General features: G+C 46.3%; 1 protein-coding gene across 1 annotated transcript; it reads right to left on the reverse strand.

Moving 5' to 3' along the window:
- Window positions 1–10839: 10839 nt before the first annotated feature.
- Window positions 10840–48716, reverse strand: Kcnk1 (potassium two pore domain channel subfamily K member 1). The gene is made up of 3 exons (XM_052167105.1): window positions 48086–48716; window positions 16105–16500; window positions 10840–12066 (listed from the first exon to the last, which is right to left on the reverse strand). Exons 1-3 carry the CDS (start codon window positions 48438–48440, stop codon window positions 11807–11809), a joined length of 1011 nt encoding a protein of 336 aa, XP_052023065.1. The 5' UTR covers window positions 48441–48716; the 3' UTR covers window positions 10840–11806.
- Window positions 48717–72089: the final 23373 nt, after the last annotated feature.

Consider the following 72089-nt stretch of genomic DNA (forward strand, 5'->3'; position numbering starts at 1 on the left):
CAGTCAAGATCTGAGGAAATGGCTTAGCCAGTAACGTGCTCGTCTGACAAGCATGAGGAGTCCAGTTCAAGCCACAGAACCCACGTAAAAATGCTGAGCATGGTGGTGTGTGTTCGTAATTCCTGAATTATGCAGGTAGAGACAGGCGGGGATCCCTGGGACTGACTGATTAACCAACTCAGACTACTTGGCAAACTCTGGGTCAGGAGAGATCCTGTCTCAACAAACAAGGTGGGTGGCTTCTGAGAATAGCATAGAAGGATGACCTCTGGCCTGCACAAGCATGTGAAAGGATAGAAAATAATACAGCCTAACTCTAATGACCCCAAGAAATCAGGAGTTTAAAATGCTATCTTGCTTTGTTAGAAACTAGGTAAAAGGTCACAGAGCCCACCCTTTGTTTAGACCTAGCAGAAAGGCCTTGAATAGGTGATCCTGGCCCCACAAGGTAACTGGAAGTGGGCTAAGCTTCTCTTGCTTCTGTAAACTTATGCCGTTACCCCTATGCAGGAGTTCACACAGCTATAGAGATTCAAGAAAACAGGAAACTAATTGGTCCACTGAGCGTGGGCTTCGATAATTTAAACTGATTGGCCTAAAAACTATGGAGTGGTACAAATCAATTGGCTCGCATTTTGTGGGCTCTCCATGCTAAGAAATGATTGGCTTGTGATTCAAGGGATTTGTGGTAAGCTTATAAAAGTTGTCGCAATTCGGCACTCGTGGTCCACAGTCCTCTAACCCTGTGCAGTGTACGGCTGTGGAACCCAGAATTCTGGAATAAAGAAACCCTCATGTTATTGCATCGAGACCGTTTCTCTCGAGTGATTTGGGCGTCACCTTCTGGGGTGTGGGGTGCTGGGGCACCCTCAGTTTTTGGGGGTCTTACACATGCAATACACACACATATACACAGAGAGAGACAGAGAGAGAGAAAGAGAGAGGGGGTGGGGGAGGGAGAGGGAGAGGGAGAGAGACCTGGAAACTGTATTTTCTTTCAGCAAGGCCTGACCACAGGCAGCTCCCTGCTCAGTCCCTACCTCCTAGCTGTGCACTTCTTTTTTTGTTTTGTTTTTGTTTTTGTTTTTGGATTTTGTTTTTTTTTTTTTTTCGAGACAGGGTTTCTCTGTATAGCCCTGGCTGTCCTGGAGCTCACTCTGTAGACCAGGCTGGCCTCGAAGTCAGAAATCTGCCTGCCTCTGCCTCCCAAAATGCTGGGATTACAGGCGTGCGCCACCACTGCCCAGCTTGTGCACTTCTTAATTATATTCTGTCCTGGCTTCTTGGCAGCACTGTTCAGTCCTTGTGAGACGCTGCTTCCTTGGTCTTTGGGACACCATGACTTTTTATGAACACTGCCTCTCAAGAGAGGATGTTACCTAATTCTATAGAGGCTTGATGCCCCTTCTCAGAGGCAAAGGAAAGGGGGGGGAAGAGCTCTGCAAGGGGGGACTGGGAAGGAGGGGCAACATTTGGGATATATATTAATAAATTAATAATAATAAATTATTTTTAAAAGAGTGACACTTCTTTTCCCAGTTCACTCTTGTGTGCACATGTGTATGTCTGTGTGTGTGCGCTTTTGTGTCCATGTGTGTATGCACATGTGTGCATATGTGTATGTGTGTGTATGTCTTAAGCACCTTTGCTTTTTATTTTTAAGATTTTTGAGTACATTTAAGAACAAAGAGAACAGTATAATTGAAACAGGAGTTAGATGCCCTAGGCAGTAAGGGCCAAGCCCATGGAGTATCATGAGCTGCTTAGCACCCAAGACCCCTGTCCCAGGATGGGGAGTAACACTTCATCTCCCTAGCCGCCCGCTGGGTCAAGGGAGCTCACAGGCTTGACCCATGATGTGATCAAAGACAACGAATCTCAACAAAGACTGCCCCAGTCTCCACTTGCTTCTCTCCATACAATCCACAAAACTCCCTGGGGCTGCTCATCAGATAACAGTGGCGTCTGGGTTCCCATGGGAGTGTGACTGTTTGCTCTGCTCTTCTTAAGAACTTTCTTCAGGAATGGATTTAGCCACATGACCACATATTACCACATAGAAAAAATAGGATAGGGGCCAGAGGGATAACATAGAGCTTAAGAGAGCTTGCTGCTCACACAGAGGACCCGAGTTCAGTTCCCAACACCCATGTTGGGAGGTTCACAATCACCTGTATTTCCAGCTGCAGATCTGACATCACGCCTCTGACATTTGGGGCCACCTGCGTTCGTGTTCACATGCCCACACATAGACACAAACAGACATGCACACAATTAAAATAAGGAAAAACAAAAATTTATTTTTATTCTTTTCTTTTTTTCAGAGTTCAAGTAGTAGAATTTTCTGAAGATTAAAGATGAGCTTCAAAAATTGTCAATAATTTTAAGATCTTAGGACTAAGTATAGTCAACATTGATTGGTCCCCAAGGTTGTCTGGATTAATGGACTCATCAATCCACTCTGATTTGTGGGAATGTCTTCATGCTGGCAGTAGGGTCATTTTGACATGACTCCAGGAGTCTTGGACAATCTTCTTTGTTAGAAGTGACAGTGTGTTCCAGGATCATAATTTCCTGCCCCATACCGAGGACCAGGCTGTTCCCTAACTACTGTGGAAACAGAGAGGGCATATGAGCTTGGATGCAACTCTCCCAGTACAGAAGATGTTCGTTAACCACACCTACCTTCCAGCACTTGCAGTAATCTCATTTTGATGGGGACCTAGACTCTCCATGGAGCAGACCTCTAGGCATGCCTGTAAGGCTGTTTCTACAGTGAGTAGGTTGAGGGAGGAGGGAAGACCCACCCTAAATGGGGATGACACCTCTATGGGCCATCGACTAAGCACTAATATCCTCTTTCTTTGCTTCTTGACTTCAGATGTCATGTGATCAGCCACCTCATTCTCCCCCCACCATGCCTTCCTTCCACAATGGATTGTAACCCCTCAAAACCATGAGCCCAAATCAATCCTTCTTTCTCACGTGTCACAACAATGAGAAGATAAACGGGAGAAACAAGATGTTCCAGTGGAGCTTGGGGATCACAGCCTACAGTGCAGACATCTCTGGCTGTCCTTGTCTCATGACCCCACAGGCTCGTCCAGGATAGCTGTGTCGGCTCCAGGGCTCCAGGGCCCCATCGCATGTACGTGACCACAGAGTCACTGGCTCTCACCACTGATATCCCCAGCCACCTCCAGAAGTTCCATCCACAGCCATCTCTTGGCTATCAGCTTTGAGTTGCCCCAGATGCTCTGCAAACCCAGCATGCATCATGTGCAGAGCAGAGGACGAGGTTCTCTTCTGCCTGTACCACCTCATCATTTACTGCTCCCTCTCCAGACTGTGTGGAATCTACTAGATCTCTAGACTTGATAGATATGTGCCCAGCGCTTCCTTCCTCTGACTTAGACATTCCTCGGGACCATCTAAAAAAAATGTTTACATCCAAAACATACAAGAAGCACTAATTTTCATCTGAAATCATTTCTGAGCTTGTTGCTGTTCAGGTAGGAGGCAGAACATTCTCAAGAGACACCTAAGCTTTCCCTCTGGGAACCAGACTCTCTAGAGAAGCCCCAGGAAATGGAAATTTCTTGAGAATCATAAGCTGAGAGAAGGAACATGCTGAAGCCTGGTGGCAGCCAGAAGAGGAACTTGTCTCCCAGGAAGAGATGTCACACAGTTCTGACAACTTGTGAGTCAGATGGGAGCTGACCTTGGTGGGCTGGTGATGGGCAGGGCTACACCTTGACCTGGACTGCTTAGCAATGAACGCCTCTTGCTCTTTATTTAATCATAAACCTTAGGGTTGGGTGTGGTAGCTCACACCTTCAATCCTAGTATATGGGAGGCAGAAGGAGATGGGGAGCTTTGAGTTTGAGGCCAACCCAGTCTACAGAGTAAGTTCCAGGACAGCCAGGGCTACACAAAGAAACCTTGTCTTAGAGAGAGAAAACAAGTAAATAAACATGACCTCAGGACCCCCCAGAGTCTCTGGATCACTGTGTCTCCCTATTCAGTGCAGCTGCAATGCACGATACTCTTCCTCTGCTTTCCAGACACTTTTTCTTTAATTGCAGTCGGAGGAAAGATAGAGCGCCTAGCTTGTTGGGACTGCCAGTTCCCAGGCTATGACCCTAGCAGCTCCAGGAACAAGCTCTGCTATTTGGTGGCCATGTGACTTTAGCCATTCCACTTTGCTACTTAAAGGCATTTGACTTGCACCGACTTGCTCTGCTATTCTGATAATTTGTGTGGTTTTTTTTTTCCATCTGAAAATTGAGGCCAAGCAATTCCTTTCACAGGTCTGTCTGTGAAGATATGATTAGAAATCGCCTAGTAAAAATGCCAGGCAGAGAGAAAGCACATGCCTTCTCCCTTGACACTGACTTCAGGAGGTTGATATCTGTCACTGATGATAGAATGAAGACTCAGACAGGGGAAGGAACATCCCCAATCCCACATGGGAACACACCTGCCTTAGGCAGAGTATAAGAGGGCAAAATAAAATTCATAAAATAACAAATCTGGACTAGACATGCATTATAATAGCTATTTAAAAGGAAAGATTCATTTATCTTTATGTATATGAATATTTTTCTGCATGTTTATCTTAGCCACATGCATGCCTGGTGCCCATGGGGGCCAGAAGTGGGTGTCAGACCCCTAGAACCAGAGTTACAGATAGTTGTGGGTGTGGGGAATTGAACCTGGGTTTTCTGGAAGAGCAGCCATTCTCTTAACAGTTGGTTCATCTCTCTAGCCCCAGTCAAAGCCTTCCAAACCAAGTTGTTGGGCTTGGACTTCCACTCAGTTAGTAGGGTACTTTCAGGTATGACTCCAGGACAAGATAAACCAGACTTGATGCTACATGCTTGTAACCCCAGCACCTGGACAGTGGAAGAAGGAGAATAAATCACCAAGACCATCCTCTGTTACATAGCAAGTAGAATGCCAGTCTAGGGCTGCATGAGACCCCAGCACAGTAAACTAAGATAACCAAATAATAAAGCCGCTAAGGGCGAGCAATGGCTTCTGTCTCTGTGTTTGCTGGTATATCTCATGTATCTGGAATAACATCCGCTGTCTTGTGGGAGCACATATTTGTTGGTAAAATGATAATTTACTTCCTCCCTTTGTCTGCAGTATTTTATTCACCATGGACCTAATTCCAGGCATCTTTCTATCTTAGGTGTATACCAAGCTTAGTTTCATCAGATACAAGAACTATTTCAGGCACACTTAGACATGGCTTCTGCCTGGTGTAGTGACAAATGCAGAAATCCATCTGGATTAAAACAGGAAATCTCATGCAAGATGTTGTGAGGCCTGTATGGGAAAGAGCTGAGGGGAAGCCTGGTTTGAATAGCATCTTTTCAAATAACATTTCTAAATTGACAAGAGAAGGATCTAGAAATGAATGCCAGGTTGGTTCATAGCAGGTGGAAAGGCAGAAAGGAGGGAGGTCAAGAAAATTAAAAACAGCAGGGACAGAGCTTCAGCTGACACAGGACAGATATGTTGGCACAGGCTGGCACAGGACAGAACTAGGCCATCAGGACACAAGCTAAAGGCAGGCAGGACAGATGGCATCAAGCTGGTGCCAAATGGAGGTGAATGAAAGTTGAAGGGGCAGTAAAAGAGGGAGAAACAGACAGACAGAAAGACAGTGTGTGTGCACATGTGTGACAGATAGACACACAGAGAGAGTATGTGTATCTGTGTGTGCATGTATGTATGTGCGTATATGTCTGTGTATGTGTGTATGAGTCTCTGTGTATATGTATGTGTGTATGTGTCTGTGTGTATATGTGTGTGTATGTGTATCTGTGTGTGTAAGTACACACAGAGACCAGAGATTAATATCAGGAGTCTTTTTCTATCGTTCTCCACTTCTATCTTTTGAGGCAGCATTTCTCACTGAACATGGATCTCATTGTTTTGCTAGATAGGTGAAGCAGAAAGCCTCTGAGATCTTCTAGGCTCCACTTCCCTAACCTTCAGAATATGGATTCTGACACAATCTTTAGTATGCTTTGGGAATTCAAACTCAGATTCATAGGCTTGCACAGAGAGTAGGCACGACCAGAGGCAGGAATTTAACATTTGACAGGTGACTGCATGGTCAGACCTGTTCACACAACCATGAGCATTCATCAGCATGGGTACTGTCTAGCTGTGTGCTCAGTGCTGCAGGGCACGGCCTCTGGGCCTCTATCACTAATATGCACATGAAGCGTTTGCATAGTGCAGTCTTCTTGCTTCAGCATCATGCTGCTTCCCCTAGATATCTTAAAGGAAGACAGAAGTTATAGACTATGGTACCTTTGAGATTCCCAACTCCAGGTAGTGTCCAAGGCCATTAAAACTCTCTGGAAGGATGCACAGTGTCAATGACGGGACCCACTGAGCAAAATATCTGCTGTGTGGACAAATGAAGACAGGTGTGTCAATTCTTCTGAGAGGAGGGGGAGGAAAGTCTCACTGTCACCACTTCAGCGTGGGACAGTGCATGATCTGTGAGAACCTTCGGTCAAAAGGTAAAAGAAAATGTAAACAGGGGCATAATTCTCTAAACTGAGGCCTGCCTGGTGGAAGACTCTGTGAAGTTTCATGAGTTACATTTGTTACATTAATTACATTCATTAGTTACATTTGTGTATTCATTCAGGAGGGAAACATAGTGTCTGGATCAAAGAGAAAACCACTGCCCACCACACTTGATTCAGCTGCCCAAGTCCCCAGGTCATGTGATTGTAAGAAACTGGGATGGCTCCTATTGGCTGTCACCAACACCTGATCAAGTCTCCTCTGGTAGACAGGCCTCTGAGCATGCCTAGGAGGGGGTTTCTAGATTATGTTCATTAAGGTAGGAAACTCCCACCCTAACTGTGGGTAGCTTTATGCCATGGGCTTGGGGTGCTGGGCTGAATAAAAAGGAGAAAGAGTGCAAAGTACCAGCATTTGTCTTTGCTTCCTGATTGCAGAGGACATGCGCCTCCCTCTCGTGCTGCTGTGCTCTCCCTGCCATCACGGGCCATGCCCTGGCAATGTGAGCCAGAGCAGACCCTTCCTTAAGCTGCATGTATTGGGTGTTTTAGCACAGCACAGATAAGTCACTAACACAGAGGCTCCCCCAGGGCAGGAGCCAGCATGGGAGACCTTGAACTTATTCAGGAACTGGCTCCTTTCACTCTCTCTTTCCCCTTTGGTATTGAAGAAAGCAAGGGTGACAGAGGTGTCTATTTTGGAAAGTAAAGAGAAAGCCTATCTTCTGGGATCCTGGCCATTCAGTCTTGCTTTAGTCCAGGACAGCAGGATCCCTCTAAGACATGATTACGCAGAAATATTAAGATATAAATGGAGAGGGGGTTCCTAGCAAGAAAGGGCTGGCATGTTTTAATAGTTGAAGCTGTACTGATTCTCTCTGCTCACACCTGTCTTGAAATACCTCAGTCCCTGTTGCATTTGTACCATCTTGACTCCCCATGTGTTTTTGGGTTTTTTGTTTGTTTGGGTTTTGTTTTGTTTTGTTTTGTTTTTTTTGCCATCCTCCTGGTGATCTTCTTTGCCCTGTGTATCTGCAAAGACCCCTTGTGAAACCCCAAGGGTCCAGGGTGCACCAATGAACTCCTTGTCTTTTTCTCTTCCGAATCCTTAAGAAGGTGGATACTCTGATGCTGTTGCCCTTCCTGAGAGTGGAGATGGGTGGTGCCTGTTCTACTCTGAGGAAATAAATTAAAATCTTGAAGCTATAGATGGACCGGCCCTCTGATATCGCCCAGAACCAGATCTAGAACTGTTGGAAGAAATGTGTGCAGACTGGAGACTGGATTCAGCTATGCACAGAAGCACGGATCTCCCTCTCAGGACCACCCTCACAGGCATGGAAGGCAATGCAGAGAGTCTGAGACACTGGGGTGCTCCAGCAGCAGCAGCAGCAGCAGCAGCAGCAGCAGCAGCAGCAACAGCAACAGCATTAAGTAATTATGAATACTATTCTCCAAGGTTCCTCTTCAAACTATCATTTTAGGGACATGGGGCTGAGGAATGGTGTGAAAATTTAACAAGGCCAGTGAGACTGTTGTCATCAAAGAATCAGTGAGCTGTGTGATTATGCACAGCTCTGGCTCTCCTGGATGTGATCCCATCTCTTCTTGATGGGTCAAAAGGCACTCAGAAGCTGGGGCGATGTCTCAGCGGTGAAGGCCCTGCTGTGCAAGCATGAGAACCTGAGTGTGAGAAGGAGCACACTTCTGAATGTCAGCACTCGGAGATGGAGACAGCCGGAGCCATGGATGTGCTGGCAACAAGCCCAGGTGAAATAATGAGGCCCAGACCCAGGGAAAGATGCTGTCTCCAAAAGTACAGTGAAGAGCAACTGAGAAAGATGCCCAAAGCTAAGTGGACTCCACTTGCACACGCATAAGTGTGTACCTGCACTCATACATGCATATGCCACATGCACACATGCATATACTACACGCACACATTCACACATAACACCACACATACACACAGAGACCACACCACATACATATATACATACATACACATCATATAACTACAGAGACCACACACATATATACTACATACATACATGCATACATACATATGTACACATGAATGCATACCACATACACATAGAGGCTACACACATACCACATACACAGAGATCACACATATGCACACATACATATACCACTTACATGCATATGCACACATATAGACCACACAGGCACATACACGTATACACACACACACACACACACACACACACACATCTGTCTCCTCTTCCTCCTTCCTCCTCCTCGTCCCAGCAGAGCTATTGTGAATATCATTATCATAGCACAGCAAGAGCTAAGAAAAATAAATTCCCATTTTACAGCTAGTTTGTTATTTCCTGGGCAGATGAGGTCATAAACTGCAGCATTTAAATACTGACAACATACAAGAAAACATCATTTTAAATTTCTGTGGGGAAAAGAAATCTCTCTCGTGGTAGCTGATTTTAAAATAATCTTCACTCTGATCAGGTCTCCCCCTACAAAAATGTAGCGCGGGTTCTCCTGTGGACCACAGGGGCAACTACTATCATTTGTGTTCTCAACAATATCATCAGTATGGGACATGGTCTATATGGTGCCTGAGGTACACAGATAATTTTAGAAATGGGTACATGTGTGTATGCTTATCAGAGGGCATGTGCATGGGTATGGCATGTTTGTGTTGGTGCATGTATGTGTGTGTGTGCGCGTGTGTGCACACATGAGCCATGAGCACATGCATATGGAGTTCAGGAGACAAATTCAGATGTCAGTCCTTAGGTAACAATACTCTTGTTCCTTTGAAACAGGGTCTCTCACTGGCCATGATCTTGCCAAGCAAGCTAGATCACCAGCCAGCAGGCCCTGGACCCACTTCTTTAAGTTTCCCTAGCAGTGGCATTACAAATGTGCAGTTATACCTGGATATTTCTTTAACACAGATCCTGTCGCTTGAATTTAGGGCCTACTGCTTGTGTGGCAAACACTTTACCAGCTCAGCTATCTCTCCAGCCCAGAAACGGATATATTTGACAAATAACCTTGGCCAGTTAAATGCTGCAGAATAAAACAAAGAAACAGAAAATGTCCTACAGGATGTTGTGATAAAATATCCATAGTTGTGGTTGGGTCTGTAATTAGCCTTTTGTAAGTAGCCTTCTGGAACCAAGACTAACCACCCGGGGGAAGAATGACACAGGTGGGCCGGGCAGTGGTGGCACACACTTTTAATCCTAGCACTTGGGAGGCAGAGGCAGGCAGATTTCTGAGTTCGAGGCCAGCCTGGTCTACAGAGTGAGTTCCAGGACAGCCAGGGCTACACAGAGAAACCCTATATATTTTTGTATGGTACATGTGATGTATATAGAATTAGTACTTTATTTTTATTTCTAAGAGGTAAAGCATTATGTTAAGGGAAAAGGCAGGGTGGGCTTCCAAATTTGCATTTTTATATTAAAAACAAAGTGAAGATTTGGGAAAAAAAAAAAAAAAAAAGAATGACACAGGTGTCAGGTTTGGAAGACTATAATGTGAGAATCCAGGCCACAGTACCTCAGAGTAGCCTTTCTCACAAATACACTGTCTGTGAGCCCTTAGCTAACTTTTGGGTTCCATGGTCTCTCACCTGCAGAGGAAGTTAAATGTAAGGGATTGTTAGTGGATGAACAATCTGCTCGCTACCCACTCCTGCCTGAGAATCAGGCAGCCTGGCTACAGGCTTGTGTTGTGGGCCCTCTCCAGTTCCCAGAAAAACTATAAGACAGGGGCCCACTTACTCCAATAGACCCTTGATTTCCTTTCTTCAGGGGTATAGCCACACTATCTGTCTCTAGTTGGGGTCTGAACTTTCTTCAGAACCCCCATTTTGCTGTTGTCTGTGTGTGTCATAAATAACTCTTCTAATAAACCCACACCCTCAAAAACCATTCCAGCGTATCTCTCCTGTAAAAGGTCAGGCATATAATGTGACGGAAATTGTGTTAAATAATTCTTCCACCCACAAGGCATCTAGACCCTGAGGACACAAAGGGGCTTTCCTAAGCCCCACACTAAAAATGTAGTTTGGGTGACAGAGCTACAGGTGTCCCCTCTGCTGGCTCTTGGACTTTACCTGGTCTCATCAAATGTTCTGATATCCCAGATACGCCAATGACTTGTTACTGTGTAGTATCTATCCTGACATCCCAGATACACCAATGTACTGTTACTGTATAGTATCTCTAAAGTGGGGCACACATAGACAATGTACACAGAGGGAAACATCAGACGTAATAAACCACGAGATTGCTATCTGCCATGATTTTATTGATTTCAGATTCTAAATGTAGAATTCTCAGATTAACCTGACATAATCTGTTCAGCGGAGCGGGGCACTACCATTGTGCTTTAATGTGAGGTGGGTAGAAATGGTGGTATGCCCTCTAGACCCGTGAGGTGGGTAGAAATGGTGGTATGCCCTCTAGACCTGTGAAGTGGGTAGAAATGGCGTCATGCCTTCCAGACCAAAAAGATTCACCTTCTTTCTCACCAACTCTCTTCCTCACTAGTTGTCTGGTCCTACACAAGAGGGTAGAGGTGTGTAGGAAGAGAATATCACACTGATTTGCTCTTGAGTTTGTTATGCTTCCTAGCTTGTTGTGGCAATTCTGGGTTCTTTAGTATAAAGAGAAATCAAAAAGAAAAAAATATCTCTTATCTTGGCTTAAGAAGTACAGGGATATCTGTTAGGCTACACATATGTACAGAATATAAACATATTTATATGTTCTATGTACACAGTGGATGGTGGCCTATTCATTATAAATAGAGTTAATTTAGACTCTACAAAAATAATCATTTAGGATAGGCACATGCAAGCCGGGACACTTAAACCTATTTATAAAATACACCTCTATAGACTTTTTTGTTTTGTTTATAAATATAAATGCTGCTGCTTAGCTGTCGGCAAAATGATTGGAATGCAAACCCAGAGTCCCCAGTTACATATAAAATCTTCCTCCACCCACTGCAGTACACTGTTTCAAGTATTCGTCCCCAGTGTGTGGCACCAGGTGATCACGTATCCTATGAGCTACAGGTGCAAACCTCATCTGCCAAGGGATTAAAACCCACCCCAAGAATCCAAAGTTCCATGTTTTTTAAAATATTGTTAACAGTAGATATTTCTTAAAATAACATCATCTTATCTTTGACTTTCATGTAAAAATGGACACAGTCAAGGCTCTGCCTCATGTCCGGGGTCTGGCGGCCCACACTCAGTGGTTTGCAGAGCCATCCTCATAGGGTGGTGACTGGGAGGCCACGAAAGGCTCATTTTGCTTCTGCTCCTCCTTCAGGCCGGCCACCTGCTCAGTGATGGAGGAGAAGGACAGCTGGTCATGCTCCATGATATGAACTTGGTCTTCATCCTTGTCTTTCTTCACATAGAACATTTTCCTGAATTTCTTCAGCTCATGGAGTTCACAGAAGGTCTCCAGGACGACCAACATGGCGATGAGTCCAAGGAGCAGGTAACCTGTGAGGCAGAAAATAGGCAGCATCTTAGTCTGACCTAGTTACCATAAAATCAAGACCGAACAACTTCTCTCCATCCCCCGCCACACACAGGGGTTCTCCAGCAGGTAGGTCCACTCCAGGTGATGTCTAGGAAGGTTTGAAGTCCACATAGCTCACAGAGGAATGCAGAGAAAGAGAATGAGATGACCTAAGTGCCAATGAACTTGGATTACTCACAATCACAGGCTTCAGACGTGTTGTGAGTGAGCTTCACACAAGTGGAAGGGTGCACCCATGCACGTGAGTGCAGAGGCCAAAGGATACTGGATGTCCTGTCTGTCACTCTCCACTTTATTTCCTTGAGACAATATCTCTCGCTGAACCTGGCATCAGGCAGGTGGCCACCAAGCCCCAGGATCGTCCTGCATTCACCTCAGCCAGCTAGGGCTGCAAGTGTGCAGCCTGCTTCTTCTGTGAGTGCTGGAAATTCTCTCTCAGGTCCTCATGCCTGCCTGCTGTGCTCACACCCACCTGCTAAGCCATCTACCCAGGCCTGGTTTCGGTTGTCCTTTATGTGTTAAACACTCTTATTTGATATCATGCATAAACTACATCATAATGCCATTCAGTACTAAAAGACAGCTTCGACACAGGGATTTCTAATTAAATCTTAAATCGGCATCATTGAGAACAGACAGCTATTCCCTAATGTTTAGCCACTGCCTGTATAGGCCAGCGGACACAGATTGAAACACAGTTTTGTCTTCTGCTTGGTTCTGAGGTGGTGAGGGACTTTCCTCGTGTGTTTAACACTCATGTGCCCGGTTACATTAATCTAAATATAAAACTGTTTTTATGCTTTTGCAGTGACACCATCTTTGTAGAAAGTTGAATGTCACTAATGGAAGAGTGAAGAATTTATACAAGTGGAATTGGTTATTTTCAAAAGGATGATACCCACTCTACTACAAGTCACTTGTAACTAAATCCAGACCATCCAACGGAAACATTGGTACCATCCATGATCTGAATTCTGATGGATGGATTGGATTATGGTGGACATTAAAAGCCATGAGGCTGTGTTTTGTGATAAATAAAGGGAGGTGTTTTTGTTCATCGGGATAAGCCGTTAGGTCTCCCTTCTTTCTTTCTCCCTTTCTCTTAATCCCAGTGAAGATTATTTCTGTTCCAGGGTTGTACTTCTTTGGGGTTCTCTAAATACTCAGCATAGTGTCTCCCCAGGTTATGCCTTTGCTCTTGCTAGCGCCTGTGGAACACAATCCAGAGGCCTGACCTGTCTTCTGCTCAAAATGGACCTGGAGACCTGGTCCATTCTCTGCTTGGCTGAACTTTCTGCCCCGGGCACACTTCTGAACAAGAATCTTCTTGCCTTCCTCAACATCAGCCATTTTTAATTTGCTGCCCTCTGCTCAAGACCACGAATGCCTCAGCCCGAAGCCGGCATCCCACTCTCCCCGGGTTTCACTCTTAGAGGAATAAAGCAGTCAGTTGTTGCTAATGTGGTTTTCCTTAGGTCACGTGGCTTGTGATCGTCACCCAATGAGACCCTTTCCTCATGAGCTCTAGAATCAGAGAGTCACAAAATGTTTTTCCTGCTCCATGAGCACCTTTCCAAGCACTCAAAAGTACGGTCACAGTCTCTGCTTCCTACGCCTCCTATGACGTCAATGTCAGTCTTTGGGCACATTGACCATTCACTAGATAAGTATAGTTTTCTCATTCCTGAAGAATAGCCACTATTTCTTAGAATGTGTGATAGACAAACAGTGATTTTAAGTCAGTTTCAACATTAAAAAAAAAAAAAAGTCAGGAAATCTGAACATCTGAACAGTCATGTCCCAGGAGTAAATCGTAAAAGAAAGATTTCCAGAAAATTCAGAGAAGGAAAGTTAAAAGTTTGTATTGTTGGGGCTTGGGGGGGGGGCTGGATATGCCAGGCACAGTTTAGGCATCTCCAGCTTTGATTGTTGGCTTTGGCAGTAAGCTGGTGCCATGGAGACTTTCATGTGTTTGGCAGAAGCACTGGTAGGTCACTAGACAAATCTACTCCCTTAGTAGTTATTATTTAACCGGACTCTGGAACTCTTGTCAGAAGAGCCCATGGGCTTTCAGGCAAGCTGTGGGATTTTGTGCCACCTACATTCATGCCTTAGATGATCAAGTCTGAATACTCCAAGCATAAAATCTCTCCTGGTTGGAAAACACAGTCTGAAAAACACAGTCCACACTGTAACAAGGGATGCAGGTTAGGGGAGAATTTAGTATTCTGTGGGCAGCTGAGAGAACTCATGTGCCAGGAGAAAGAAGAGGCTAATTCATACAGAGAAAAGCGTAATCAGAAGACACAACCACAGGTACATTCTTCTTCTCTAGTTCATGAAGAAATTACAAAGCAAAATGTAAGTTAAACAATTGCCCTGCTAACTTTTAAAAAGTTAAGATGATGTCCATTTTGTCATCAAAGCCACACACAATTTATTTTGTCAATATCACCCAAGGAGGGTGGGAACTCAGATACTAGTGATTGTGTGGATGTGTGTTCCATTTGGGGACCTCAGGTGTGATCTGTGAGTCATAAAAAAGTGAGTATATTCATTTGAGGCCTGTGCTCTTGTTTCTTAGAAAGATCCCAAATATAAGAAGTATACACGCAAAAAGATCTCCACACTGAGGTAGTTTGCCATGCTACTGAATTAGAAGCAACTTAGTCAACAGCCAAGGCCGGTGGGCCAGTGGGGTGGTCCCAGAGTCATACACAGACTCTAAAATATAAAGAGTATGAAACCCTCGTTGCAGGCCTCTGGCAAATATTTACTGGGCTTGAACTGGAGCCAGAAGCCATCAAAAGCAGCTGCTCAAGAATCCATGACTTCCTAGAAGGCATGACTGAGCCAGGCCATAGATAAAAAGAATCGTGAGAAAGCAGAAATGAAAACTGTGTTGCAACTGCTTGCTACATGTCCTGAACACACAGAAGGGCGCACACAGAAAACATGCCTTTTTTTCCAAATGGATGAGTGACATATTTTTTTCCAGCTTGTGTGTTGTGGGTGTATGTGCCTGTGTCAATGGACGCGTGTTTGTTGGTGAATGTGTGTGCAGATGCCAGAGGTGGACACTATGTCTTCTGTGGCTCTCCAGTTTATTTTTGAGATAGAGCTTCTCACTGAACCTGGAGCTTGCATTTTCAGCTAGCCTGACCCAACAGCGCCCCTGGGATCTTCCTGAATCTGTTCCATCCCAGCATGTTGCCACACCTGGCTTTTTACATGGATGCTAAAGGCACTTTAATCTAAAAATCATTGTCTATCTCATTTTCCACACTAGATCCTACAAACAATTGATGCTGGGTAACTTCAAAACAGAATGACGTAATAATGAGGTCAACAACCAGTTTGAGAAATCTCCTAGAAAATTAAAGAACATGATGTTGGTGATCAGGGCTGGGGTGCAGTGGGTCTTATTTTCTTGTGTGTGAAATATTTAACAGTGTAAACTAAGTTGCTTTAGTAAAAGTTGGCTACCACGTCTGTGACATTGTTAGAGACATTGATCAGGGAGGGAGATGGTGGGCAATAAAGAGCCTCACAAGTGTGAGGCCCTGAGTTGGAGTCTCTAACCCCTTGGGGAAGCTGTTGTCCTGGCCTGTGTTATGATTCCAGAGATGGTGAGATAGCCGGTGGGGACAGGTGGGACTCACTCTGAAACTCACTGGTCAGCCAGTCTAGGCAGCTTGATGAAATACTAAGCCAAAGAGAGATCCCAGAGCAGGCATCAGAGGAAGGACCAGGGAGGTTGTCCCCCAATAAGCGGAGACACATGGGCACACCACATGAAAACACACAGGAGCCACAGAGCATTGGAAACAGAACTAAGCAAAAAGAATTGTGGAGGCAGTGGTGTAGGGAGACAGCTGTGGAAAGTCAGAGACAAAAGAAAATACTCCAAATAAGCAAGAAAGCATTGAGGCACAACTGTCAGTCCCCAGACAAAGTGGAACATGGGGGACAGAAGAGAGGCCGCCACGGGTACTCACACGTGATCCCAATCTTGTACAGCTCTCGGAACTTCTGGTTGTAGCCTTCCCCAGGAACATAGTCCCCCAGGCCAATGGTGCTCAGGGAGATGAAACAGAAGTAAAAGGATTCGAGGAAGTTCCAGTCATCCTCCAGCACAGAGAACACGGCAGCTGGGATGAAGAAGAAGCAGGACACGGTGACGAATCCCAGCAGAACGGCATGGACGATGGCCACCACCTGCTTGGAGAAGCCCCAGCGTATGTGAAAGTAGAGGACAGGTCTGCGGGTGACATGCACGGTGACACGCTGGACCACGGCTGTCAGGAAGAGGAGGGTGAACGGGATACCAATGACGGAGTAGATGATGCAGAAGGCCTTGCCCCCATCTGACAAGGGCACCGTGTGGCCATAGCCTGCAAGGAGGAAAAGTTCTATGAGTGAACCGGAAGCAGAAAGCAAGTTAGGAAACAGCATGCATGTGGGCGGTAAAGAAGAGAGAAGGTGAAATGGGTTTTTGTTTGTTTGTTTTTCTTTTTTTGAGACAGGGTCTCTCTGAATAGCCCTGGCTGTCCTGGAATTCACTCTGTAGACCAGGCTGACCTCGAACTCAGAAATCTGCCTGCCTCTGCCTCCCAAGTGCTGGGATTAAAAGCATGTACCACCACTGCCCAGAGAGAATGTGAAATGTTAAGTGTGAGTCTTCAGAAGCTCTGGCCTCTGGTGGTCTGTAAAACCTAGCACGGTGACAGTCATTTCAGAGGCTCTGGCCTCTGGAAAACCCAGCATGGGTGACAGTCATTTCAAAGGCTCTGGCCTCTGGTGGTCTGTAAAACCCTGCATAGGTGACAGTCATTTCAAAGGCTCTGGCCTCTGGTGGTCTGTAAAACCCTGCATGGGTGACAGTTATATCAAAGGCTCTGGCCTCTGGTGGTCTGTAAAACCCAGCACAGGTAACAGTCATTTGTGAGGTAAGATATGCAAATCTAAGAAAGTTAAAGGGAAGGACCCAGCAAACAAGAAAGGCTTCATTCAGACTGTTCCCGATCACCCCAAGGATAGGCCAAGTGTGCTCCAGCAAACAGGAAATCAAAGAAAGACCCACCCTTTCAAATAATTCCTCTCTGGCCTTCAGTAGGAAGGAGCCCTGAACCTTAAGCCAGGGCTCTTGAACCACATACAGCCTGCTCCCATTCTGTGGAGGCTATTTTATGGTTTTATTTTCACCTCATACAAGCCTGTGTGAGCCTATGCGTACATGAGTACAGGTCCCTGCAGAGATGAGAGCCACCAGAGATAAGCACTGAGGATCGAACTCCAGCACTCAATGCTCTGCGCCATCTCTTCGGCCCCCATCCCTACTTTTAAATGAATCTACAGTTCCATGGCTGCTATTCTATCTCATGTCTACTTCCTTATTCAAGATACAAACAGTTAGGACATCACGTCATGGGACACCCCCAAAATGGCATTTGAAGTGCTCCTCCCTCCTTCATGATGTCCGACCAGCTCCTCTCACGCATAAGTCACACTACAGGGTTGAGCAGGAAGAGCTGAGTGCTAAAGGACAGCAGCCACACCACCTCAGACCGCCCAGGAAAACTCACACCAGGACACCCAACTCATCAGGGTTGATTCCTGATCCCTGCTCCTCACAGGATCCCTTTCAACCTCTAAGATAAACTACACTCCCATTCAAACCAGATGACTCACAAAATGTCCCAGTAGGACTGACTGACAAATAAAGGTGTGTGTGTCGGGGGAAGCAGGCTGATAAGAGTGAGGGGTGGGGTGAGGTGGAGTAAAGTAAAGGCACAGAAAGCAAAATCCCAGTGAGTCAAGGCCTGGGGAATTCTCTTAGCCCATTCTCTAGCTTCAGAACACATCCAGAACTCCACACATTTCCTTCTTGCCATTTCCAGACACAGAAAACCTGGCAATCTGCCCCACCATTAAACCACAGCATCTACTTTAGGACTAGTAATTGTTACTTTAGAACTAGTGATTGACTGGTTGATCAATTGTTACTTTAGTACTAGCGATTGTTACTTTAAGACTAATGATTGTTACTTTAGGATTAGAGATTGTTACTTTAGGACTAGTGATTATTAGTTACTTTAGTACTAGTGACTGTTATTTAGGACTAGTGACTGTTATTTAGGACTAGTGACTGTTTAGGTCTAGTGATTGTTAGTTACTTTAGGACTAGTAACTGTTATTTAGGACTAGTGATTATTACTTTAAGACTAGTGATTGTTGCTTATAACATGTGTCTGTTTTTCTTTACTCCAAATCATTATCAGAAAGCCTATGGGGGAGCAAATGCCAGCAAGAGAGGACTTGGCCCGGCGGGAGGCTCTCTGGACCATGTCTGAAATCCTATGAGGGCTTCTTTTGGAAATCGCAAATGTGTGTGAACAAGTCCATTCAAGAGAGAGCTAGCTAAGTGCATTTAAAAAAAATAAAATAAGGTTTTGAAAAAAATGACACATTAGTGTAATTGAAAAAGGTTTCAAAATGTAGTCTTGGGAATATTTCTTCCTTAAAAAGAATAATTCCACAGTGGATGGCTCAGTTGTAGATTCAAATTATGTTTCATTCTCAAGTATCTGATATTTAAAAAAACAAAACAAAACAAAACAAAAAAATCTCTCTTGGGGCTCAAGATGACATAATTGTCCTCAGTCCCTGAGGAGCTGAGTTCACATCCCTAGTGCCTATGTAAAAAGCCAAGAATGACCTTACATGCACCTAAAACCCCTTTTCAGTAAGGGGTCCGGGAACAAGAGGACCGAGGCTTCCGGGCAGCCAGCTTATTAACTCCATGTTCATCGAGAGATCTGGTCTCATGGGAATAAAACCAAGAGTGATAGACCAAGATACTCCATGTCCTCCTCTGACCTCTGCACCCTGTGAGCGCGTGCGTGTGGACACACAGACACAGACACAGACACAGACACACACACACACACACACACACGTGCAGAGAGAGAGAGAGAGAGAGAGAGAGAGAGAGAGAGAGAGAGAGATCACTTGATTGTCCTGATTGCCTGCTCCAGAAGGTACACAGCTCATGAGTGAACCATAGACCATCTTTTGAAGCCACATGCAAATGTTCACATCCACCCACATATGCATGCTTTTATGGAGTTCTCAAAAGTGACACATGTCCCTAAGTGGTTAAGAACCATCACTCTGAGCACCAGTTCCTGAACCCATCTGGTCCCCATGCAGCCAAAAGCTCCTGGGATGCTAAGGCTAATTTTGAACTTGACATTTGGAGATCTTGGGGCTTCCACCAAGCAGGAAAGATGCCAATAGCGGGCCACATTCAGGCAGCATATGGAAAGGGGAAAAGTTGGATGTCTCTTTTGATGGAAAAGAACGAGACCAGTTGCCAGTCAAGCAGCTCAGCACACAGGCGCCTGGGTCTCCAGAAACTAGAGCTTTCACTAGGGGACAGGTTCCAGAGATAACTAGAAATAGACTCCAGACATAGCTTTTGCTTAGCCACAGTAAAGCTGAGATTCAGGAGTGGAGTTGCGAGCTTGTGGCTCAGGGTGCGAGGCAGCAAGAGCATCCACAGGCCAGGACAGTTAAGCAGAGATTTCAAGGGATGGAGGTGACATTAGCAGGGAGTTTGTAGTTGAAAGAAAGTGATCTGAGGTAGGAGATAAAAACGTGCATATTTGTGAGTTATTCCCCTTTAGGGGCGTTTTTATGAATTCACTGTTTTGAAAAGGTTAAATGGGGCTGGAGAGATGGGCCGAGGGTTGAGTACTTGCTGCTCTTTGCAGGGGACCTGAGTTTTGTTCCTACCACCCACATGGTGGCTCATGACTGCCCGTGACAGACATCAGGTCCAGTATATCCAATGCCCTCTTCCAGTATCCACAGACACTGCATGTTTGTGGTTCTCTCTCTCTCTCTCTCTCTCTCTCTCTCTCTCTCTCTCTCTCTCTCTCACACACACACACACACACACACACACACACGAACACAGCTTGAGGACATAACATAATTTTCACCCTGTCTCTTTGTATTACACGTTGACTAAATCTGATTGACTATGATGCTTTTTTCAGGCTGCAAACAAGATGACCACAGTAACAGGGTCTGGCTGCAAAAAGTCATTTTTATGCTTGTAATAGAATCCTGCTAAGAGGCTAAAAATTATGCACATGGGATCCTGACCCAGGGCCATTTCTTTTTACCCCCTTGATGTTTATATAAATCAGTTTGTGTAGTGGAAAATGTGAGGGTCAATTTTAATTACTAACTTGACACCGTCTAGAGTCACGTGGGAGGTGAGTCTTAGTTAAAGATTGTCTAGGTCAGGTTGTTCTGTTTGTAAGGTGTGGTCTTGATCGTTTGATGAGAGAGGACCCAGCTGAAAAGTGGGAGGCACCATTCCCTAGGCTGGAGCTCCTGAGACATCAAATTGAGCACACACAGCGAGTGTTCATTGCTTCTGCTCTTGACTGGACGTAGTGTGACCAGGGGCTTCAGGTTCCTGCCCCAGTCACAAACTGTCATGGAATCGTGGGCCTCCAAACGCTTTATCCTTTAATTTTCTTTTGTTTTTTGTTTGTTTATTATTATTATTACTATTACTATTATTATTATTTGGTTTTTTGAGACAGGGTTTCTCTGTATAGCCCCAGCTGTCCTGGAACTCACTCTGTAGACCAGGCTGGCCTTGAACTTAGAAATCCACCTGCCTCTGCCTCCTAAGTGCTGGGATTAAAGGTGTGCGCACCCCACTGCCCGTTGTTTATTTTTTTAAATCACAACAGAAAATGGAACTGAGGCACAGATTGCCTCCAAAAACAGCAAAAGAGTTAGATTCCTAGGAAGACAGATCTACACTTGATTCTTAAGTTCCAGTCTCTGGCTTCTCAGCTGCTATGTTTGGTCACAGCTTTGCACCTGTGAGTCTCAGACGGGTAGACACCACAGGTGGCCATATGAACATCGCCCTTCTATGGGATCAATCTTCCCTTTAGGATCCTGTAACTACAACAGCTCCAGTACCCGCTCTGGCTAATCTCTAATCCTGGGCTGTAATTGGCTGCTTTGTCATTACTGTGATGGAATATCTGAACGAAGCAATCTATGAGCAAATGTGGGCTCCTAGTGTGACAGAGCACAGTCTACCAAGGTGGGGATGGTGTGGTGGCAGATAGGACCAGGTCTTGTGTGTGCTGGTGGTGATGGACGTGTCACATATTTGGAAATCAGGAAGCTAGGAACCTGGGACAGAAAACGGGGAGCCTGGAGCAAGAAGCGGGGCACCAGGGTTGGAAGCAGAGTCTAGAACAGAAAGCAGAGACCCTGGGGCAGAAAACAGATGAAAGCAGAAAACCTAGGGTAGGAAGCAGGGAGTCTAGGGGAGGAAGCAGGGGACCTAAGACAGAAAGCAGGGGACCTAGGACAGGAAGCAGGGCTGGACTTTCCCATCTGGTGACTCAATTTCTTCAGGTGGGTTAGATCCACCCAGTATAACATTGCCATCTGAGAACTAGTCATGCAAACACATGAGACCATGGAAGACTTTTCACACCTAAACCCTAAGGCCATGCTGGCATTTAAATCACATTCATAGTATCTCAGAGAACTTTTGCGAACTCTCACACGGCACACGTAAGCAAACAGCTTTCCCACCTATCCCGGATGCTTCTGAGAGCCTGCAGTTCAGCTGGTGTAGTAATTACCTTTGCTTCTTTTCATTAACTAGCAAGATATGGAACAATGTATCTTCTGTATGGTTAGCTTGGTGTGCACTCACCTGGGAAGGAGGTCCAGGGAGGAACTCCAGGAACTAAAATCCGCCCTAACAGAAACACAAACCAGTGGCTTCCTGAGTTTGCAACCTTGGACTCTGTTTGCTTTTTCTTAGAACTGTGTGTCCCTATACGGGGTTAGAAGGAACACATCCTTCTCTGCAGCCTCCAGGCTTCCAGCCACCAGAGAGCAGAGCACAGGCCTGAGAGGCAAAGCCTCTGATATCAAAGAGCAGAAGCCCAAGCACAAGGAGGCAGAGAGAATCCGTCTTTTGTTCAGTGTTGGCCCTCAACATATGAGACATAACCAGACACACTGGTGGGTAGATCTCCTTATCCTAACCCTGTGCTGGCCTTCTTCAGAAACACCCTCCCAGACAGACCAAACATAATGTTCATAATGTTCAACAAGTGACCTGTGCATCCTCCAGTCTGCCCCAAACAGTACTGGGGTTGCAGGTACACACCTAGACTTTTATGTGAGTTCCAGGGATCTGAACCCAGGCCTTCATGCTTGCACTGCAAGCCCTCTTAGACACTGAGCCATCCCTCAGTCTCTACCTTGACAATGTTAGTAACAGGACTACACTGGGGGTGAATTGATGCAGCCAATGGGAACAACAGACAAAGCTCTCTGTGAGCACAAGAGCATAAATTAGGCCTGCTGATCTACTGAGTAAAGTCTTACATCCTCTACCTGCCACTTCCCCAAGGTCCCCTCCGGGTTTAACATAACTAGCCTGAAGCCATTGCTACCCCGAGGTTTCAAAATGACTATACTGTAGAGGATTCCTAGATATGCACTTTCATAACAGGGTGCGCAATCCCTGCTGCAGGCATTCCCCCAGGCACAGAGGCTGCTCAAACAACTCGGGATTTAATCTTTCTTCTCCTAGGAACTGCTAGGCACAGTGTGCTAAGAAGACAGACTGCAAAGGTAACTCAAAACGCTGAGTGACAAGGAGGTGCAATTTTATTTGTGTGTGTGAATGTGTGTCTGTATGTGCACATGTGTGCACTGTGAACAGATGCCCAAAGAGTGTGTCAGATCCCATTGGAGGCGAAGTTACAGATGGTTGTGAGCCACCCAATGTGGGTGCTGGAAATGAAACTGAGTCCTCTGGGAGATCAGCCAGTGCTCTCCAGCCCAGACACTGTTTTCTTGATACTGTGTTTGCTATGTGTCCCTAGCCACAGAAAAGCCACCAGTAGTCAAGAAAGCTCCCACTTGTCCACAAACCACAGCTCTAGAATAGAAGATGAAGTGCTCCTCAACCCTCATAATGTGCAAAGGGATGAGGGTCCTGAGGCACTCTCTGGAGCCAACCGAATCTGCCCCCATCCATCCCTGAGACTCACAACAGTTCTTTGTCAACATCTCTAGTGGCTTCATGAGGAAGGCAAGATGTCCACTGAGGTGAATGGAAACTTTACACCTCTCTGAGGCAGAAGTTTCTAGATTACCATATAGTTCTGCCTCGCCATCCAAGGCGTTCCCTGCAGACTTCTGTAATGCAGGAATCCTGAGGCTAAAGTGGATGATCCCTGTGATGTCTGTACTGAACTCACGTGTGCACCTGAAACAATATGCAACTGTTTGACTGCTGCTGGAAGAAACGGTGCCACCGTGAGCTGTCCCCAGCACTGTGAGCTGTCCCCACACAGCTCCTAGTAGACCACAAAAGGCCACCGCCCTGCTCCACCTTACTGTCTGCACACGGACATTCCCACCACATCTTTAAGATAACAACCTCCACAGTGATCCTGACAGCGATTGATCAAGAAAAATTCTGAACTGTTTTAAAATTAATTGCAGAGGCTGTCGGGTGAGAAGAAGAAGAAGAAGAAGAAAAAAAGAAGGCATTTAATCAGCTACAGGTGAAGTCAACAGAAAGGACTGTGTGGAAACTCTGGCTTAATTCCATTGCAGCTGACCTTGAGGGATCTGCAGCCTGTTTTCCTATTTAGGGTATACACTTTCAGGACTGTTCCCCTACATTAACTGATGACTCTCCTCTATCAACCGCTGTACTGCTCGCCCTGCCATCTCCAAGCGTTCTCCCACCCTTCTCACCGAGAGCCAACTGAGCTTCCCATTCCTTCCCTTTCCAACGGTGTGAACGTGCTCTAGGGCTGGGGAGAATTCTCAGCCACGGAGGTGTTGGCCATGGAAACATTAGGACCCAAATTCCATCCCAGGCACCCATGTAAAAACATGGGCACAGTACCCAGCATTGTAATTCCCAGAGGCTGACAGGTGGATCCCTGGGGCTTGTTGGCCATTTAGTATAGCACAGCAGTTTTGCCCTCCACTTGCTCCTTACCCCACGATGTTCTCTACCAGAGACCTAAAACAAAAGATAAGTGTGTGTGTGTGTGTGTGATATGTGTGTGCATATGTGTGTGTGTATGATATATGTGTATGTGTGTATATATATATATTATACATACATTATTATTATTATTATACATTTGGTATATATATGTGTGTATATATATATATATATATATATATATATATATATATATATTCCAAACTACAAAGATTTAGTGAAGATGTACAAATACAAAGGCTTTATGCCTCCCATTTGCCTAAAAACAAAATAGAAGTTCGCAGAAACCAATGTCTGTTTGACTTCCTCCCGCCTTTCTTCCTAAGGGCTGGAAGTAAGTCTCAAGGCTTCTTACCTGACTCAGAGACTCAGGACCAGTGGGACCTGCAGTTCTTCCCGTGAAATAGTTCCCGTGAAACTCCCCTAGTTTCTCACCCTGGATACCTGGGGCAATGTCACCTGTGTCCCATCATCTCCCTAAAATGTGCTGTTCATTGTGGAAATCCTTTCTCCCAGGTGATACACCTGCATGCTTAGTAAACTGATGAACTTTCCCCCTATTAACCCACCTATCACTATGGGGCTGTGTCTCAGCCACAAACCTATGCCACTTGAGGAAAAGTATGTTTTCTGTCTCTTGTTTTGGTGACTCGGGTGGGATTTCCAAGATATCCCACTTGCCCCAGTGCAACCAGAAGAAGATGACTCCATGCCAGCCATCTTGTTGCAGGACCTTTGTATATGACATCACCACTATCTGGAGTGGGCCTTGCTTGTTGCTCACCAACTTTAAGGCTTGGCCAAAATGAACGTGGAGAACCTTATGTAAAACCCGTATGCCACAGAGAACCTTACATAAAATCCCTATGCCATGGAGAGCTTCACGTAAAATCCCTATGCCATGGAGCACCTTACATAAAACCCCTATTCCATGGAGAGCGTTACATAAAATCCCTATGCCATGGAGAGCTTCACGTAAAATCCCTATGCCATGAAGTACCTTATATAAAATCCCTATTCCATGGAGAACGTTACATAAAATCCCTATGCCATGGAGAGCCTTATGTAAAATTCCTATGCCACAGAGAACCTTACATAAAATCCTTATGCCATGGAGAGCCTTATGTATAATCCCTATGCCACGGAGCACCTTACATAAAATCCCTATGCCACAGAGAGCCTTATGTAAAATTCCTATGCCACCCTCAGTGTGATCCCTGAATCACCTCCACTGCCTTATTCCTCCTTCCTTCAAGCGCTTATTTTATGTGAAAAAATTTCGCTAGCTTATGCTGATCGGCATTATTCTTGTCATTTAAAATACATGTTCCATGTCCAGGATGCATGCTTGCTTGTTTTAGAGTGCCTCCCAATACCCAGAAGCCCTCATGGTACCAATCAGTATTTTATGCTAATACGAACCAAACTGAGTTTCATTTATGGCGGTGCTTCATATTGTCAACTTGGCAGGATCTAGAATAACAGATCCTGAAGCAGCTCCTGGAAAGGAAACACGATGTATATTCTTACCAACCTTAGCTACCACGAGAATCTCATGTTTAAGGCTGGGCCAATCACCAGAGAACTGCAGTATTTGAACACTGTCCATTCCATCCGAGTTGAGCTCAAGGGCATAAACAAGCCTTGTGTACTAACCAAGGTCATCATGCAACTTTTGAGTATTGGAACAAAATCATTTCTTTGATAGTTGTTCTTTTAAAAGTCATATTTATTTGTTTCTTTGTTGTGTTGCTCTGTATGTGTGTTTGTGTAAGGTGTGTGTATGTATGTATGTGTGTATATGTGAATGTGTGTATAAGCATGTATATGTGTGTGAGCATATGTATGTATGTGAGTATGTGTATGAACATGTATATGTGTGTGTAAGCATGTGTATGTGAGTGGGTATGTGAACATGTATATGTGTGTATGTGCATGTGTGTTTGTGACTATATATATGGTGTGTTTGTGTTTGCATGTATGTGTATTGAGTGTGTGTGTGTATGTGTGTGTAAGCATGTATATGTGTGTGAGCATATGTATGTATGTGAGTGTGTGTATGAACATGTATATGTGTGTCTAAGCATGTGTATGTGTGTGTATGTGAGTGGGTATGTGAACATGTATATGTGTGTATGTGTATGTGTGTTTGTGACTATATTATATGGTATGTTTGTGTTTGCATGTATGTATATTGAGTGTGTGTGTGTGTGTGTGTGTGTGTGTAGGTCAAGGAACAACTTTCGGGAGTCAGTCTTCTTCGTCTATCATATGGGCCTTGAGGATAAGTTCAGTCCACCAGACTTGGCAGCAAGTGCCTTTACCTGCTGAACCATCTCACTGGCCCTTTGACAATTGTTCCTTCTGGACAAACTGTACACTCTGTGCTTGGGGAGGCGTGGGTTGCTCTGGCTTACGGGCCACAGTCTATCACCTGTGGGAACCAAGGCAGGAACCTGAAGCAGGAACTCATTAGAAGTAAGCCATGGAGGAAAAGGCTTACTGCCTACTCTCCAGGGCTCCTTCAGCCTTATAGTACCTGGGGCTGGGTCCTCTCAGAGCAATCATTCATCAAGAAAACACCCTACAGACTTTCCAACAGGCCAGTCCTGTGGAGGCAAATCTTTGGCTGATGTCCATTTCCTCTAGCTTGTGCCAAGTTGACAAAAACTACCTGGCACAGTGGGAGGAGACATTGGCAAACTGGCAAACTCAACCAGGCATCCATTCAGGTTGACCCAGCTTTTCATGATGTAGTCCAGAGGATGCATAAAACATGGCCCTTGGCAGATGGCTCCCTGGAGGGCACCTCTGAGGCCAGAGGCTCTGCTGTGTCATACCTCCTGGGTGCAGAGACCCCAAAAGCCCAGGTTCTACTTCATGCTATCATTCTGGTGATCATCTGTTGGCCACTGCAGCGAACAGTGACAGAAGCAACTTAGAAGGCAGAAAGGTTCCTGCAGCTCACAGTTTGGGAAGAAGTGATCCAGTGGCCAGTTCTCCCTGCTGCTTTGGCTCTGTGCGTCATAGTAGCATCACTGGGCAGAGCAGGCTGCTCACCCCACACTCAGGAAGAAAGGGGGGTTGCCCTCTCTGCCTGGTCCCCTTCCATTTCAGAGTCTGTATCTAGAATGTTCCTGCAGATCCTTATGTTGAAGGCTTGTTTCCCTAGAGTGGCACTGTGGGGATGTGGTGGGGTGCTGAAGAGGTGGAGCCTAGGAAGCCATTTCTAGGTCATGGGGAAAGGTGCCCTTAAAAGAGAATAGTGGGTCACTGGGTCACTGGTTGGGTTTTTCCACTGTTCAATTCCCAGGGCCCACACTGTGGAAGGAGAAAACCAACCCCAAAAGTTGTGTTTTGATCTCCATATGTATGTGGCCCCTCATAAATTAAATAAATAAATAAATGCAATTTTTAAAAATGATTGTCCAAAAAAAAAAAAAAATGTAGCCAAAACTCCACAGATGCGTTTTAACCCTGATGGATACAAAGGCTCGTCTGTGCCCTCGGAATGTTCTAGACTCAAAGCACTGCTCCCATCAAGCCTTGCTGACTTGGAGCCCGCAGCCCATCAGGGTGGGCGCGTTTGAGTTCGGCTGCCTTCTAACGCCTCACAGAAGACATTTGTGTGGCATGGCCTCGGCTTTCCTATCACAGACTGAAATCACAAAGGGCGGGCCATCTGTCTGTCCACATAGACGCCAGAGAACACGGAAGTCCTGTAGCGAAAGCCACCTGTCACTGCACAGCCCTGGGAAGGTAGATACTGCACTCTGTTTCCTGTCCCCGTCTTATCTTGGCTGCTCTGCCAATCACCTGTATTTATAGCTTCTCAGCCCCAGCTAATAATAAATGAACAAGTGGGCCACTGTTTCCTGCACACAGACCCGAACAAGCCTGCAACATGACGATCTGCTGAACGTTACAGAGGCAAAGGAGCGGGCAGAGAGGGAACGCCCCCTTGCTTCCATTCCATGGGGTGAGCAGCCTGCTCTGTCCAGAAATGCTGCTGTGGTGCACAGGCCCAAAGCAGGGACAACAGTGACCTGCTGTCCCCTCTCCTTGCACTGGAGGGAACCTCTTCCTCTGACACAGAACAGAGTTCCCTTCCTGAGTCCTCAGATTTTTTCTTTTAAAGATTTATTTATTGTATCTAACTAACTACACTGTAGTTGTCTTCAGACACCCCAGAAGAGGGCATCAGATCTCATTACAGATGGTTGTGAGCCACCATGTGCTTGCTGGGATTTGAACTCAGGACCTCTAGAAGAGCAGTCAGTGCTCTTGACCACTGAGCCATCCCTCCAGCCCGAGCCCTCAGATTTTTCTATCCCCTTTTTACACATAGGCTCACTCCACCCCAACAAGAACCTGCTTACAAACAGAACATTCCATGCTAGAAATGATTAAAAATGGCTCCTCCTCAGGCTATCTCTAAACTTTGAATTAATGTAACATTTTACAAGTGATTAGTAGGGATTTTAGACAAATTAGAACTATGATTTTATTTTTATTTATATTTTTTAAGCAGAGAACATTCTCCTTGACACTAGGCTACAAACCATGTTTTAGGAAACTGGCCACTTAAGGAATATGGCCAACATTCCTAGATTCGTTGAGATTTCTTGAATCCCTCAGACATTTGTATGAGGTGCCGACATTTCTCAAACACAGAATGCTAGTTTGTACTTGCCTACGTGGAGACACCCCGGGACAAGCTCCATGATACATACTCTGACAGAGTGTTCTTCTAAAAATATATACACAGAGAGAGACACACAAACACAAACAAATATTTAAAAAATCCTACTCCTGTATTAAATGGATTTAATGGTGCCTCTTCAGACAGGAATGAAACAAGGTTGTATTTGTATATGTGTATATGTATGTATATGATGTATATATATATGATGTGTATGATGTATAGGTGTATGATGTATAGGTGTATGATGTATAGGTATATGATTTATATGTGTATGATGTGTGTGTAATATGTACTTTACATTTACTTATGTGCATGTGGTATATATGCACACCTTGGTGTGCAGGTGCACAGGCCTGAACTTGAGTGCAAAGACCAGGGAGGACATCAACTTCCTCTTTCACCATTTTCCATATAGGCCTCTGAAGCAGGGGTCTCTTCCTGAACCTGGAGCTCCTTCTGTACTAGAGCAAAAGCCAGCAAACCCAAATAACCTCACGATTTCAGGTCTAGCCGTCTTAACTACTGAGCAACTGCTCCAGCACCTATATGTACTTCATATGCATGAATATTTGCATGTGGCCACATACCCTTGAACCCCTACACTCTTCCCTAGGAATTATCAAAGAGGAGTGTGTGTGCATGCATCTCTCTCTCTCTCTCTCTCTCTCTCTCTCTCTCTCTCTGTGTGTGTGTGTGTGTGTGTGTGTGTGTACACCCACATGATGTATGTGAGTGATCTTGTATGTCAAGGTGCACATGGAGAAGCTAGAGAATAACTCTGTAGAGTCAGTTGTCTTCTTCTGCCTTGCTGTGGGTTCTCGGAAGAGAGCTTAGGTGTTAGGTTTAGAGGACTAGCGCCTTTACCCATGCTGAGCCATCTTGTTGGCCCAGGACTAGGTTTCTAAGGTTCACAGAAGGAATTTCTATTGCCTGACCGCCACCTTCCCCAAACCCAGGGTTTTCAGGACTCAGTGCTATTGTCCTACATAAAGCCAACAACACAGAGAACGACAAAGGAGCTGAGCCTCTGCAAAGGCCAAGGAGCAATGGAGACAGAGAGCTATGAGCAGACTGGAGACCAAGGAAGACAGATTCCAAAGCCCTTTTAAGGATAGAGACATTTTCCGGGCTAATGTCCTTAGGTAAATGATGGTGAAGAGATAGGTCATGTGAATGGCAAGATGGCTCCACCCTTAAGAACCCTGGTCGCTTTTCCAGAGGACTGGGGTCCACTTTGTGGTGGCCTGGTGCTTGGGGAGGTACAGAAGAGAGAATCAGATTGCCTGGGACTTGAAATACAGGTGATCGTGAGTCCCCTCCACCTGACCTTTTGAGAGAGGGCCTCTTATTGAAATGGGAGCTCACACATTGACTACACTAGCTTGTCAGCAAGCCCCAAGGATCCGCCTGTCTCCTGCTCCCCCATCTGAAATTACACACCATGCCACCACACCCAACCTTCATGTGGCTGCTGGGGATTCTAACTCACGTCCTTGTGCCTGCACAGTAGGCACTTTGTGCATGAGCACTCTCCTGGCCTCTCCTAGTCACCTTTTGAGACCAGCAAAGGAGGTAGAAGGATGAGCTCAGCAGGTTCTAGAGCCCCCAGTTCTCCCGCTCCAGACAGGAAGCCCACAGCTCTCCACAGTCACGCTTCTACGAGAACCTCAGCCAGAAAAAGGATGGGCTTGCCTTCTGCATTACAGCTTTGATACAGAGCACAGGCTGTGATCAATTCCTTCTACCCTTGAGTCTTCACTGCTGGCTGGCCTTAGTACCTGTCACTCAGGAGAAGCATCATGGGTGGGACCCAGCCAAGCCCTCACCCTTGGAGCCTTGGTTCTCACCATATGAACTAAGAAAATATGAGGTGCCCAGTGAGTAGCTCCCCTGTGAGCCACATCCTGTCTTTTTTAGGACCACGTGCTTATGACATCTGCTAATGACAGCCTCTGTCAGAGTTAACGCTTATGACACAGTATAAGAGAGACAGGCTACAGATGGAGCATGTTTCTCAGGAAAGAGGCAACCTATGGCCATCTTCTTTTCAAAAATGCTGTGCTGGAATGCCTGTAAGAATGACGTCATAGCAGACCAGGGGTGTAACGTTCTGCAGCCTCTGATTGAACAGTGAGTGTTCCTGCAGTTCCAGGGCTCACCCCTGGTTGACAGCACATGCTCAGTATCAGGTTGCTATGGTCCTTTAACTGCTTAGAGGTCATCTGTCCAAATACATCTCAGTGTCCCACACTTTGGGGTTAGAATGTCTGACCTTGACATTAACAGGGATATTTTAAGGTTACATGACAGGTCTCTAGAGAGTCAAAAGTGTTAGCCAGGTGGCAAATCACACTTGTAATATTAGCACTCAGGAAGCTGAGGCAGGAGAATGTTTACCAGTTCAAAGCCAGCTTAGGATACATGGCCAAACCTTGTCTCAAAAAGTTGGTGGCTCCCAACCCCCAAACCCCAAGCAAGTCTGGTGGCTCTCACTTTTCAATTCAAACCCTTCTGTGGACCTGCTTGGTCATGAACTGTGGAAGTCTGTGTCTGTTGTACATATTGGATCACTAACTTGAGTTCACACCTTTCAAAGAAAGTAACGAGAAGGAAAAAGAAACTTCAGAGGTGAGATCCTGTGTATGGTATTTAAAAAAAATCACATCTTTCAAAGATGCTGGCAGATCATTAATGTGAAGGTCAGTAATGGGGACTTGGCATAAGGTCTGCATGGATTCCATGCCACTTCTGTGAAACTGGGACAGGACTTGAACCTGTGACATCCCGTATCCTGAGAATGTCTAGTGAGACTAACCAGACATTAGAGAAAAGCCAGTCACTTTTCTGAGTCTAGAACCCTAGGGAATTACCTTGAACAGCTACATAATATAAAGAACTGTATTTAGAATACCCAGTTTCAGGGTGGCTCCATCAGTAAAGTACCTGTCACCTAAGAATGGGAACCTGAGTTCAATCCCCAGCACCCATGAAAAGCTACAGTAACAAACAGGAGTGGTATATAGGTCTCTGCTTCCAGCACAGGAGAGGGAGAGACAGTAGAACCCCTGAAGCTTGTCTGGATAAAGTGTTGTACCCAGGTCAGTGAGAGATCCTTCCTCAAAAAACACGGAGTGGAGTGATTGAGGAAGACAGCCAACATTGACCTCTGGCCTCCACTAGCATGTGTAAATATATGTGCCTGCGTGCGCGCGCACACACACACACACACACACACACACACACGCCACATACATATAGACATAACACATACATTCACAAACACACACACACACACACACACAGAGTATCCTGATGATATAACTCCCCACCCAGCAAGAACAAGTATATACACAGCCCGGACACACACAGAGTGCCTGCCATGTCTTTAGGGGGCAGGAACATCAGAGTTCACCTAAGAGCTGAATTTTCCCTTGTACAGAGCCATACTGGGGTGTCATGCCACGTGGTAGGAACTTGACCTTGGCCAAGGACAAGGACAAGGGTAGGAATCAGACATTAGGGCATAATAGGGAAGTAGGTTACAGCAGGAATTTCTATCCTAGGGTGGAGTGCTCAGATTGAAGGTGCCGTTCTTTGTTCTTCCAGGTCTACGAATTCCTGAATTAAGCAGGTGACCTGCCCAGCAGCCTGAGCAGAGGAGCCAATGCCCAGTGAACAGCCAGACCACTTCCCCTCCAGAACTCACCTGGAGTCTGGGAGGAGGGGCTCACCCAAACTGTTAAATTGTCAGACCTCCATTAAACTTTGGCCCCCATAGGTAAACTATCATCCTGGCCCTTGTTCTTTTCGCAGCTTCCCCATCCATCCCTCAGATTCCGTTCCAGGAACCCAGTTCGCAGTAGCTGCAGGCAGCAACAGAATGCAACAGTTCTTGGCTTTGTTGTGGTCTCACTGTGCTGTCAGAGCTTTACTGGGACAATTAGGAGCGTGGCAATTGGATGACTAGCCACTTGGACCCACACCGGCTGTGTGGGCATGCCGTCTGTCACTCATCCTGGAGCATACAATAGTTGTCCACCCTTGAGAGCTTGCCCATCACCCCAGAGCGGGATCCATGAGAATCTGGGAAAGTGAGTCCAACTTTCCACCAAGACCTGCACTGAACACCCAAAATATGCCTTGACCAGCCTTGGGGATGGAGGCGAGAGCACTCAGAACAAGTGCTCCTCTACTCTATAACCTTGAATCTTTCACAGTCCCAAAGGAGGTGTACACCTGTGGTCGGCAAACAGGGAAGCTGCATTCAGTCCTTTGTTCTGTCAGCAATGATCTCAGTGGGGGTGGCCCAGGAGCAAACCAGATATCTGTGGTTTCCTGAGGCCAGTGTGTATGTGTGTGTGTGGGGGGGGGGAGGGTCTGTGTCTGTCTGTGTATGGTGTGGTGTGGTATATGTGTGTGGTATGTGTGTGTAGTGTGTGTATATATGTGTGTGTGTATGGTGTGTGTGGTGTGTATGTGTGTGGTATGTAGTGTATGTGTATGTTTGTATGGTGTGTATGTGTGTGGTGTGTATGTGTGTGTATGTGTGTTGTATTGTATGATGAATGTTGTATTGTATGCTGATAGAGAACAACTTTTGCAGGGTGTGGTTTGTGTGACACAGTCTCTCTACATAGCCCTGGCTGTCCTGGACCTCACTATAGAAACCAGGCTGGCCTTGAACTCACAGGGACAGAGAACAACTTTTATAACCATCCTGGCAGGAATGAAGATACTCTAAAGAGACACTGTGCCCTCCCTTTGCCTATCAGATTATTGAAACAATGGACTCCAAGAAACTGGAGATTGCCAGGAATCTCAAGAGGAAAAGGCTGCAGCATGGGGCCAGCTAGATGGAGAGCCTGTCACCCAAGAAGGGATATCTCATGGTTCTGACCACCTGTCAGATACCTAGATGAACAGACTAGAGTCAGTCAGTGACAGATCTACTTCATGGTACGGCCTTGTCCTCTAAGTCTAAACCTCCTGTCAGGGCCCTGAAAAGGGACTTGGAGGTCACTAGTCCTAAATGTCCCTGTGTGCTGTCATTGCTCTTGGTCTTTGTAATCGGCCCACTGAGGTCAGGTGGCCAAGCCTGGCTCACTGGGGAGCTGCTAGGGCCAAGACTGTGAGCCTACAAAAATCCACTGACAGTGTGATGCTCTGTTTATGTTTCTCAGGACTCTCCTAGGGAAGCTCTACACATAGTCTGGCTCCTCGATCCCACCTCTCACATGCAAGGTCTGTGAGCAGTGTCTCTTCCGTCTCTTCAGTCTCCTCAGAGCAAGGCCCTTAGTTTAGTGTGACAGAAGGCAGCTTTGCCTGATTAGCTTTCCCTGTCCTCGATAGCGTGTAAGCCAGGCCACCCATCAGATAACAGCAGTTGACTCCCACTGCCCAAGAGTCAAGGCCCAGCCCTTCTTTACGTTCCTCGCTGCGGCTGGCTGCTGTTGCCGTTGGTGCAGGTGATTCTGGACTCTGGACTCCGGAAGGCTGCACTTCACTCTCTTTGGACAGCCTCAAGTCTGCCTCTGGACATGCGCACTGCGCAGACGTACGGACAGAACAGCCTTTCTTCCGCATCGCCAGTCCAAGCTCACCCGCATCAGCGAGTCAAATACCATTCCCTCCCCCAAGACAGCTGCTCAGGTCGCAGCTACCCACAGCAAGTCCTGCAGAGTCCCACATATGTTGCCAGGGGCCTTATTCACCCTGCCTCTGCATCTCTTCCCCTCTGCAGAGAGTGCGGGGTGGGGGTAGGGGCTCTCTGAGCTTACATGATTGTCTCTGTACTGTGACCTCAGTAGGAAATACCCAACTCAGAAAATAGGTCTCCGTGGCCCAGTGGAGCAGTGAGATAAGGAGAATACACGACTGAAGAGGACACTGAGGAGAGCCCAGCTCTTACCTTACCGCAGTCCCCAGCTGGATGCCTTCATACCTACTAGCCCTGCATTTGATCTTTCCGACTTTGTCATCACATCTGAACAAAGCATTACCTTAAAATGAGGCATGAAGGGCTAGGGATGGAGCTTAGTCGGCAGAGTGCTCGCCTGGCGTGCAGGAATCCCTAGGTTCTGTCCCCAGCACAACATATACTGAGTGTGGTGGCTCATGCCTGCGATCCCCTCACTCAAGAGGCAGAAGAGGAAGGATCGGGAGTTCAAGGTTATTCTGGGCTGCAAGATCAAGGCCAACCTAGGACACCTGAAACCATGTCTCAAAAGGTTACATTAGGCTAAATAAGTAACAATAATAAACTAAAATTAGCCGTTAGTTTTAGCTAACTAAAATTAGTCTCACTCTTTGTGAAATCGTGCTGGACCTTTATTGACTAGACTGACTCTTGATTGATGATGTAATTTCACTGTGTCCTTCCCATGGTCTCTGCCAGTGACACTCAGAAGGGACTGGGACAGACCCCATCATCACCGAGAGGAGCCGACTGCCTGTGTGTGGCAGGAGACAGTCCCAGGAAACAGTGGGACAAGAGGAGGCAGCCTCAGGCTGTCCTCCCTCAGCTCCCTCTACTGCCAGAAGAAAGAGGGTGGGCTCTCGTCATCTTCCGTTCTGGCCAGCTCTTTCTGGTTTTTCATTTTCAGTCTCTCTTTGTCTTCGTGGTTTTGACTGCTAAGCTTCAATTGCTTTAACACAGCAGGAGGTGAGCTAGACCAGTGAGGGTGACAGATGGCTCATCCACACAGCACACCCTCACCTTCTGCAGGGGACCCTGCCATCTCATGCGCACCCGGAGGCCCATCTGGTGGAGCTGTGCAGGCCACAGGCTGCCTCTGTGGTACTTGCCAGGGCCTGGGTGGAGGGTGGAGGGTGGAGGGTGGGGGTGGAGGGGCCCTTCTCTCAGCTCAGAGTCTCTAGGAGCCACAGCAGTGACACATAGGCAGGCAGCTTGAGAACAGCTTCTCCTGTGTCTTTAATTAACTTAATCCACCTAACCATGTTCTTTAAATAATTGAGTACCTTGGTAACCAGTACTCAAGCACTTGAAGAATTTTGGTTACAGGAATGCTGGAACCTTTTAATTTTGGTTTAGACATTTCACTTCCCCTGTTCCTATTCCAAACCAAGGCTGAACTGGGAATACAGGGTGGGGAAAGAGAATTCATACCCTAAGGGATAGAAGGCAATGGTTTGAGGAGAAAAAAATTCCTTCAAACTGTGAAGCGGCCCATGCAAAGGCCCCTGGAGGGGGCGGGATGGGGCTCAGAGGTAGAGTGCTTGTCTAGAATGTGTGAAGTGAGGTCCTGGGTTCAGGCCCCAGTCCTGCAAGAGAAGAGGACAGGGGTAGGAAGGGGGGATGGAGGGGAAGAGAGAGAGGAGAGAAAGGGAGAGAAAGAGACAGAGAGACAAGGAGAGACAGAGACAGAGAGAGAAGGAGAGAGACAGAGAAACAGAGGGAGAGAGGGAGAGAGACAAGGAGAGACAAAGACATAAAGAGAGACAGAAAGACAGGAGACAGAGAGAGACAAGGAGAGACAGAGAAACAGAGACAGAGGGAGAGAGAGAGATGGGGGGAGGAAAGAGGAGGAGAAAGGAAAGAAAACAAAAGAGAGGAGGTAAAGGGGAGAGAGAGAGTGGAGACACCCAAATGAGACAGACAGACAGAAAGAAGGGAGACATAACAGCATCTGCAGGCACCCACAGATAATCACAATTAAATCTTTTTTTTTTTAAACCTCCAAAAGTTTAGGAATAATGTGTGTGGATCCTCTAATTTTCTCTGCTACTAATTAATTTCCATTTATACGGCAGAATTTTTCTAATGTACCACATTAGAAACGCAGCCATATCAAGGTAGCGTGCAGCTTAATCAGAGGCTTGCCTGGCATAGTTAAGGGCCTGGATTGTATACCCCAGCACTGCCTGCCCGACATGGGGAGAGGTCTTATAGGAACTGTTACTGAGGAAAGTCTGAACAGTGGCCCTGAAAGCCATAGCCGTGCGGTGGAAGCTACAGCCGTGTAGTAGAAGCTGCCATTTACCAATAGGTTGGAAATTCTCCAGGAGAGTCTCACTGTGTAGGCTCAGGTGGATCTCTGTGGGCTCAAGGTCAGCCTGCTGCTCTATAGTCTGAGTCTACACCATCTGGGTCTACATAGTAATATACTCTCTCTCCCTCTCTCCCTCTCCCTCTCCCTCTCCCTCTCTCTCTCTCACACACACACACAGAGTGTTGTTTTCTGAAAGTTGGTGATGTTTTCCTGTCCACTGAAAAAAAAATCACAAGACTGTGACTACTTGTTTATATGACCATGATACCTTCTAAAACTCTCAGCTTTCCTGAAAAAATAAAGACTTCACGTTTGCTTTATTTGGTTCCTAAAAGCAGGCTGCCTAGGTCAGCGCTATGGTGTCCTTCATGTTATCCACTAAAAATTGTACTGGATGTATGTATTTGCTTGAATTCTGTCAGCTGTGTATATGTGACATTTTATGACACACATTTTATATGAGCTATCAAATATTAAGTATACTCTGTGGAATCAATAAAATACAAAGCTCTATTTTTTCAACCTCTTGTGTCGCTTTATGCACGTTAAATTAGAAACAGAAGCAAACACTAAGTATTCTTCATTGGCACAGAGGATGAAACATTTAAAACCATTGAGAAGCTGTCCAGCATGGTAGCAACTTACCCCAGAAAGCCACACTCTCCTTCTAAAGTCCCTCTCTCCTCTTTTTGTTTTGTTTTGTTTTGTTTTGTTTTGTTTTGTTTTTGAGACAGGGTTTCTCTGTGTAGCCCTGGCTGCCCTGGAACTCACTCTGTAGACTAGGCTGGCCTCTAACTCAGAAATCTGCCTGCCTCTGCTTCCCAAGTGCTGGGATTACAGGCATGCGCCACCACCGCTCGGCTCTTTCTCTTCTTTTCTATTCTCCTCAATGGTGAAAGTCAAATCCATCTCTCTAAAGCATTCTGCCCCCTTAGTCAGGAAACTGGGCACCATGGCAGGCACAGTCTCCCACATTTCCAAGAGTGACCCTCACTGTACCCCCATCATAGCTGAGTGTACCTGCTGTACCCCACCTACAAGGACCTCAAGTTCAATGACTATGGCTGGATGTCAGACCTCACCTGCAAAGCCTGCTCATTCTAGGTCATATAATGTCTGTAGGGAGGGGCCTTATCCCAATCAGTGGCCCCCCATGCCCCACATGCATCCTTTTAGACCTCCTAGTGAAAACCTTCTGGAACATGTCAACTGTTCCCTCAAAAGCTACCAGGGCTTCCCACCACACAGCAAGCAAGGATGGTCCCACCACATCTCCCGGCCCCGGAACCTCACTCAGCTCTGGCTAACATGGTTTTTTGGCTGTGCCACCGATTGCAGGTAGAGAGCTAAACAGTTGGGAGAAAGGGCAAGAAGCAGGGTAAGGTAGGAAGGACAAAAACCTCAGCAAAAATCACTTCTAAGAGGACCGGAGACCCATGTGCCATGCTCAAAAACTCTTGGGCGGAGTCTTCTGGGGAGGTGGGCGCTTCTTCTACTCCCCCATAACCTCCTTCAGCCTTTACTACAAACCTAACCAGAACCAGAAGAAACGTCAACAGACTTCAAGAGAACAAGGAGAACTGTAGAGCCTGCGAATGTGTGGCTACAGAAGGCGCATCACAACTGGGGCCTCCAACTTTGTCTGCACAGAACAACCCCACACATTTTCTCTGAGGTGCTGCCTTATTACATAGCCTAGGCTGGCCTCAGACTCAGCAAAGCCCTCTTGCCCTTGCCTCCTGAGTGCTGGGATTATAGGCACATGCCAGCACACTGGGTTAATGTGGTGCTGGGGATTGAACCAAGGACGGTGCATGCTAAGTAAGCCCTCTACCAACTGAGCCACATTCAGAGAAAGTCCGAGAGACTGACTGCGAGTTTGTCTTGCTCTCCACTGAACTGACCAGCTGTGTCAGTCACTCTCCTTGTTGCTATGACGGACAAAAGTCGCCAAAGACATGGTCTGTCTGGGCTCAGTGTGAGGGTGCTGCCCGTCAGAGTGGGAGGGCCTGGCATTTGGAGCATAAGGCATTCATCACAAGCATCCGTCACCAGGAGGCAGAGAGCTGGAGGCTGGTACTCAGCTCTCTTCCTACCTTTTATTCAGTCTAGGGTCTCAGCCAATGGGGTATCACCCTCATTAATTAACCCAGTATAGATGCCCCTTTACAGACAATGCCAAAGACATCATAGACTGTCCCCATCCAAGGCACACCACAAGTTAATAACAAGACCACATGTCCTAGTGAACGACTGTCACGAGCCTTCAAATTAATGACAATGACTCTAGCTGCCATTCATTAAGTGCCGCAGGCCTCGTGTGGTTCTGAGCACTTTATATTGTCCTAGGGTCATGCATCTACAGATTGGGAAACTGAGTCACAGATTGGAGACTTGTCTCCAAGGAGACTCCAGATGTGGTACTGACACTATTAACCATAAAGTAGCCTTCTTGGGGCAGGGGGGTAGGCTTCTAATTTCCAGCCCGAGCAGAATGGTAACTAGGGGATCAGGAACTGTCTGAGATCCAGCAGGTGCAGACTGCAGAAGAACCCGCAAAGCACGGCCAGTGTCCAGCAGGAGCCCTGACCTCATCAGCATAGCCATAGTCCATTTTGCCAATTAAAGTGTGCAAACACAATACAACTAGAAAAGAGCAGACAAGCTTGTCAGCCCAATTCCCGACCCCTGACCTTTTTATAGACCTCTGGCTGGTGTCACATCCCAGGAGCAGGCCACTGACAGAGTGGCCACCAACAGCAAGGACACAGTCTCCCTAAAATGAACAGGGAAGGTCAGAGCCTAGCTGAGTCCAGGGCAGAGGAGAGATTCAGGAGCGCAGAATACTCAAACACTGTGTGCGTCATCACCTGGGCACAGACAGGGTGGACCTTACTCCACACTGTAAGGGTCTGGATAACCCTATTCCTTACTGCAAGGGTCTGACTAAAATTGTTGTGATAACTGACCTTGAACGTCAGTTTGGCAGGATCTAAAATGCCCTAGAAAAAGGAACCTCTAAGCATGCCCGTGAGAGAGATTGGCTAACTGAGGTTTAAAATAATTCACCCTAAATGTAGGCGGCACCATCCCATGAGCCGGGGGCCTGGAGTGTATAGCAGTAAGAAAGCTCAACACCAGCATCCATCTCTCTCCAAGCCATCACTGTGTGACCAGCTGCCTCACATTCCTGCCATCACACCTTCCCTGCCATCAGACCATGCCCTCAAACACTGAGTTAAACCGTTCTTTCCTTAAGTTTCCTCTGTTGGATATGCCCTTACCATGGTGGGAAAAACCACTGATGTGGTTTCCATTTAAGGATGCCACCTGAAAATTAAATCCAGCAGATCTCCACTCTAACCATGTCAAAAGGGCATCTAGTGTCAACTGTGGGTCTGTCCCTGAAGCCAGCCTTGTGCTGGGAGGCACCTTGTTGAGGGTTGGGGGAATGGGTCAAAAGAACTAACTGAGGGTAACTCTACCTGCTTTGGTCTGGGTAATGTCAACTGTGTCCTGCAGGTCACAGTCACTCCCCCTACACCAGTCAGTGTTGTAGATATTCTCTGTTCCACAGTGTCCCCACTGGGCTAAGGGCGAGAGGGATGGAGATTCTATTCCTAGGAGGCTCACAGTTCTGTTATTAAAAGCAAAGATGGAATTGCCTAAAATCCATGGCCACTTTGTTGTCACAGTATGTTCCAAGTTCTATAAATAGGTACAGAAACAGCAAGTTTGGGGCTGAAGAGTAAAAGAACCCTTTCAGATACTGAGAGACAAAAGATTTCATGTAGAACAGATGGGATGGATTTATGTATTTAAGCTCTCATAGAGTTTATTATATATGGCGTGTGTGTGTGTGTGTGTGTGTGTGTGTGTGGCACAGAAGCTAGAGGAGGATGTCCTCTTTATATGCATCCATGACCTCCTCCCTCGAGACAGGATCTCTTACTGCACCTGAGGCTGGACTGACAGGCAAGTACCAGAGATCCCCCTGCCTCTGCCTCCTGAAGACCTGGAGTGGACTGTGTGGGATTTTTTTGATCTGAGTGCTGGGAGATTGAATTCAGGTCCTTGTGATGGCACAGCAAGAAACACACACACACACACACAAAACCCTATTATACAGTGTTCTTAAGTAGGAGCATGCCAAAGTGTGGTTTTTGCCTCAAGGGCATCTGAATCTATATTTGGCTCTGCAGGAGTAATGTCCTGTTTGAGGTCTGTGTGTGTAAGGCATACAAGAGCAGACTTAGGAATTTTTCTCTTTGCTTTGTGTACTGACTGGTTTTGTGTGTCAACTTGACATAAGTTGGGAGTTATTTCAGAGAAAGGAGCCTCCCTTGAGGAAATGCCTCCATGAGATCCAGCTGTGGGGCATTGTCTCAATTGGTGATCAAGGGGGGAGGGCCCCTTGTGGGTGGTGCCATCCCTGGGCTGGTATTCTTGGGTGCTATAAGAGAGCAAGTTGAGCAAGCCAGGGAAAGCAAGCCAGTAATAAACATCCCTCCATGGCCTCTGCATCAGCTCCTGCCTCCTGACAGGAGGTCTTTGGGGATGAACAGCAGTATGGAAGTGTAAGCTGAATAAACCCTTTCCTCTCCAACTTGGTTCTTGATCATGATGCTTTGTGCAGTAATAGAAACCCTGACTAAGACACTTTGCTTCCCTTCCATAGTGCCAGGATTACAGGTGTGAGACCCACACCCTGGAAACTTTTATTTCTTCTGCTCCGCTGCTGTCTGACCTTCCCTGATACACTCTAACTAAAGGACAAGAAGCAAACAACAACAACAAGCAAACAACAACAAACACAAACCAGACAAAAGACCCCTGTTTCTTTGCTAGGGCTATTACTGCACAAGACCACAGACTGGTGATCTAAAACAGAAATGTACTTTCTACTTCTGGAACCCTAGCCCTAGAGGCCGGAAGTCCAACATCAAGGTGTTGGCAAGCGAGTTTCTTCTCAGGCTTTCCCGGCTGGCAGGTGGCTGGTTCCCGGCTGCGTCCTCATTTTCCACCTATCAATCTTTCTAGTCCTATCTTTAAACCCAGACCCTGCTCCAGGTTTCCAGTTAGGAGTTGAGCATGGGAGCTTGTGGGAGACTCAGTCAGGCCCGGAACAACCTTCTGCAGCCAGAGGCTAAGAGAGATTGAGCCCCTCATTAAGTTATAGCCCGGCCATTCACAGCTGTAAGTCTGCGGGTTTCGGCCTCGCCTCTGTACTGTGAGAAGGTGATGCTGTCCACAGCCCGAAGTCTTTAGAACTTCAGTTTTGTAGGTCGTGGTCTGTCTGTCTTTCCGCTGCCTGTCTCCTGTGTTTGCTGCATTCATGCCTTCCCACTTCAGCCTGCGTGGGCTCACAAAACCACACGGCTCAGTGGATGAAAACCAAGACCAGGGCTGGAGAGATGACCCCATGAGATGAGATGAGTTAAGAGCCTGTTCTGTTCTCGAAGAGGACTCAGGTTCAGTTCCTAGCAGCCGTGTTAAGCAGAGGGTTCACAGCCACCTATAACTGCTGCTCTTGCTCCAGAGAATCTAACCCCCTCTTCTGGCCTCTGATAATGCCTGTACTCATGTATACATGATTATATATAGACACATAATTATACAGACACATAATTTAAGACAAATCTAAAAAGAGAAAGACCGACATGGTTCTTCAGAAAAGCCAGAGTCCACTCTGCCTCCGGGGTTACAGCTCCACCCTGGCCAATGGAGACTCTCTTGTTGACTATTTGCTCTCATTCCTGTTCTAGATAGAATGTGTATTTACTGCTCTTTGACTTGGTCCGGTTTTGTTGAGACAGCATCTCACATAGCTAAGGCTATCCCTGCATTACCAGTGCTCCACTTCTAAAGTGTCAGTGTGACCAGCATGCAGCACAATACTCTGCACTTGCTTTTGATAAATAATTTCAGTGTGACGCATGGCTTTGTTGCCCTTCAGAAAGAATGGGGATGTGTCACAGACTTGCCTGAGCTTTTGGGACATCCACCTATAGCCATCGGTTTCCCAGAAGGCTTGCTGGGGATCAATATCTCAGAGGTGACATCTAGCTTAGCAGCCCAGGAGCTGTGAGGCGCACCACTGCAGCTGTGTGACATTCAGGGGACAATAGCGAGGGGCACTCACAGCGGCTCCCAGAGCTCCTTCCAGAACGTTCCTACCAGGTGTCTGAAACTTGCTTTGTAAAGACACAGAGAACAGGTGTTTTAGGGTGTGTGGCCCTGTGGTTTCCATGACAACTTTTTGATTGTTCCAGAGAGCAGCCATAAGGAACACAGAAACAACAGGTGTGGCAGCGTCAGTAGACTTCTTACGCACCAGGAAAGTGGAATGTTGCCAACTTGTACTGTGTTCAGAATTATTTTACTTTTGCTGTTTCCCCTCAGTTGTTTGAAAATATGGGACCGTGCTTCAGGCCGCAGAAAGCTGTGGGTGTAGCTGCACACCAGGCTCTAATGTTCCCTGTCTGCCCTAGACATCTCGTAAACACTGGCTGAGGGTAATGACACATTTACCCCGACTGACAACAGGTTTAAAAGGATCAGGCAGCACCCTATTATTACCTGTTCCCAGCCCATATTTAAAACCAGTAGTGATCAGGTAGTTTCTGCCCTGACTAACCCAAAGCCTGGTGTCAAAGCAACACCCCCAAACAATTGTTTCTTAGGCACTTTTTTCTTTTCTTTTTTTCTTTTTTTTTTTTTTTGTGACAAGAGTTCTACTCTGTAGCCAGTATGGGCTATGAACTCTCAGCAATCCTTCTGCCTCATTTTCTCTAGGACAGGGAATATAAGTGTGAGCCTGAGCCTGATTTTCCTGGCTTTAGATGAGTCTTTTTTTCGGGGGGGGGGGGGGGGGGGGTTCCGAAACAGGGTTTCTCTATATAGCTCTAGCTGTCCTGGAATTCACTCTGAAGACCAGTCTGGCCTCAAATTCAGAAATCCACCTGTCTCTGCCTCCCAAGTGCTAGGATTAAAGGTGTGCACCACCACTGCCAGTAGAAGAGTCTTAAAGCAGGAAAAGTCACTTTTATTTGCAGATAGACTCTGTCATGTGACCACACATTGAGAAGAAACAAAAGGTAGAGACAGCTCATAGGTCTTCTGAATCCTAACACGGCATTTACAAGACACCGTGCTGTGGCCCCGCCTGCAGGAGTGCGGGAGACAGCAAACTCACAGTGCGCTCATGGCTCACACTGCTCCTAAGAATGAGCGGCAGCTAAGCCTGGCTATCCGGGCCTTCCACCCAGCTACTCAAGAGGTTGAGACAACTTGATCTAGAGTTCAAAGCATGCCTATCCGGGCTACAGAAAAGGCCGGGGGCCTAGTGAGGGTCTATCTTTTAAAAAACAAAGATCTAAGGTCTTGGCGTGTGATTCCTAACAAGTAGCTAGTGTGAGGCCTGGAGTTTGAGATCCAACAGTGAACAAAGCAAAACATCAATGACAAAACAGTGAGGGAGGCACAGAGAGAGAGGGAGGGAAGGGAGAGAGAGAGGGAAGGGAGAGAGAGGGAGGGAAGGGAGAGAGAGGGAGGGAAGGGAGAGAGGGAGGGAAAGAAAGGGAGAGAGAGGGAGGGAAGGGAGAGAGAGGGAGGGAAGGGAGAGAGGCAGGGAAAGGGAGAGAAGGAAGGAGAGATGAGGGAAGGGAGAGAGGGAGGGAAAGAAAGGGAGAGAAGGAAGGAGAGAGGAGGGAAGGGAGAGAGGGAGGAAAAATGAAAGAGGGAGGGAGAGTCCAGCAGTGTGAGTGAGTTCCAGGACAGCCAGGGCTATACAGAGAAACTGTTTCAAAAAAACAAAAAATTAAAAATAAATAAATAGCCGGGCTGTGGTGGCGCATGCCTTTGATCCCAGCACTTGGGAGGCAGAGGCAGGCGGATTTCTGAGTTCAAAGCCAGCCTGGCCTACAGAGTGAGTTCCAGGACAGCCAGAGCTACACAGAGAAACCCTGTCTCCGGAAGAAAAAAAGATAGATAGATAGATAGATAGATAAATGGAAAGAGGGATGAAGGGAGAGAGAGGGAGGGAGAGAGGGAGGAAGAGAGGGGAAGGGATGGAGGGAGAGACAGAGGGTGGGAGGAACTAAGAATGAATAACATAGCTAAAAGTTTTACACAGCAACATATATTACTAGCATAATTATCTCTCGTTCCTCAAGAACCCAGATGTGATTTCCTTGTATCGAAGTTGCCCGGGTGCCGTGGTCTCTTTCCCTTGCATGCCCTCTTCCCTCGGAAAAGCCTGGCGCCAGCCCCCTTTCCTCAGTTCTCACATGACTTTGACATGCTTGTCCTGAAGTCTCACTGAATCAAGGTTGATGACATTCAGGGCTGCTCCTCCACATTCGTGGAGAAGGCAGACGGGGGAAGACCATGGCTCTGTTCTTTTCCCTCGTGTCCCAGAACAGGCCTCCTCAGAGGGACCCTCACAGAGTGGGCAGGAGAAGGTAGAAATGTTCGTTCGTATTGCCCAGAGGCTGCCATGCCACTTCTGTGAGCAGCAAATAAGCGGAGATGCCTCTCCTTGTTTGGTGTCTCAGCCAAGAGCCTTGCAGTGGGAAGAGGCAACCATCTTGTCTCCTCTGCCCAGGAAGATAGAAACAGATTCAACTGTTTGCTAAGGATAGCCAATAGGCTCCCCATCCAAGTACTAAGCAGGCTCCACCCTGCTTAGTTTCAGAGAATAGGCCCATCCAGAGCCCAGCTGCAGACCAGTGAGGAATTTTGCTCTCCTCAGGCCTCTTCTAAAAGGGCTGGGGACATTTCTCCCACTTCCTTCCATCGATGGAAGCTGGTGCCATGGGTGGCCAGCAGACACTGACAAAAGCCCTTGCTAGCCTACGCTACAACAATGGCAGCCAGCAGGGGTGTCTTCATGGGGTTTGCGATAGTTTGGGTTTAGTCAGGAGTGGGAAACAAGATCTTACTACCTAATATGCACTAGCCTCAAAAGCACAGCAATCCACCTGCCTCAATTTCCCCAGTGCCAAGGCCAGCAGAAACATATCTTTGTGAAATCTGCCTTTACTATTCCAGACAAGGCAGGAAAGGGCCGAACTAGCTGAAGATCCCATCAACTGGACTAAAAGAGTTTACTGTTAAAGCATGTGGCTCGTACCTGCCAGGGAGAGGGGTGAGTGCGGGCCATCTGAGGTCTTCTCTTGCAGCAGTTTCTTAGCAGCAAAACCCACCAGCTCCAATCTCAGCACTGTCTGCATCTGTGCCACAAAACCATTTTGGAAGCCATAGGTGCTATCAAATGTGTCCTATGATGGCATCAGTTCAAAACCGAGAGAGGAGGGACTTTGACTCACAGCACTCTGCTCAAACATCGGCTCACTAATCAGCTGGTTTTATACACGGAGAGTCTCCTCCTTTGTCTGACTTATCCCTAAGTGCCCCTTGCTCTCCTTTCTTAAATGAAGCCTTGTTCCAAAACCACAGTACAGACTTTCTTCCTTAGAACCACAATGCGATACGAATACCAATACGACGACACCCCCCTCCCCCGCTTGAATATTTCAGGAGTTGTAATGTTTCCTAATTATAGGGACTGAGATCACATCAGACAGACAAATATTTCCCCCAAGAAACTGTATCTGAACTAGCTTTTGACACATAGGATGCTATGATTATACAAGAACTTCAGTACTGCCTACAAATGCACCTAGGAAAAGCATGCACGTTCTCTCCTGGCTCTTATCCCTGCCCCGTCTCCCAGGCCCTCGCAGTAAGGGCAGTCTCCATTCTCAAACTGCTCAGACCAACACTGTAAGCCAGTTGTGAACTTTATGTAAACATTCATGTCTATGGTGGAGGAGGGATTTACACTCTGACACAAATAGAATCCAAAAGTACCTGACTGGTCTGGGAGATGTTGAGAGAAAGCCTGGCTGCGGGCGGCAGGGGAGGAGCAGACTTTCTTTGGAAAGTGAGCCAACAGGTTTGTCTTGTTTGGGCATCCATTTAACACAGTTTTAAAATACCACAACACAGCCTAGAACTCTTCCTGGGTTTATTACAAGTTCAGGAACTCACCCCAGATTCCTGAACAATAAGTTTACCTGATCTGGCTGGGTGTTGAGTGTTTACTCATTAGTGGGTGATTAATAAAATAATTTACTTGCTCAGAGCCCAAAGGAGGCTGTGAAGGGCCAGCCTGAGAGGCAGAGAGGAGGGTGAAGGAGGCTGGAGTAACTCAGGTGCAGCTGAGTCACTTGTAAAGGTGGGGCAGGGGCATAACACGCTGTTCCTGGCAAGAGCTCACAAGGCCCAGATTCCAGGGTGTCCCTGGGCACCGTGTGACCTTGTGCCTGCCAAAAGGGGCCATTTCAAAGATTGGATCTCATGCATAAGAAGAAGGGACAGTACTGAGGCCCTTTGAGAGTCCCTCTGGCTGTCCATGCACCCATTTATGTCCTTCCTAGCCTGCATGCATGGCTAGCCACCACTGACAAAACCTGGCCTTTCTTCCTCTAGTCTAACAGTGGTGCCAAGCCCCGGGGCATGAACGTGCAGCTGGATTTCTAAGCCTCCTGCAGACCACGGAGCCTCAGAGTAGAATAGAAGCTCAACACACCTGAAGTTGAAATAACTGCAGATTCAGGAAGCCCCACCGTATGATGCCCAGGCCAAGTGAAACTCCCCTTCTCCCACCCTCCCTCCTACTATGAAACCCCCATTGGCCGGTCTGCTTAGAGGTCACCTGAAGAGAGCAGAGTGATGTCACCACCGTCCCCAAAACTAATCCAAAGAAGCTGAAATAGGTCTACAGTAGGGAAGGGAGTCACAGTCATGAAGGTGACCCATCCAAGGGTCATTGCTAGGTTCCTTGGCCTGGGGTCTCAGGAATCAGGCCGGGAGTTTGTGATCCTCGCATCCCCCTGGCCTTGCTGCTCAGTCGCCAGTACAGAATGTCAGGGACCTAAACTCCCATCAGCTCAGGATCCTCACAAGTACAGAGCAGCGAATGAGACCTGCAGCCTCAAGGTCCAGGGTGTTTCGGACCACTCTCAAAGAGTAACAGCTGCCAACACCCATATCTTGCTCCGAGGTCACCTCGCTGGCTGCCGCCACTGCGTGCCACCACCGCAGGATGCGCCCAGGGGAGGCCTGGGACGCCGGGGTTCTGGGTAAGGGGGCAGCAGAGGCCCTACCTGTGGTGGAGAGCACCGTGCTGGCGAAGAAGAGCGCCGAGGTGAAGTCCCAATTCCAATTCCCAGAGGCGTTGCTGAGCACCGACACTCCATAATTGCTGGCCTCCAGCACGCGGCCCAGGAACTGCTCCAGCTGCGGCTCCGACAGGCACTCGTGCTCCTCCAGGAAGCGCCGCTTCAGCTTGCGCAGCTCCTGGCGCAGCAGGTCCTCGTAAGGCAGCTCCACGGATGAGAAGACCACGGCGCCAAACACCAGGTAGAGCAGGTAGCCCAGCACCAGGAAGCCGAAGCACCAGGCCGAGCGGTGCCGCTCCACCAGGCGCACGCACGAGCTGCCGGCCAGGGACTGCAGCATCTTCCCGGCGCCCGCGCTCCGCGCCACCCGCCGCCGCTCCCTTTCCTGGTTCCGTGCAAATACAAGAGGCCAGATGATGTGGCGGTGACGTGGTTGCCGGCTCAGGTAGCGGAGTTGGTCGGGCGGAGCGCTCTCACCCACTTGGCGGGAGCTGCTGGCTGCCCGCGCCCCCTACCTGGCTTCGGAAACCGGAAAGTGCAAGTTTGGTGGCGCCAGACCCTGGCCAGGCCACCCTGAGGCTGCCTGGCTTCCCTTCTCCAAAGCAGTCAGCAGGCCTCAGCTGTGTGTGTGTGTGTGTGTGTGTGTGTGTGTGTGTGTCCCAAGCCCCTAGCCTAGTCACTTTTGTCCCCCGGGCATTCCTCCTGGTTAAAGCTGCTATTGCTAAATACCAAGGACACAGATAGATCCTGTCTTCCTCTGTCTTGTTGGCTGGACAGCTGAGCCACTTGCTGCCCAGACAATTGAAATTACAGTGAACCTCACTCTAAAAAGCAACTTGAAATCTCTCCCAACCTCCACCTGGGACATAAAGGAGAGGGTAAAGGAGAGGTCTGATACTTTACAACACAGCCTCTGGATTTTACCTTAAACAATACCCCAAACTTCAGGGATTTCGAGTTCAGGAGACAGAAATGGAAATGTGCACTAGGGCACTGAGGAATTGACGGTGGATGGGGTTGTATGCTGTGAAGAGACGCCATGACCACAGTCATTCTCATAAAGGAAAACATTTACCTGGGTCTGACTTACATATCTAGAGGCTTAGTCCATTAGTGTAGTGACTGGGAACATGGTGGCACACAGGCAGACACGGTGCTGGAGAAGAAGCCATGTGTTCTATATCTGGATTGGCAGGCAGCAGGGAGGGGGGGAGAGGAGGAAGAGGAGGAGGAGGAGGAAAGGAGAAACTGGGCCAGCTTGAGCATTTAAAACCTCAAAAGCTTAACCCCCAGTGACACACTTCCTCCAAGAAGGCTATAACTCCCTAATAGTGCCACTCCCTATGAGCCTGTGAGGGCCATTTTCATTCAAACCAGCACACCCACACACGAAAGTGTACTTATGTCATTATATGCACATGGAGTTAAGAACCAGGGACATTCTGAAGGCTCCTGAATGGGAGAATGGGACCGGGAAAGATGGCTTAGTGGCAAAGTGCTTGGATACCCAGACTTCTGCTCAGATCCTCAGAACCCACATAAAAAACATACAAACAAATGCTGTAGGGAACAGAAACAGTGGGGTCCCTGGGGATTGCTGGCCAGCTAGCTTTGGTAGCTCAGGTTCATGGAGAGGGTTGATGGAAACACCTGACGATGACCTTTGACCTCCACCGGTACAGATATGCAGGCACACATATATACATGCAAATAGGATATGGCTAAGAAGGCTATTGTGCCTCAATTGTATAAGTGATGGAAAAAACTTTAATATTATCATTATTATTATTATATAATTATCATTATTATCAATGTCTCCACTAAGCTCTATGGATGGAACTCCACTTGTCAGGACTGTGGTTTGCCCCTGGACTGCCGAGCCACTCCCCAGCCAGGATGACGTCTGATCTTTCAAGATGAATTTGAAGACCATGGAGGCATAAGCACAGCTGTCTGGAATCCCAAATATTCGAAACGCGTACACTGTACTCTATAACAGAACTATGTCTGCAAAACACAAAAAGACTGAGATGTAGAAGCAGCACTGCCTCCGGCAGCCATCTGTGGGAAAGTGGAGGAAAGTGGTAGCTTCAATGTCTTGCATTTTAAAAGTACTCCTCATCTGTGGTAGAAGATATCAGTAAGAAAAAGCACTAAAGTAAAACCAAATTGATCTAAATACTTAGAAAATTCCATCATCTGCCTACTGAACAGACGTTCTTAGAAATCATATATTCATAGAGAGTATGCAACAGATTTACTGGGTTTATTTTTAATTTTAGTGAATAATCTCACCTCCTGCCTTCCTCAGAGATCCCTCCACATCACTTTTTGTGTTTCAAAGTCTCCCCTTTGATCATCCATTTTCTTGCCTTTTTTCCTCTCTCCCAAGGACAAACACATCTTATTATCTAGGGGAAGCAATAATAGACCACCTTGCATTTTTGCTTTCTGGGACACAGAGCCAGCTTTCAGCACTCTAAGAACCTGAGTCCCCTTGGCTGTCCTTTTGTCCTCACGCACTGTCCTGTGAGCTGCTAAGCTATGCTCACCTGCCCTGTTTCTGGTCCTCTTTGTCCTTGCGGTTGCCAGTTCCTGGAGGATACCATCAGAGTCCTCTGGCCCTCACCGTGCTACCTTCCCCTCTGTTCCCTGCTGCTGCTTCTTCAAGATCCCTCCTCCACATGCAGGGCCTGGGTTACCTGGTTCCCACTAGTGCCTCTGGTGTATGGAATGGTGCTTCTTCCTTCTCTGAAGCCCACGACTCTCCCAGTGTCTTGGAAGCTGAGATGCTAGTGAAACTTCATGTCCAGGTACAGTGGCTTCCTCATGCACACAAATACACATGCAGCAGGTAGGGACCAGGTAGCGAGGTGTTTGCAGATTCTCAGACTTCCTTTTATTAAAAGGCAGAGCTGGGTCTGAGTCTGGGTTAGCTGAGACTGTCCCAACCAGCAGACTAATTCATTAAAAGACACTGGGTGACTTCTAAGGGTGGGACATAAAAACTGTAGCTGCTGACCTTGACCTTGACTCGTCCTGCCGGGGAACCCTGAACCGAGGTTGGAAGGCCACGTGTATGTCAGATGGTAGTTCATTTGAGTCCAACCTCCTGACCATCAGTGAGACTGCAAAATAGGACTGTAGTTTATCCCTAATCCTCCAGACCCAGCATCCACGGACTAGTATCTGCATGCATCCCCTGGACCACATAAATCTCTCATCTGAGCTCTGCCTGAGTCATGAGAGGTTCTTGTCTTAAACCATCGAATCTTGTATTAACTTGTTACACTCTAATAAACACCTAGAACAGGGAGCACCATGCTTTTAAAGGGTGGTCCATGCTTGTAACCCAGTGTTTCATAGGTGGAGACAGGCAAACCCATGACACGTACTGGTCAGCCAACTTAGCCTACTTGATGTGAGTTCCAGCCCAGTGAGAGACCCTGCCTCAAAAGACAAGGTGATGGGCACCTAAGAAAAGACACCTGAGGTTGTTCTGTTTGTCCTCCAGAATATGTGCACATGAGCATGCACAGACAAGTGCACATGTACGTGTGTACACACGTATGACCGCTCATGCACACACAGCAGTTTTCAAAGAGGATCTCTCTTCTCTTTCCCGTTCCTTACTGGTTGCTCATTATCATCACTGTGACACGTGCTCAAGAGAAACAACTTAGGTGTTTCTTTGTCCCGTGATCTCCGTTTTCAAGCCCTGTTTCTTGTTTATTCCTTTTAAGCCTCCCTCAGGCAGCAGCCATCAGCAGTCTGGGATTGTGACCCTTGAGGACAGGAGGCAACAGTGCTTCCAGCCCCACTGAGCAGAGCTTTGTTCAATGGCATGCATATGTGGGGGAGAGAGAAGAGTTTGGGGGAGCTGCTTTTATCCTTCCAGCCTGTGGGCTCTAGAGATTCAACTAGGTCATCAGGCTTGGCAGCAAGAGCCTTTACCCACAGAACCATCTCACCTGTCCAAAAGGACATCTTTAAAAAGATGTTTTGGAACAGTGAAGTTGAGAGATTTGGTTATTCTAGGAAAGCTGAATATTATCCTTCAGACTAAAGACCATTGTACCAATTGCTGGGATCAGCAGAAAGAAACCGACCACACACACACACACACACACACACACACACACACACGTCATGTAAGTCAGTCAATGCAAGAGAATGCATTTTCTTCCCCTTGTAACTTACTTAGAAAACCACAAGTGTAAGATGAAGATAATCACACTGTGAGGAGCTTGCGGTGCCTCTGGAAGCAGCTCGGATCCTTACACTGGGAAGCAAGAAGTGCAAATTAAAAAATAGGAGATGTGTGCGGTAGGCACAAGAAGGGGGGAGGTGGAGGGGAGGTACGGAACATCTGGCGTTAAGTGTAAGTGCTTGGTGCAGCAAATTCAAGGTTTGCCATGTAACCCAGACCAGCCTTGAACTCGGGTTCCCTTTGGCTCCATCTCTCCAGCGCTGAAACTCTATGCACGCAGCAGCATCCCTGGAGGACAGAATGATTAATGTAGAATCCAGAGCAGATAAACAATTGCTGTGATTCAATACAGAAGTCAACTCAGGCAGTGAAAACTGGGCAAGTAGGTTAAATAAATACTTAAACACCCAGTGGGGACTGTGGAAGATGGTTAACATAAATCCCATAAAGACATACCACCCACACCACTGGGGTGATTAAAATAAATATTAGCAAGAAAGTAAGGAAAAGCTTTGGAGACACCTGAAGAGATATTGAAATTAATTTGGAAATGCCCCAGATGCCACAAAACAAAAAACAAGGTCATTACGTCATAACTGATAAGGCCCGGGGAACTTCCTGGTTTTATCTCAGTGGGAGTGGTGGATGCACACCTGCAAATGTTTACAAAATTGCTGCTTGTACCCTTAATCTACATGAATGCCACTGCACACAAAGTATCTCTTTAAAGTGAGGAAAAGATTTCAGTGCCAGAAAAAAAAAAGGCTATAATCACCCTGTTTAAAATGTAAATGAGTCCCTCTACCCTACTAGAGAGACTAGCTTGTCCAAGTTCATTGCTGCTCCCTCCCTCCCCTCACAGTAGCCAGGAAGTGGCGATGTCCATCACCTGACTAGTGGATAATGTAAATGTGGTGCATCTACACAATGGGGTTTTATACAGCTGTGAACTGAAATTAAATGATAGTGTTTGAAGGTAAATGGATGGAACTGGAAACACATTGTGCTCAATGAGGCAAAGACCCAAGAAGACAATGCTGTCTGCTCTCTTTTAACGAGCAGTTCCCGTTGTCAAAATGTACACTTTTCATCCCACCCCTCACCCCCCTTGTGTTGTCTTTGCACTTTCTTGATCTTGATATCTGGGAAGGATATTGCCTGCTCCCATTGCAAATGAGACCTCTGCTTAACTCCCCCACCCAGCAGAGGAGCTCTGTGTTCCCACTTGAGACCTCTGCTACTCAGCTATCCTGACAGCATCCACTCCTCTGCCTGCAGGCCTGAGGTCAGAGCTTAGGGTTACACAGGCCCCAGATGCTCCAATGCTCAATGGTCCATTGCACTGAGATTTCTCCTGTCAAAGAAAGAGATCATTGGTGAATGGTGCCCAGTCTTTAAATGTAGGGGTGGTTAGGATTACAGAGTAAAATCTGTGTACTTGTGGGAAATAAAGACATAATTGCCAGATGCTGGAAAGAACCCAGGTATCCCTCAACAGAAGAGTGGATACAAAAAATGTGGTATATCTACACAATGGAGTACTATTCAGCCATTAGAAACAATGAATTCATGAAATTCTTAGGCAAATGGATGGAGCTAGAGAACATCATACTAAGTGAGGTAACCCAGACTCAAAAGGTGAATCATGGTATGCACTCACTAATAAGTGGTTATTAACCTAGAAAACTGGAATACCCAAAACATAATCCACACATCAAATGAGATACAAGAAGAAAGCAGGAGTGGTCCCTGGTTCTGGAAAGACTCAGTGAAACAGTATTTGGCAAAACCAGAACGGGGAACTGGGAAGGGGTGGGAGGGAGGACAGGGGAAGAGAAGGGGGCTTACGGGACTTTCGGGGAGGGGGGGGGCTAGAAAAGGGGAAATCATTTGAAATGTAAATAAATTATATCGAAAAAAAATTTTAAAAAATTATAGATGTATGTGTGTTTAACTTGGGGTGCATTTAACTTTGGGTCCCTATCTATAGAGAGTAGCAAACTGAAAAGGGACCATAGGCAGTTTCTGAAAGAAAGACCTTAAGGGCAAGGGGACAGTAGAGCACAGTGGTCTGAAGGTGGCAAGGCCAGCAGGGAGGGGGAGAGCATAATGGGAGGATAGAGCAGGGGAGCGGTAACTAACACCACAAATACTCAGAAAATCCATATGGAAACCTTCTCTGCTGTTCCCTTTAGCTATGGAATCTTCTGTTCACTCGAAAAGCCTTTCTCTGTTTTCAGAAGGGTCAGACAGGCTCATCATCTCCTTTCTTTTGGGAACAAATCTCTGCCTGGAATGAATATTTTTTCCATCTCTGCACATCTTCAGTCCTATGCCTGCCTCCTCCAGGAGAGCTTCCCTAATGACTGCCGCTTCTAACCTTGAACTCGCAGAGGGTCCATGGAAGGCGGCTTGTGTGGCACCGTGTATCTTGCCTTGTAAGATGAAATTTGTCTGTCGGTATCTTCTCCTTCGCTGCAGAGGTCTCATGAGCATCTCACTAAAAGGCCAGGGACTTAGTTCAGCGGAAGAGTGCTTCCTCAGCACATCCAACACCCAGGGTTCAAGCCTCAGCACCGAAAACAAAAAGACCAGGAGAAGAACGTAGATGGCATTCCGTAAACGCAAAAGAGCACAATATCCATCCCACAGAAACAGAAATCCGGACTGGGAAGAGTTGATGGATCAAAAGAAAACAGAAGATTCAACTAACTGATTCTTCCTCAAGTAGAGGGCTGTTGGCCCCAGGACACTGGAGTGAGGGACAAGGGGGAAGGGACTTGTACTCACAGCGCACAGTAGTTACTTTTCTGTTTCCAAGACAGAAACAGAATTTGTTTTTCTTTGGCCAAATATATGACACAATCAGCTTAAAGGAAGAAATGTTTGCTTGGTTCAGTATTTGAGAAGTTTCAATCGGTAACCCTTTCCCTCCACTGATGCGGGGCGCATGCTGCGGTGGGGGATGAGAACATATGACAGAGACAGCTTATATCATAGCAGATGGGAAACAGAGAGGAAGGGACTGGAAACCAGGTGGGCCCTTCACAGGTGCACCCCCAGTGAGTACTCTCCATTTAAGCTCTACTTCCTAAAGTTTCCAGAGTGTTCCAAATAAAAGCAGCTCTTGCCAGGCGGTGGTGGCACACACCTGTAATCCCAGCACTCTGGGAGGCAGAGGCAGGTGGATTTCTGAGTTCAAGGCCAGCCTGGTCTACAGAGTGAGTTCCAGGACAGCCAGGGCTATACAGAGAAACCCTTTCTCGAAAAAACAAATCCAAAAAACCAACCAACCAACCAACAAACAAACAAACAAAGCAGCTCTTTGTCAGCTATGGCCATGCCAGTCTGTTCTTTGTTCTTCCTCCTTCTTACTTAAATGATAATTCCCTAAATAGTCCCAGTTCTTGAACTGAAATGTGTAAATTCTCCTCCTCCTCATCTACCCTCATAACGGAAGCCACCAGAGATGTTTTTAATCTCCTGATATTCTTCAGCTCCCTGGTTACCCGTGGCAACAACTACCCTCAGGTCAAAAAAGGAAACATTTCAACTATTTTCCTGTGCTCTCTTTCCTTCCCCATAACCACAGCAGCCTGTAAGCAGATGGTTGGCTCTGACCCTTACACCAGAGACCCCTCTGCAGGTCTCTCAGTGCCTGCACTGTCCCAAAGTCACTGGCTTGCTTGCTGGTCTCCTTCTCACCAACCTGACCCTGGAGACAATGTATTCATTACACAAGCTGGTGGGAAACATTTCTGGATGATGGGGAGGTAGAAGATAGTGTAGAAGACAGAGACTGTGGCAGAGAAAGAAGGTGTGTGTGTCAAGAGCAGAAATCCTCAGCGCTTGGAAAGCCCTGGAGAAGATGAGTCCCCTGAGGAGGATGTCTAATCACAGATCACCTAACACTTCTCTGTCTTTGAGCCTTGTCTTTACATATTCCTGGCACACACATACACACACACACACACACACACACACACACACACCACTACCACCACCACCAGCATCACTACTACCACTATGCTAGACTGTCAGTATTGCCTGACAGGGTAGGGGTAGGAGGATTTTGCTTCTAGATAAGCCACGAGCTTCAATTCAGAGACTTCTTTTCTTTTGCAGACATTTTTTTTTTGCAAGTTTCCTTTACTTAGTTCATTTTTATTTGGTGCTTTGAAGTCTGTAGATCATTTCCAAAGGGGGAAAAATTCATTAAGCAAATTCCTCCAACTAATACCATGACAATAACTGCGTAAGTAGGCCAGACATTGTTACCCGATTTCCACAGCTGAATGAACCTGGAGACCTTGGGAAATGCCCTGTCCAGAGCACCCTGGGTGAGTGCTCCCAGCCAGTACCTGTCCTCCAGAATTGCAGCAACACAGGGCACACTGACGAGCCTGCTGGAAGTGCAGCTTCCCAGACAATGGCCATGCACTTGGCATTAGCTTAAGAAAGGAATCCTAAGGACTGGGAAAGAACAGCTCTCTTGCCTTGGCTTTGTCCTCTTTCAAGGACGCTTGCTTCACTGAGAAACACATTCGACCTTCTCTGAGAACCATGTGGGCACAGAGGAACATTTAGGAAGACAGAGAAGAGGAACAATGCTTCAAAGTGGTGGCTGCATTGAAGCAATAAGCTGGGGGTTTGGGGACAGAGGTTGCTGTTTGCCTGGAACAACAGCAGAAGCTAAAAGAAAACATGCATTGATGGGTCTTGGCCAAAACTTGTACACGTTAACCATCAGAGTTGTTAGATAACACACCTTCCTATGAGAGCAGCCAGACCTTGAGCTTGGCACTTTCATATGAGGGGCCAAGGAAAGAGAGGCTTCTGAACCCTCTAAGACCTCAAGCGCAAACCTTTCAATGATCCTAAGCAAAACAGACACAAGAGCAACAGACAAGGAAGGCATTGTAAACCCATACCATCATCTTCAGCTCCTGAACCTTTTCGTATTTTAGCATTTTGCACTACTAATCATATAAAATTCTATTTGCAGAAGAGCAGTAGCCATCCCTTTACCCTCTCTCATCTTGACAGTCCCCCCTCACCCCCTTCTGCTCCTCTCTAATTATAAAATGTGTGCTATGTTGTTCCCAAGGTAGGCTGAAACTGAGGACCCCCCTAAGACATTGGTTCCCAAATCACATTGACTGTGTGTTGTAAGCAGGAGATGGGGGGGATTCTCTGTCCTGAAACCACCCCTCTTTCCTTACAAGTGTAGAGAGAAAACGGGTGTGCCCTGGACACTGCGCATTTGCCTGCAGAGGAGATGGCTTCGCTTCTCTGGGGCTGCAAATCAGAAAGGGTTCATATAAAAAAGCAGATATTGGCTTCCTGCAGCTCGCCATTGAGATGGTCGCCAATTCTGTTGGTTCTCTTTTATGACAAAATCTCTTTTCCCCAAACTATATTTCCAGCTCACCAGATTCTGAATTTTTAAAGCAACCAGGAACAGAAGTGAGATAAAAAATGTGTTGTGGTTTTTGTTTGGTCAGTTTTTCTTGTTTGAATTTTTTTTTTTTTTAAAAAAGGGAATTATTTCCTGGATTTGAATATGTTTCTGTGATCTTAAACTTACAATTGGAAAAGCATCTGTGGGGATGGAAAGACAGACATAAGGCAGGGTATTGCACATTGAGATGTTGTTATTTCTTAGGATGTGGGTGGTGCCACATACCTCAGCTTTCTTCCTAGCCTTAGAACTAAACATAAGTAACTTATACTATAGCTAGAAAAGCAAAATTCCAGGAAGGCAGGGATACATACAGTAACCATGGTAACCCAGCACTGAGCATATGGGAAATCTTGAACCATCATACCCCACCTCAACCCCATACCCATGTGAATGAAGATGGTACTTAGCCCTATCTAGGAAGAAGTGCAGAAAACCACTGTGAGGTGAGACCAACCCTTTGATTTAAAAGAAAAAAAAGTGTTGTGGGTTCTGGGCTTGTCTAGCGGTTCACTTAATGAGGGCTCCATTAAACCTCATCAGTGTCCTCTCTCAATTAATCATGGCAGCTTTACTCTGTAAGCTTGACCCAGCTAAAAATTAATTTTAAGAAAGGAAGTACATTTTTTAATAAAAGAAGCTAGACTCTTTATAGAAAATTAAAAGATATTCTGTGATACTGTAGCATTCATTCATTTGAAGGGATTTCTAGCCTTCTGTTTTCTTTCTCTGGTGTATTCAAATCCATCTCAAGGGGCAAGATAGAGTAAATTCTGAATATGTAGTGCTGGGTGCCTGGTGCTGGCCCAGTAAATGTGTGTTGAAGAATGGACACCTTTCCCAACAAGCTAGACTGTCTCCAAACAAGCCATGAAGACCTCCTTTTGTTGTTGGCATTCTCACATGAGCCTGTCTATGTGTGTCTGTGTGTCTGTGTCTGTGTGTGCCTAAGTGCCTGTGTGTGTGTGTATGTGTGCATACATTTGTTCATGCCTGTGCATAAGGGTGCACACACATATATGCAAGGGCTTGTGTATATGTGTTTATGTATACATGTACAAATGGAAGGCAGATGTCAACATAGGATGTTATTCCTCAGGAGCTATCTACATTGGGTTGTTTGTTTGTTTGTGTTTTTTTTGGTTGTTGTTGTTGTTTTCTGTTTTTTTGAGACAGGATCTCTTATAAGACCTGGGACTCTCAGGCTAGGCTAGCCAGTGAGTTCTGGGGATCTGCCTATCACTACGTGACTTCCTCAGTACTGAGATTACAAGCACACACTTGACTTTGTCCACACATCAGCCATGAGAAACAAATTCAGACTCTTGTGTTTGCAAGGCAAAGCTTGACTGAGCTATCTTCCCAGCACCTAGATTTTGAAATCACTGCTCTAAATAATAAATTAAGATAACTATTACCAAACATTAGAAAAATCTCATGCTGACTTAAACAGCCTTTATTCATTATTCATTAGCTGAGATGGCACTCGGGGACAGTTACTGAAGCCTGGGACCAGTGAATTCAGGTGACAGTATTGCATATCTGATTTAGTCTCATAGCTGTTCCCCTCTAGTGGCTTAATAGGTACAGTTTGCTTTAGTCAATTATCTTCTGTCAGTTTCAGGAAAAAAAAATAAGCGTTAAGCCCTTAAACATATCTAAAACTACGAAAAACAGCTCGTTTCTAGGGTCGGCACACAGATTCTACTGATTTTTTGAAAGCTGAACGGTGTTGTCTTTGACAGTTATCACACTGCTTTGTGGACTTTGTGGAGCCCTGGCTGATGGCAGACAAAGCTTCAAGTCATCGCTAGCCAGGAACCGTGTGAAAAGTCCTCTGCATTCTCTGTCATGCATGGACAGGAACTGTGCCGGGAGACAAGTATGGCTTCTTAGGACTTGCAAGCCCTCAAGTCCACCTGTAACTTCTGGACCCACGCTAAGGGCAGGCATTGTGCTTCAGACAAGTGTTCTCTGTAAGTCCCTGTACTGAAGGTTCAGGCTCCTTCTCTCACACCCAGGGACTTTGATGCTACTGGGAGGTTGCTCAACCTTTAGAAAGTGGGAAGAAGCTGTGATATTTGGGCTGTGACTCCAGTGTTCTCCTGTCTGTCTACTTCCTGGTTTCTATGAGGTGAGCAGCCTTCTCTGCTTCTCAGGACCACCAGGGTGCAAAGGTAAACATAGACTCAAGGTAGCCCAGGCAGCCCATGCTGAACTCAACACCCTCAAACTGAGTCTCAAAGAAAAAAAACCAAACCAAGCCAAAAAACTCTTTCTTTCTTTCTTCCTCTCCCCCTGCCCCCACTCTCTCTTTCTTAAAAGCATATCCACCTCAGGTGTTTGCTACAGTAATAGAGAGCTGTCTAACACAGCAGGGCTTGGATCCTTGGCAAAAGCTAAATTTATTTGAAGTTGGGCATTGGTCTCTGGGGGCAAGACATTCAGAATTTCAGGAAATAGACTTCCTTTATAAACACACATACATCATCCAGAGGGCCCAATCAACCCACACTGAGAGAATAGGACAAATGATTAAGGCAGGGAACACTGACAGCAGATTACACAGGCAGAGGCTGCTCTGGTCATAGCTCCCATTCCACATCTTCTTGTGGCTCCATCTCTGACTTCCTTTAAAAGATGTGTGAGTACTTCCCTCAAGTGGACTTGAAGTAGGTATAATATGTAGAATTAAGAAATGAAGCCCCCTTCACAGCTCTTGGCTAAAACCCTTATGTTGTTCATTCTTTTAGATTCCCTTAACATGGTATGGTGGTTTGAATATGTTTGGCCCAGGGAGTAGCACTATTAGGAAGTGTGGCCTTGTTAGAGTGGGTGTGGCCTTATTGGAGTAGGTATGGTCTTGTTGGAGTAGATGTGGCTTTGTTGGAGTAGGTGTGGCCTTGTTGGGATAGATGTAGCCTTGCTGGAGTGGGTGTGGCCTTGTTGGAGTAGATGTAGCTTTGTTGGAGTAGGTGTGTTACTATGGGTATGGGCTTTAAGACTCTCATCCTAGCTGCCTGGAAGCCAGTCTTCTAGCAGCCTTCAGATGAAGCTGTAGAACTCTCAGCTCCTCCTGCACTATGCCTGCCTGGATGCTGACATGCTTCTGCCTTGAAGATAATGGACTGAACCTCTGATCCTGTAAGCCAGCCCCAATAAAATGTTGTCCTTATAAGAGTTGCCTTGGTCACAGCAGTAAAACCCTCACTGGTCTGAGGTGATGCCTTGAAATCAAACACTTCAGGGTTGGGTTCTTCTTGTTTTGTTTTTTCACTGAAATAGGTGTATAGCCACCTATTGATTGAGGATTTTAAGTGATCTCAGCCCACCTCAGAAAAGATTTGCTGAGAGAGGGCTGACAAAGCCAGGGAGATGGGATTCTGCTGCCAAATGCATTGTGGGAAATTCTTTTACTTTTCAGGTCTTCTGGACTTTGGACCTGCAGGTCCCTAGGTGCTTAGATTCTTTCATTATCCCCCATGAGCTCAGCTATACACTGCCCCTTCCTAATCCCTAGCTGTATCTCCTAAATTCATCGGAGCTGTGAGTTGGGAGTAGACACCATTCTCTCCCATATGAACACATAGTAGTTTCTTCTTTTTTTAATTGGATATTTTATTTTCATCTCAAATGTTATCCCTTTTCCTGATTCTCCCCTCCCCCCGCCAGAAATCCTCTATCTCATTTCCCCTCCTCCTGCTTCTATGAGAGTGTGCCCCCATCCACCCACCCACTCCCACCTCCCCGCCCTCACATTCCCCTACACTGGGGCATCGAGCCTTCATGGAACCAAGGGCCTCTTCTCCCATTGATGCCCAATAAGGCCATCCTCTGCTACATAAATGTCTGGAGCCATGGGTCCCTCCATGTGTACTCCCTGGTTGGTGGTTTAGACCCCGGGGAGCTCTGGTTGGTTGATATTGTTGTTCTTCCTATGGGGTTGCAAACCCCTTCAACTCCTTCAGTCCTCCCTCTAACTCCTCCACTGAGAGCCCTGTGAGCAGTTCAATGGTTGGCTGCGAGTGTCTGCCTCTATATATGTCAGGCTCTGGCAGAGCCTCTCAGGAGACAGCCATATCGGGATCCATCCCACATATAGTCACCAAATGCAGATACTATTGTGGATTTCAAGAAGTGCATCCTAACAGGAGCCTGATATAGTGTTGTTGTTTGTGTTTTTAAAAAAACAAAACAAAACACCCAATTGCTTCTCAGAGGTCAAGCACAAGGCTCTCTTGTGTTGCAGGAGATTTGGTGCTGAGGATGCCGGGAAAGAAAATGCCCCAGTTCACAGCTAGGGGAGAGAAGACTCCCTCACCGCAGTAGACCCTGCAGTTAGCCATCAGCAAGCTTAGGGAAGATGAACTGGAAGAGGTGTTGATAATTTGAATGAACAGATAGATTAAGCCAGTGTCCAGTTGCTAAAAAGTGTCTTCTAGAGACTGATAACTATGACTACGTTGCTCTGAAGTGAGGGACCTGAGTTCTGATTGATGAACTTTTAAGTGCAGCTTCATCTTCAGGAAGGAAGCCGGTCCCCATCTCTCTTCCCTGCCTGCTGGGAGGCAGATGGTGAACTATGAAGGAGACACAGCTGGGGTCCCGGCCCTGGGAAGACAGGCTGCCACAGCTAGAATGTCTATTTCTGACTTCATCTGTATAAAAGGAGAATATTTCCTATCCTGGCTAAAACATGAATATTTTGCACTGCCTTGGGCAGCTAACTCTGTTCCTAACCCATGTGGGGTTACTGGCATTGATGGGGAGCAGTGATAAAAAGGATGTTTGATCTTTGATCTTTTACAAACACTATTAATTGGAAATTTTTCAAAAAAGATAGATTTTTAAATATTTAGTTATATTTATTTAGTGTGTGTGTGTATGTGTGTGTGTGAGAGAGAGAGAAACAGAGAGACAATGACAGAGACAGAGAGACAGAAACAGAGAGAGATACAGAGACAGAGACAGAGAGAGGTACATGTCAGAGGACAACTTGCAGGATTCGGTTCTCCCCTTCTGCCATGTAGGATAAGGGGCTGGGACTTAGGTCCTCGCGTGCAGTACATGCCTGCACTCACTGAGCCATCTCTCCGGGCCATATATAGACTTTTAAGTCATACAAACATAAGTCCAATGTGCTTGGAAAGCCATGTGTACACTTCTCTGGGTTATGGGAGTCCTGGATGAGAAAACCTGGAACATAAAGTAAACTCAGTTTTTTTTTTTTTTTTTAATTCACTTCTGCTCTCTTGGTATCTAGGAGGAAATTCAGACAATCGATACAAAAAGACAATTAGCCGCTTGCCATCTGCGGAAACCCACATCATCATTGACCCTTGTTAACAACATTACATTTGTGTCTGAATTAGTTTCTCAGTGGTGGTTTTCATTTTTTTCTTTTTTTTTGGGGGGGGGGGCGGGGGTTCGAGACAGGGTTTCTCTGTGTAGTCCTGGCTATCCTGGAACTCACTCTGTAGACCAGGCTGGCCTGGAACTCAGAAATCCGCCTGCCTCTGGCTCCCAAGTGCTGGAATTACAGGTGTGCACCACCACGCCCGGCGGTTTTCATTTTAATGTATCTTTTATACATGTGTGAAATTATAAATCTACTGAAGAAGAAAAGCATTCATTGAGCTGTATCAATATGGACATCTTTTTTAAAAAAAAAAAAAAAAAAGCCTTGTTCTTTTGCTCTGCGGAAGTCCAACAAATAATTTTTAGCAGGTTAAGAGCACGAGGAAACAAAACCTTCATACATGAGTGACCACTTAGGAATGGTGCCAAGAAATAGAAGGAGAAACACTTCAGCATGTGGGTAAATGGAATGGAGTAGAGCCCTCCCTTTATATGTGCAAGAGCGCGTCATGCTGCCTGTGCCCTGAACTGCTCTCTGTCTGCCCTCCCTGCCCTTGGAGGTTGGAGGTGGCATGGAGTCAAGACACAGACTCTGGGAGCAGGTTAGACTTGCCAGAGCAAGCTCATCCGACACTGCGGCAAGCTCCTTACCCTCCACCTGCGCCCCATTGGTTCCAAGAAAGCATCTCTTCTAAACAGCAGTTCCTGATTGGCTGGCATTGTCTACGTCAGCAATCCTTGGTCTTCCAGGCAGTCTTCAATTGGATCCTCTTGCAAAAGATGCTTTTCTGGCTACTCGGTCTCGATGTTTACGTACAGGTGGCCACCACTACAACATCAGAATGTTGTTCCTCCTACAGCATCAGAAATGGATTTGAGGTGGGCTGGAGAGATAGCTCAGCACAGCCTCTTATAAATCCAGTTCCAGGGGATTGAGCACCCTCTTCACTATTAATACACACACACACACACACACACACACACACGCACACGCACACGCACACGCACACGCATACACACACGTCACAAACAGGTACACATACACACATGCACACACACAAACTAACAATTTGATGACTTACAGTCTGTAGTCCAACTCCCAACAATAGCCAGCAGCAGCTGTGGATGGAAGTTCAAGGATCTAGCAGTTGCTCAGTCCCACAAGGCAAGCAGGAGAGAGAGAGTAAATCTTCCTTCTTCCAATGTCCTTATGTAGGTCTCCAGCAGAGGGTGTGGTCCAGATTAAAGGTGTGTGCCACCATGCCTTTAATCCCAGATGACCTTGAACTCAGAGATCTCCCTGTCTCAATCTTCTGGAATTCATAGCTTCTACAAGACTTCCATGCCAAGATCCAGGTCAGAAACTTGTATCTCTCCAGCCTCCAGATTAGGAACACAGGTGAGCCTTCCAATTCTAGATTGCAGCTCATTCCAGATACAGTCAAGCTGACAACGGGGAAAGGCCACTACACTTGCTTGCCGGCTCTGCTTGATCTCCCCACCCTGACACAGCTCAGAACAGTCTGCCTAGGAAATGGTGCCTCCCACAGGGAGCTAGGGCTTCTCCATCAATTAACATAATTAAATCCACACAGATATGCCCATAGGCCAACTCAAGGCAGGCAATCCCTCATTGAGACTGTCTTCTGGTTGTGTCAAGCTGACCATGAAAGCCAACAGTTTCTAGACATTTATTTCGTGCTTACTGGTCATTTGCACATGGAGAAGTGTAATTCAAACTTGTGCACATTTTTAAAGGGGGTTATTTGCCCTTTTGTTACTGACGCTGAGCTGTAGGAGTTCTTTTTATACCCATCCAGCTTCATAGCCACCGCTTAGTGAGTCTGTGAAACCTTCGCAGTGCTCCAGACTGTCCTGTGACTTTGTTCACTGTCCTTTGAAGCACAGACAGGTTGAACTTTGACGACTGATTTTGTTTCTTCTCATTTTTGCTGCCCCTCTTTCAGGTGTTGTATCTAGAGACTCAGTGCCAAGCCTGAACCCCCAAGATCTCTCTCTAGTTTTTTTTTCCCACAGAATCTTATAGTTTAAATCTTATATATAGAATGTTTTTGTTTGTTTTTGTTTTGTTTTGCTTTTGAAGAGGGGTTCCCACTCATGTTTCCCAGGACGGCCTCAAAATCTCTGTGTAAGGATGACCTTGAACTCCTGACTCTCCTATCTCTGCTTCTGCTTGAATTACAGGATGTGACAGCACCTCCCGGTTTTATGCAGTTCAGGGAATGGAAACAAGGGCTTGCTAGGCATGCATTCCAACAACAGACCACATCCTCCCTAGTTTTTTTAAAAATCCCTAACTATATAGAGACTACCCATACGTGCTGTGACTCTAGAGAACCCTGACTAATACAGAAAGCAAGAAAATACACTTGCAACAGTTTCTCTCTGTTCTTCAGTGCTGATGTGAGGTGACTGACCTTTTGAAGTTCCCACCCTGACTTCCCCATGGTGACAGAATACAACCTGGAATCATTTGTTAAAATAAGTCTTTTCTACTTTAAGTTGGTTTTGTTATTGGTGTTGTTGGTTCTTTGGTTGGTTTTTGGTTTTGCAAAGTATTTTATCACAACCTTTGGAATGAAACTAGGTCAGCCTCACCAATAATTAAAATAATAATAATAATAAATCAATAGCATAGTAAGATACTATCTTGTATCCATTTAGAAGCCCATTGTCAAAACTAAACAAACCGAAAAAGTAACAAGTGTTTGAGGATGTGCAGAACACGGGGAGTAGAGGTGGATAATGGGAGAGCTGTTGCGGAAATGACCAGAGCAGCTTCCCCGAAAACAAACTGAATTGTGAAATGACCCAGTCAGCCTGCCTTCAGATGCACAGCCCAAAGAACTGAAAGCAGGATCTGAGAGAAAACTGCATAACCGTGTTTCTATCATTATTACTCAGGGGATCTAAGAGGTGGACAAAACTCAAATGCCCATTGACACATAAACAGATAAAAATATAGCACACACACACCACACACACACACACACACACGTACGCACACACATACGCACGCACACACGCACGCATGTGCACACACACGCACACAAGCACACGCGCGCACACACATGTGCGCACGCGCGCACACACACTTGAATGAGTAGAAAGGAGATATTCTATGACTGAAGAGACTTCAAGATAGCCAGTCACTAAATTACCTTCTAAAGGATCAAGTGTATCTGGTATGTCTGAAACCCAGTAATCCTTCTGCTTTTCTCATGCTTCAATAACCTCATGTGGTATGACCTAAGGACCCCCACTTGAGGTAACCTGGGGACTCGTATCTGAGGTAGCCTGTGCACCCTTACTTGGGATGATCCAAAGACTTCCATCCAAAGTAACCCACAGTCTCCTACATGAAGTAATCCATGAATCCACCTGAGGTGATTTAGGAATTGCTACCTGAGGTGATCCATGGACATCTATGTGAGGTAGCCCGTGGAATCAGACCTGAAGTGACCCAAAGACATCAACTTGAGGTGACCTATGGACTTCTATTGAGTGATCATCAATCTACCTCAGATGATACATGGACACCTACTTGAGGTGACTTAGGGACTCTTCTGTGAGATTAACCATGGACTTCCGTCTGAGGTGACCTGAAGACTGCAGTTCCTGGATCTTAAACTCCAGCCTAAGAGATGACCTATCAACTCCCACTGAGCTGACCTATAGATTATTTCTTAGTTAGGGTTTCTATTGGTGCAATAAACCCCATGACCAAAAGCAACTTGGGTAAAAAAAGCATTCACCTGCTTACATACCCTGGGTGACATCCCATTGAAGGAAACCAAGGCAGGGCAGGAGCCTGGAGACAGGAATTGAGGCAGAGGCTATGGAGGGACAATGCTTATTGACTTCCCCTCCTGGCCAACTCATTTTGTTTTCTTATACACCCTGGGACTGCTGGCCCAATGGTAGCAGCACCTACAATGGCTGGGCCCTCTTATATCAATAACTAATCAAGAAAATGCTCCAACTGGCCATTTTATGAAGGCATTTTCTCAGTTGAGGTTTCCTCCTTTCAGAGGACGTTAGCTTGTGTCAAGTTGACAAAACAAAACAAAAACAACAACAAAAAAAACCCATCCAACTATCCAGAACAGACTGTTCCCGTCTAAACAGACCAAGGAACTTCCATCTGAGGTAACCTATGCTGTACTCACCTGAAGTGATCTATGAACTGTCCTTGAACTGTCCTCACCTGAGGTGACTTATGAAGTCCCATATGAGGTGACCTATGGACTGTCCCTACATAAGCTGACTTATGAGCTTCCATATGAGGTGTCCTATGGACTGTCCTCATCTGAGGTAACCTATGAACTTTCATCTGAGGTGACCTAAGGACTGTTCCCACATGAGCTGACTTATGATCTTCCATCTGAGGTGACCTATGGACTGTCCCCATATGAGCTGACTTATGAGCTTCCATTTGAAGTGACCTATGAACTGTCCTCATCTGAGCTGACTTATGAACTTCCATCTGAGGTGACCTATGGACTTTCCTCATCTGAGGTGACCTATGAACTTCCATCTGAGGTGACCTGTGAACTGTCCTCATTTGAGATGACCTATGAACATTTATCTGAGGTGACCTATGGACTGTCCTTATCTGAGGTGACCTATGAACTTCCATCTGAGGTGACCTTTGGACTGTCCTCACCCGAGGTGATCTATGAACTTTTATCTAAGGTGACTTTTGGATTGTACTCACCTGAGGTGACGTATGCATTTCCATTTGAGGTGACCTATGGACTCCCAACTGGGGTGACCTAAGTACCTCATTGCTCCTTTGCCTGCTAAAAAAAGCCACTGACAGGAACAAATGCTGACTTAATGGTTTTCTCTGGGCTCACACAACACAGCAGCAGCACTTTAGGGCTGAGCCAGGTGACCTTCAAAGCTCTTCTCAGCTGTGATTTTTATATTGACACCAGATCGTTTGGGGGAAGTGAAGAGCACCACACAGGAGTATTCTGTGGGTATGAAAGAGAAAGAGGTCGGCTCAGTCTAGGGAGGTCAGAGAAGCACTGCAGAGGGTCACCACCATAACAACACTGCCAAGACCTTCCTACTCCATGTTTGGCAGAGACTCAGCTGGACTGGACTGTGCGCACCGGTTCATTTGATCCATTTGTGTGCCAGCTCCTGCCTACAAAAACAACTCTTCCTAAAAAAAAAAAATGTAGATTCTGTTCTCCAATGACTAAAAACACGTTTATTAAAGAGAAAAAAACGAGAGAGAAAAATAAAACCGAAATTACTTCTGCTACCTGAACATGATGATGGTTAATACGTTCAATCATCTCTTTTCTCTCACAGTCTTAACATCTAACACTGCAATAAGGATTTTCTGACATTTAATATTTTATAAAAATTGTATTTTAATAGCGACCCAGTATTGTGTGATATTAAAAAATAAGAATCCCCTAGTGATTTTTTTTTATATTTTAAACATCTGATAGAGATACAAACCTTTTCTGTATTCATGATATGTCTTGGATAAGCCACTGGAAACAGATGCCTACGTTCCTTTGGAACTCTGTAGCAGAATCCCGCAGGCTAGATACTTTATAAACAATAAATATTTATTTATCTCAGTTTCAGAGACTGGACACCCTTAACATTATGGTTAAGACCTGGTGGACTGGTGCCAAGTAAGAGCCCACTTCCCCTTCACACACTGCAAGGACCTTCTTCCTGTGCTTGCATAGTGGAAGAGGTGACAGCTGTCTGGCCTCTAACCCAGGTGACCATGGTTTTACCCCATGACCCAATTACCTTCCAGTGTCTTACCTTGCTAATGCCATCACTTGAGGAGGAGCATTTGAACAACTATGTCACTCTATCTGATGACTGGAGGTGCCCAAGAGGGGCTGTTTTCACAGCAGCCCAATGCCTAAGAAGGTTCATCTATAAAAAGCAGATTGACAATATTCCCAATTCAATTGTGTGTGTGTGTTAGGGACCAGGATGTATATGTTTGCAGGGAGGGTGTATGTGTATATGTGTGTGTGTTGGGGGCAGGGGTGTGTGTGCCTGTGTGTCTGTGTGTGTGTGTGTGTTGAGGTCAGGGGTGTACATATGTGTATGTGCTTGCATGAGTGTGTTGCAGGCAAGGGTATGTGTGTCTGTGTGTCTGTGTCTCTGTGTCTGTGTCAAAAGTATATGTGTATGCGTGTGTGTGCTTGTGTGAGTGTGTGTGTTGGGGACAAGGGTGTGCATGTCTGTGTTTTGAATGTAGATGAAATGTCTTTGTGTGTTTATGTGTGTATGTGTGTGTGTGTGTGTGTGTGTTGAAGGAAAGGATGTGGGGTCCACAAGGTATGTGTATGTGTATGTGTGAGTGTGTGTGTGCATGTATGTGTTTTGAGGGAAAGGATGTGGGGGCCACAAGGATATGTGTATGTGTATGTTTGTGTGTGAGTGTGTGTGTATGTACCAGAAGTCAACCTTGGATAATTTTCTTTAAGAGGCAGACACCTGACATTTTCAGGCAGGGAACCTCAGCAGGACCTGGAACTCACCCACTTGGCTAGGCTGGCTGTCCAGGGAGCCCCAAGGATCCTCTCATTTCTGCTCCTCACACTGGGGTTAGAGGTGCCATGGTGCTTAGGTTCTTTACATGGGATCTGGGAATTGAACTCAGGTCCTCAAGCTTACGCAGGAAGCAGTCTACTGATTGAACCACTTCTCCAGTCTGCCCCACACTTGACCTGAGAGAAAACCTTTACTAGAGAAATGATTATTTTCACCGTGTCTTACATGGTGTCTTACATGCTAAGCCTAAGCCATCGCATGTACGGGTTCCATGCAACATTTTAAAGGAAATTGGAATTAGAGGCCTTTTAGGGTGAAGCCTGAGTAAGTCTTCATATTATGTTCAGCAACACTGTCCGTTCTTAACATGGTTGGTATGAAGCCCGCCTGCTGGTGGATTTTCCCCATTTTGATAATAGGCTGCACATGAATTTGACTTACCACATCAGAGATGAGTCGAGGAACGAGGCTCTATAATCATCACAGAAGAAGTGATGACTTTACAAACACCCATGCCCCTTCCTCTGCCTGTCAGACAGTTTAAACAATGCACCTCAGGAATCTGGAATTTCCCCAGGAATCTCAAGCTAGGAGAAGAGAAAAGCTGAATCCTGGTATCAGCCAGAACTTGTCGGATCACCTTGCAGGACTGGACCTGAGATAATGGTGGGTCGGTGACAGGTCAGGACCACTCCTTCACCAACGCTATGTCATCCTCTTGCTCTCTATAAACCCAAACCTCCTGTCGGGACCCTGACAATGAACTTGGGGTCACTGCACCCCTTTATTTGTCCTTTTCTCCTTTGTGACCATATTCACATCGAAGAAGTCTCCTCTCCCTGATTTTCAGCATTACATTTTGTTAGATCACCTCGCCACCACCACCACCGTCATACACTCACAGACATTACACCATGATCCCCTCCAGCCTCTCTGCCTGGACAGTGTTGATGAAGCACACTGTGCTCTCCCACAGCCAAGAGTTGCATGACTGGGAGACATGGCTGTGTCTTCCTCCACCCAGACGCACCTTGCCCTAGATAACAGTTATTTAGACACCCCTGGGATGGAATTCTGCTCCTTCCTCCCTCACAGGTTTTGACTAAGTCACTTTATGTCCTTGACTCTAATGGGGGAATAGTTTCCACTTTGAGGAATTGCTACAGTGGTTGGCATGTCCCCAGATAGGTGGGAACACTTGGTAAAGGCTCAGGTTCATTATCGGGTACACTTACGGGACACCACTAACAAAGGCAAATAATGGCGAGACTAGGCCAGCAGCTCCGACATTCCCAGTGCTTGGCAGGAAACAGGTGATAAGTTGAAGTGCTCCCTGAAAGGTGTTGAGGGCATCATAGCCCACTCCTTTTGTCTGGGTAGACAAAGGGCTTGGTTTATTTCAGGAAAGACACAACTGGAGTAATCTTGTGTCTCAGGGGAGCAGATGCCCCAGCATAGGAGAAGGAATGCTAGGGCGGTGAGGGGGGAGTGGGTGGGGGGGGGGCACCCTCATAGAAGTAGGAGGAGGGGAGATGGTATAGGGGTTTTGTGGAGTGGAAACCAGAAAGGGGGTAACATTTGAAATGTAAATAAATAAGATAACCAATACAAAATAAAAAATAAAAGTAAATAAAATTATTTTTACCAATCAAAACAAACAAACAAAAAAGATTTATCCATGGAATCTGAGAATAGGACTTTATGGACTCTGAAAACCAGCTTTCCTTGCTTAGATCTGACAGAAAGCGGAGGATGGATAGAAACATTCAGGGTAGTGCTCCTGAAATTAGCTGTCTGGATGCTGGGGACAGAAGACAGATACTTTATAACTTCAGCCAGTAGCTACACTGTTTCTTTAAGGGTTTTTTTGTTTTGTTGGATATAGAGTTGCCTAGGAGAGAGGACTGCGGGTGTAGGAGGTGACATTCCACGCTGTGTATATTTCTGTATGGATGTGGAAAGTGGGCAGCTGGAATTGAAAATTCTGTCATTGTCTTCTCCCTGGGTGGGAGTCATTTGGGTGGCTGCCTATGGATGCAGAGCCTCTGAAATAACCTAATATCGAGGGCTTGGAGCAGGACGCACTGTGCTTTCTGCAACACATTCTATTTTTTTTTCAACTAGTCATGGGGATCAAAAAAAAAAAAAGCACATCATAGTTTGTCTTTGACTGTTTGCTTCTCGCTTTATTCTGTGTAATAGGGCCTTCGTTTTCCAAGTCTTCCCCTATTGTAGGCAATGGATGTTGATTTCGTTAATTACTGCTTTGGCAAAAGTTCTTTATCTCAGAAGGAGGGTTCACCCAGAGGGGCTGTTGAGCTTATCTTTAAACATGTGTTTCCAACACATACATGGAACTGGTTCCACATACAAAGAACTATGGACTCCTGGAGGCT

The sequence above is a fragment of the Apodemus sylvaticus genome, chromosome 21 (assembly GCF_947179515.1).
Source record: "Apodemus sylvaticus chromosome 21, mApoSyl1.1, whole genome shotgun sequence".
Lineage (NCBI taxonomy): Eukaryota > Metazoa > Chordata > Mammalia > Rodentia > Muridae > Apodemus > Apodemus sylvaticus.

Excerpts from the sequence above, each read along its gene's own strand:
- Kcnk1 (XM_052167105.1), bottom strand. The coding sequence starts at position 48,440 with ATGCTGCAGTCCCTGGCCGGCAGCTCGTGCGTGCGCCTGGTGGAGCGG. Across the intron at positions 16,501-48,085 it reads CACGGTGCTCTCCACCACAG|GCTATGGCCACACGGTGCCC; the intron begins GTAGGGCCTCTG and ends TCCTCCTTGCAG. Across the intron at positions 12,067-16,104 it reads GTACAAGATTGGGATCACGT|GTTACCTGCTCCTTGGACTC; the intron begins GTGAGTACCCGT and ends TCTGCCTCACAG.